At 40.1% G+C, this 69,753-nt stretch overlaps 5 protein-coding genes across 13 annotated transcripts in view; 3 read left to right on the top strand and 2 right to left on the bottom strand.

Moving 5' to 3' along the window:
* Positions 1-8,481, bottom strand: part of LOC104951619 (calcium-binding protein P-like) — an 8,913-nt gene extending 432 nt beyond the window's left edge. Inside the window, exons 1-3 of one of the 4 annotated variants that reach the window (XM_010778331.1) lie at positions 7,855-8,384; positions 6,790-7,629; positions 1-2,595 (exon numbers count right to left, since the gene is read on the bottom strand). The exon at positions 1-2,595 is cut by the window's left edge and continues 432 nt beyond it. In XM_010778331.1, the coding sequence (XP_010776633.1) occupies positions 2,106-2,595; positions 6,790-7,622 (1,323 nt within the window). In that variant the 5' untranslated portion in view covers positions 7,623-7,629; positions 7,855-8,384 and the 3' untranslated portion in view covers positions 1-2,105. The other 3 variants (XM_010778328.1, XM_010778330.1, XM_010778329.1) reach the window with 3 other exon arrangements.
* Positions 8,482-10,000: 1,519 nt separating this feature from the next.
* letm2 (leucine zipper-EF-hand containing transmembrane protein 2) lies at positions 10,001-20,206 on the bottom strand. Of its 3 annotated transcripts, none has more exons than XM_010778326.1 (11): positions 19,892-20,206; positions 19,211-19,279; positions 17,670-18,189; positions 15,839-15,982; positions 15,115-15,258; positions 14,754-14,957; positions 14,533-14,652; positions 14,241-14,360; positions 13,536-13,634; positions 12,982-13,050; positions 10,001-12,491 (listed from the first exon to the last, which is right to left on the bottom strand). In XM_010778326.1, exons 2-11 carry the CDS (start codon positions 19,255-19,257, stop codon positions 12,435-12,437), a joined length of 1,524 nt encoding a protein of 507 aa, XP_010776628.1. In that variant the 5' UTR covers positions 19,258-19,279; positions 19,892-20,206; the 3' UTR covers positions 10,001-12,434. The 3 variants fall into 3 exon arrangements, with proteins under 3 accessions (XP_010776628.1, XP_010776627.1, XP_010776629.1); XM_010778325.1 differs by having other exon boundaries at positions 19,945-20,206; XM_010778327.1 differs by lacking the exon at positions 19,892-20,206 and adding an exon at positions 19,758-19,874.
* Positions 20,207-22,487: 2,281 nt separating this feature from the next.
* On the top strand, positions 22,488-46,717 carry nsd3 (nuclear receptor binding SET domain protein 3). 3 transcript variants are annotated; one of them, XM_010778323.1, is made up of 25 exons: positions 22,488-22,710; positions 25,212-26,074; positions 26,797-27,051; positions 27,174-27,336; positions 27,422-27,576; positions 28,103-28,795; positions 28,877-29,042; positions 29,134-29,234; positions 29,611-29,656; positions 29,759-29,889; positions 30,813-30,938; positions 31,026-31,152; positions 31,233-31,433; positions 32,785-32,964; positions 34,216-34,239; positions 36,388-36,544; positions 37,435-37,637; positions 37,748-37,860; positions 37,949-38,095; positions 38,206-38,328; positions 39,888-40,004; positions 40,099-40,240; positions 40,954-41,060; positions 41,145-41,349; positions 42,109-46,717. In XM_010778323.1, the coding sequence occupies exons 2-25, from the start codon at positions 25,256-25,258 to the stop codon at positions 42,372-42,374; spliced, it is 4,767 nt and encodes a 1,588-aa protein (XP_010776625.1). In that variant the 5' UTR covers positions 22,488-22,710; positions 25,212-25,255; the 3' UTR covers positions 42,375-46,717. The 3 variants fall into 3 exon arrangements, with proteins under 3 accessions (XP_010776625.1, XP_010776624.1, XP_010776626.1); XM_010778322.1 differs by having other exon boundaries at positions 34,093-34,239; XM_010778324.1 differs by lacking the exon at positions 34,216-34,239.
* Positions 46,718-47,559: 842 nt separating this feature from the next.
* On the top strand, positions 47,560-55,881 carry plpp5 (phospholipid phosphatase 5). 2 transcript variants are annotated; one of them, XM_010778321.1, is made up of 9 exons: positions 47,574-47,720; positions 48,833-48,973; positions 49,091-49,199; positions 49,775-49,865; positions 49,966-50,029; positions 50,112-50,236; positions 50,718-50,888; positions 52,117-52,329; positions 55,254-55,881. In XM_010778321.1, the coding sequence occupies exons 2-8, from the start codon at positions 48,903-48,905 to the stop codon at positions 52,284-52,286; spliced, it is 801 nt and encodes a 266-aa protein (XP_010776623.1). In that variant the 5' UTR covers positions 47,574-47,720; positions 48,833-48,902; the 3' UTR covers positions 52,287-52,329; positions 55,254-55,881. The 2 variants fall into 2 exon arrangements, with proteins under 2 accessions (XP_010776621.1, XP_010776623.1); XM_010778319.1 differs by having other exon boundaries at positions 47,560-47,720; positions 52,117-55,881.
* A 1,351-nt stretch (positions 55,882-57,232) lies between these two features.
* On the top strand, positions 57,233-65,625 carry cdc45 (CDC45 cell division cycle 45 homolog (S. cerevisiae)). The gene is made up of 18 exons (XM_010778318.1): positions 57,233-57,441; positions 57,597-57,656; positions 59,593-59,685; positions 59,806-59,943; positions 61,447-61,596; positions 61,682-61,740; positions 61,824-61,872; positions 62,059-62,120; positions 62,224-62,274; positions 62,397-62,516; positions 62,621-62,752; positions 62,870-62,968; positions 63,046-63,207; positions 63,757-63,895; positions 64,068-64,151; positions 64,280-64,398; positions 64,927-65,003; positions 65,303-65,625. The coding sequence occupies exons 1-18, from the start codon at positions 57,391-57,393 to the stop codon at positions 65,365-65,367; spliced, it is 1,710 nt and encodes a 569-aa protein (XP_010776620.1). The 5' UTR covers positions 57,233-57,390; the 3' UTR covers positions 65,368-65,625.
* The last annotated feature ends 4,128 nt before the right edge of the window (positions 65,626-69,753 follow it).

The following is a 69,753-nucleotide window of genomic DNA, read 5'->3' as shown; positions in this document are numbered from 1 at the left end:
CTGTCATAGAGGAAAGAACAAACTAGAAACTATTCACATTTAAGAAGCAGTAAAAAACAGTAAAGAAATGTAATAATGAACAACTTATAGATTCATATGAGCAGCTCTAACTTAACATTACATTTAACTAAGACTTTAATAATTAATTTTGTAATTGATAAGTTATTTTACTTTTGACACTTCAGGTACATTTTGCTAATAAAAGACACATCTTTACTTTCCTAAGGTTTTAAATTCAGCACTTTCACTTAAGGTGGAGTATTTACAGTGTGGTGGTACTACAATACATATTTCATTTAAATGTTTCTTCCACCAATGGACAAAGTAATAAATGGAGAAATCAAGAGTGAAGGCTGAATTAGCAGAGGATTGTATACCAACAAGAAGGTGGCAATGTTTTTATTTAGCTCAAACAGCTTATTTGTTTATATGGTATGGACATTTTTAATTCAAACCGTCTGATGCATTTAAAACTCCAGAGTACCTTTAATTTTTTTTTTAATGCAATTCGCTTTTATATATTTTTAAAACAAAAAGTATTGTATAAGTCTAATGCACTTGTACATATCCATATGTGCAGGTTTAGCAACAATAAACTAATCTGATGGAGAGGACATTAAATAACATTTGCAGATCAATTCAGCTTAGGGTTACATCAGAGGGGTTACACTTTAAGAGCACTTCTGCAATCACATCCCACCCAGGGCACAAGAAGAAGGCAACACATTGGATCAGAGAGAGGAAGGAGAAGTGTATACAACACACAGTTCAATCTCCGGACCCGACACATGGAACAGGGTAAAGACAACATGCATAAATATGAAAGAAAAGCAGTTTTGCATTGATTCCAAAGTAAGTAATTTAAGAAGTGTAAGAGAACATCATGCATACTATTGTCTGTGCTTAGAGTCGGTTCATCCGAAGAAAACAAATACAGACAGATATATCAGTGTTTGAGGTGAGTTTCTGTATTTCACTGGAACTTATATGATAAAAGTCCATTCATGTTTTAAGCTACAGTAGTAATGTAGATAGGATACATTACAAACCCTCAGTCATGCTCAGTGTAAAACCTCTCTAAAGCACAGAAATGTGTAAAGGTAGAATAATAAATAAGTTAAAGTCCAGTATAAATTGATACTTTCCTTGAATCACACAGTCCTCCAACATCCATATCCCTTCAATTCATATAATAATATCACACTGAAAAAGCGCATGTCCATATTTCCAATGCAGCATCAGGTACAAACTAACCTACTAACCCTAACCCTCTCTTGTGCTTTTTCCTCCGAGACAAAAGAAAAACATCTACAAGGACTAGGTTTCTGAAAATCACATCACAAACATGGAAGGATGAGTAACCTTTATAGGCAGAGAGCGTTCTCTGCTCTCTGCCTCTTATGTTGTCTCATGTTCAGTAGAATATAAATGGACATTAATGGGCCGGACTTCTCTACCATCAAAAGCTTGGAGTAGCGTTAATGGCCACTCACTCAAGTGCAATTAGTTTTCTCTGGCTTTCATGTCTAACCTTTTCCTCTCCTTTCCTTGAACCATATTTCAAAGATGCAATGCTGTGTGCAACGGATGCCTCAGTGAAGTGCATTCAATATTGAGCTTCTAAAAAGCTGCACAGTGCACACTCCAGGTACACACAGATTTAGTTTTAAACAACTGAGAATTGAATTGCTTTGCAAAGCATTAAGAAAATCAGTCCCTGCATCCGAAGCTATGACTAAGTGTTTTTTATTTTTTATTTTTTATGAAACAACAAAGAATTAAAAAACAAATCCTCTGTTATCTGAAAGCTGCACGTTAGAAGCTGTGTGACAGCTGCAGACAGAAGGAGGGTTGGATCATGCTCACTAGCTCAATACAGTCAAAGAAAGCCCAACTCAGCCCAGATCCCAATCTCTGAGATCAGGCCATCCCAAGCCAGCTGTGTGGTCAAGCACATGCATGAGGATCTAATGCCGGAATATTAAGGAAAGGTAAAAGTAGAAATCCACAAAAGAAGAGGAAGTCCTATAAAAGGAAGCAGGTCTCTTTCTCCCTTATCGTTTCCTGAACTCCACTTAACATTCTCGTCAGTGCTAACTAACTCCTCAGTGCAGCAGCATTAGCATGTTGGTATTCAGAATCATTAGTGTGGCGCTAGTGAGCGCAGCTAAAAGCCCTCGCGAGCCCACTAGTCCCTGAGCACCACTCATCTGTTCCTTTATGTACTTTTCAGAGAAGATCAAGTACAGCTCCACGCATTTCCTGGCCTGCATCTGCTCAATCAGGGCGGGGTATCCGATCTCAACAATGCTGACTGTATCCTCGTCATCATCACTGTTGGGACCCTGTGATGCAGAGGGCACAGGATCAGCTTCAGGCTGGTTCAGAGGGCGTGGAGTAGAAGGTGCAGGGGTTGAGGAGTTATCCGCTGCCGTGTTGTTCGTCTCCGTTGTGTTACTTTCTGTTCCAGGGGCGGGGGTTGAGGTGGTAGCAGCTGGGTTGTTGTTTGTTTTTGGATTCTCCTCCAACAGAATGTCTGTTTTCTTCATGCAGGAGTCCATGTAGCTATCATAGGTTTCAGGAGGTTGGATGTATTTGTAGTCTCTGGTATCAGTGGAATTGGAACCATATTTCCTGTACATGTATCTGTTGTAGTGCTGCTCCTCCTGGGAGTTGTGGAAGTTGTAGGGGGGACGGGGGAACCTCCCTAGCCCGTAGCCCAGAGCCATCCCCATCATAGCCCCTCCAGCTACTCCCATCATTGCACTGCGTCCAAACCCTCTGGACCTATCAGAGGGATACATGCCCATTGACTGAACTGAGTGGGAAAAGGGAGAGCCACCCCGAGCTCCATAGCCCCCGTGTCCAAAACTGCCACCATATTGTGGGCTCTGGACTTTGTTGTTTGGGTTTCTGTTCATGTGTCTTCCTCCATAGGAGCCCCCTGCTTGGTCCTGGTAGCCTCCAGGTCTGCCTGACTGCGGATGCTGATTGGTTTTTCCAGGCTGTCTGGGGTATCCAGCCTGAGAGTTGGAGCCCTGATTATTTTTGTTGGTGTTAGTGTTGCCTCGGTTAGGTGTGGAGCCCTTCTTTTTTGAGCCGAAGCCGAAGCTTTTCCCAAAGCTGCCTCCTCTCTTGGCCATTGATAAATGAAACAAAAGAAGGGAAAGACACAGCAGAGGTAATGGATGCAGCTTCATCTTCGCCCTGTAGAGAGGGTCAGGAAGAGAAGGGAAAATGAAGAAATACAATTTTGGAATTTTCTGGTTTTATAATATGATTATGATTGACATTGTTGTTGTCAATATCGCTTATATCTATCACAATAAATCAATATGATCATATATACAATTACAAACATTATGATACAGACTTTAATTTAGGGCTACAACAATTGTATTGTCGATTAGTCAGGATTTTTTTATCAAAGAGAAAAGAACTTCTCAAAGCCCATCATGATGTATTTAAATTCCTTGTTTTATCTGACAGTTAAGGTCATAGTGTAATCTTTTGTCAATCCACTCACTCCTTGATTATAATTGTACTGTTTCAAACAAAAGCATTGTGTTTATAAATGCCTTTTGCAGTTTCCAGTGGTCAATGTAAGCATAAGGCTATGTTTAAATTCAAATGTAAGGTACATGTGATGAATATTTTCTGTCATGCCACTTTCTCCTCCTAATCTACTACATAATGGCTATTGTAGTGTTTTACTTCACTTCATTAATCCGACAGGTTTGGTTAATTTACAAATTTGGATTTTTTTCAAGACTAAACATTTTACAAACATAATATATTTGGTTATTTTAGTATAGTAATACTCCGTCCCTCAATCTAACCAGTCAGTATGGAATATGAACAGGTGTGGCAGCAGCAGGACACAATAACAGATGGGGGAAGGTTGCATAGTGATGCCACAATAAGTAATATGCTGCGGAAACGTCTACAAAAAGACAGCTCTAGACTAAACCAACCAGGCACGGGTCTTATTATTTATAAAACACATTACATAGCCTACTCTAGACCTAGAAAGAGTATACTACTGACCTTGTGTTGACTGAGCAATCATGTTAATGTGGCCTGCCTACTGCGACTGCATTTATCCCGTTAAAACATGGCGTCGCAAATGTAGAGTTAAATAAAATAAACACACTGGGTTGAGCTACGGTTTTATTACAGGCGCATGAGCTAAATACAAGGTGCCTTTCAATCCAAAAAGCAGTGTTTTGTGGATAGTGTGCAGTAAGGACTCGTCTTACCCGGACTGGTGACAGTTTTTCTGTTTTTCTGCGTGTTGTTCAGCCTCAGAGTCCCGCAGGTCGTGCCCAGCAGCGAAGTGTTGATGGACCTGAAACGTCTCTAGGATACTGGATGATTTCATATGACGTAAGACAAGAGGGTCGCTAGGGGCGGGGCTTCATTTGACACATTTCCCAGCATCCTTCAACCCAGAGGAAAATTCCCATGCCTAAGTAAATACAACATACATACACGTGGAGGCAAACGCACTGAAGGTGGAATACTACAGGTAAAAACACCGTGTTTTTCATACACTGGTCCATTTGGGGATTTTGCTTCCTTAACATGTCTTCTTTCAAACTAGTGGATGGAAAATATTCAAGAATACATCTGAGAGTGTTTATTTTACTACACTTGGTATATTTGCGTTCTCACATGTCTTCTAAATTCACCAAATGTCAAGAAACTAATTATTTTGTTTAATTATAAAAAAGAAGAATTGTATCCATGATGATTTTTTTTTAAAACTACATTATCCTAATATAAGTAATCAACTGTGTAAGTTTCATGGGGATATCTATTGTTGAGTTTTACTGTTCCCCCTTAGAATTCACAATACATCCCTTTAATGGAGGTTAATCAAAATTAGTTTTTTACATTAATGCCTAATCCTTTGGGTTAAAAAAAAAAAAGGTTTATGTTTAACTAGATGACACAAATAGCCAGAACAGGGAGCTCAGTGCATTTCTTCCTTTATTGAATACAGTTGATGACACCACCTGCTGGCCCTTGTAAGTCCTGCAATACAAACTTGAAAACTGTATCACTATATGAACCTGAAATCAACAGTGTCTATAAAATAGGAAGCAGTCATGACAGTAAAAAACAAAAACTTTATTTTAGTTGATACATCAGATCAAATATGTCGTAAATAATTAGTTGTATATTGTGATTATTGTGGCTTTCTGAAAGTAATACTACATTTTGTTATGAATATATTGCATATACTGCAATCAGAAGCTACATAAGCACTATGTGTATGTGTGTGTGTCTGTGTAGGGCAGTTTTTTTCCCACTTAATGATGTTGGCATAAAGGGTGTTATGTCATCTACAACCATGTGAACCATTGACCAGATACTCTGTTAAACTTACAATGTAAAAAAAACTGTATCACATTTACATTCTTATTCTTCACCACATTCAATCCTTTAATCAGACATTCCTCCAACAACACCAGAACTTCATGAGTTAACTCAATTACTGTTTCCTACTTAAAGCACATCTCCATTCTCTCCAGCTATTTATTCACGCAGATCACCATGAGAGAGTACGAGCCCCATGGTGCAAACTAAGCCCCTCGGGCACTGACACTGGACAGGTGGCATAAATAAATGAAACAAGTCTGAGTCTACAGCAGCTCATGCTCTGTTAGGCCGCATTTAAGAACAGTGGTGCTTCTAGTTAAATGTCAGCCTGCTAACATGCTCACAATATTTACCATGTTCACCATCTCAGTTTAGGGTGGTACCATGATAAGTATGATTTATTATGACCATCTTTCAAAGACGTAATCCTCCACATACTGTCTATCAACACACATGATCATTTCAGTCTGGACAAACAAACCGCCGATTTCATTCAAAAATCTAAGCTGAAGGGATGGTTGAGTTTGAATTTGGGTTGGACGAAGTACTTATACATAGTCATTATGTTATTTACTGTAGATGACAGTTAGCAGGTAAACATTTGGAGAAACCAATGCAGTCAGTGAAACATTTTTTAGTACTCAAAAGGAAAGCTTAACTAAGAAATGAATAAATATGAGTATACTCTACTTTTAGAATACTTGCAAATCTTTCCAAATTGGAACTGAAACTGTTACCTATACTCTCTTCCAAGCCAGACTCTACTAGAATCCAGAAAACGGAAGTTTCTACCAATATAACTGTTACTGAAGGCCTTAGTAGAGCAGCATCTGCATGTTGCTATTGAGAAGCATCATTGTTGTACTGGTGACAACAGCTAAAAGCCCTTGCAAGCCCATCTCCAGTCGCTGCACCCCACCGGCTGTGGTGCTGGGCTTCTCCTTTTTCTTCAAGTACTTTTCAGAGTAGGCTATGTAAAGCTCTACACACCTCCTGGCCTTCAGCTGCTCAATCAGTGCCGGGTAACCGATCTCCACAATGCTGACTGTATCGTCATCATCATTATCATCATTGACAGGTTTTCTGAGAACCTGTGCAGCTGGAGGCAGAGGATCGGCTCCTGACTCATTTAGAGGGTGTTGAGTTGAAGGTGCAGAGGTCAAGGGGCTTTCTCCTGCAGTGCTGTTAGATTGTGTTGTGTTGCTGTCAATGCCAGAGTCTGGGGCCGCAGTAGTTGTGATATTTACAGAAGTAGTCTTGGTAGTTGCAATAGCAGTTGTAGTTGTTGTTGAGGTGGTAGCAGCTGGGTTGTTGTTTGTTTTTGGATTCCCCGCAGGCAGAAAGTCTGTTCTCTTCATGCAGGAGTCCATGTAGCTATCATAGGTTTCAGGAGGTTGGATGTATTTGTAGTCTCTGCTGTAGTCGTTGGTATCAGTGGACTTGGAACCATATTTCCTGTACATGTAGTTGTTGTAGTACTGCTCCTCCTGGGAGTTGTGGAAGTTGAAGGGGGGACGGGGGAACCTCCCTAGCCCGTAGCCCAGAGCCATCCCCACCATAGCCCCTCCAGCTGCTGCCACCACTGCACTGCGTCCAAACCCTCTGGACCTATCAGAGGGATACATGCCCATTGACTGAACTGAGTGGGAAAAGGGAGAACCGCCCCCACCACCATAGCCCCCATATCCAAAACTGCCACCATATTGTGGGCTTAGGACTTTGTTGTTTGGGTTATAGTTCATGTATCCACCTGGAGGACCACCGTAACCGCCATAACCACCACCGTGTGCTGGGTAACCTCCAGCTGGATAGCTCCCAGCTGGGTATCCTGGCTGCTGGGCAAAACCTCCTTGATTAGGGTAACCCCCTGGTCGCTGGGGGTAACCACCTTGATTAGGGTAGCCTCCTTGATTAGGGTAGCCTCCTTGATTAGGGTAACCACCTTGATTAGGGTAACCACCTTGATTGGGGTAACCCCCTGGTCGCCCTGGTTGTTGGGGGTAACCACCTTGATTAGGGTAGCCTCCTTGATTAGGGTAGCCGCCTCCTTGATTAGGGTACCCTCCTTGATTAGGGTAACCTCCTGGTCTGCTTGGTTGATTAGGTTGTTTCGGCTGGTTATTTGTTTTGGGGGTCTTCTTAAAAAGATTTATCTTACCAAGATTTACGGTTTTCTTGGCCAATGAAAAATGAATATGAACCAAAAAAAGGGACAGACACAACAGAGTCAGCCTCATCGTTGCACTGCAGACAGGTGCCAGGGAAAGAAACATAAATAGAGGAAGAGCAAATTAATTGGCAGTTTTTTTTAACATTTTAAATTATTTCTACTGGACCGCTGAACACACAGCAAACGTTTTACCCAAATCGGAAAGATTACCGCAAAACATTCCAACTTTAAAGTTCAATCAAAGACAATGTTTGTTTTCTGAGCGAAGGTTTGAAAAGCATTGGAGACCATATATTTACCTAATTTACTCGGAAGGCTTCCGGGGACTTCCGCCCGGGGACTTTGGTCGGAAGTATAGGCTGTGAAGTTGTTTGTAGCCTGCCAGTAAACCCAAAGCAGAAGAAGAAGAAGTGACGTCTGTGGTTCAGTTGCGTAATCTTCCTTCAGGGAAAAGTACTTTTTAGTACCAATCGCGGTACTAGTGCCCTGGGGTAATAAGTGCCGGGGCACTGTACTGCAAAGTACGCTGTGTGAACGCGGCTAATGGGACCAATCTGGTTAAATAAAGGTTTGAAATTAAATTAAATAAGTCAACAGCCATGATGTTTTTGCAGCACTCAGCCGTCCCATCTGTTTTACCCCCTTCGTTCAACATGAAGCTATGGGTCCAACACATAGGTCCAACATAGCAGCCAGGCTAAAAATAGCACTAACGGCTCAGACCTTTGGCTTACTGCAGGCAGACACATTTTGCTCTTTACACGCCTGTTCCAAATGTCACAATTTGTTTTCACATGACTATCAGAGGAAATACAAAATAAAATATGCCAGTAGTTACCTGATGTATATTAGATAACATTAAAGTGACCTAGTAATGTCAGTTCACCGATGTTTCTCTCTTTAGATCCTGTCGCCCACGTCCCAAATATCACTTTTACCCCCCAGCTCTATGGAAGCTCTTAGAGGCAAGTGAAAAGAAAATCTGGTGATCTATTCTAGTCTAAACCTAACCTAAATTATATATTGTATTTATGAATTGATAACAGGAGAAAAAATTGCTAGGAAAATGAATTATCTGTCAATAATTGTTTTAAATGTTTGTGATGCACCACTGCATTAGTTCATCTTTTATGAAAATTCAGCATTATTTTGTTGAAAAGTCTAATTTCTTTAAGTTTCTAATGTCATATGACTTTTTCGCATCCCAATTAATCATTATTACTACACTGGAAAAGATAGGACCCACTTACTTTTAGTGAACTTTAGTCCACCTTCTACAATAAAAAGGAAAAATAAATATTATTAATCATGAATTAATCAAATTCCTTTTAATAGCTTCCACTTTATGTGACTTATTTGATCCTAATCTATGACATGCATTATCACCACACTGGTCAAGTAGGCCACACTTCTTTTTGTTGGATTTTAGGACTTATTTTATCGAATTTAAATTCAACAGTTACTTTATTGAAGTCTTAATTTATTTTCAATAGCTTAAAATGTCAACGACCCAAAGCATTACTCCCCTGAATAAATAGGACACACCACTTTTTCATTGATTCTAGTTTTTTTCCCCCTGTTATATGATATGAATATCGTTTCAAAACATGCTGCAGTTTTTTTATTGACATGATCGTTTTCGTTTTATCAGCTTCCATATAATTGTTATTTTTATTTATTTAACCAGATAAAAGCATTGAGAGAATCTCATTTGCAATGCTGACCTGGCCACGAAGGCAGCAACGTTACCCATAACACATAACATATAAAATACAGATAACATAACTAAGAAAACAAAAGACAAAAAATCAGTCACTACATTGTGCACATTAGGACAGTAAGAAAGGTGCACTACTTATTACTGCAAGAGCAGCTGGTGGTAAGGACTTCAGACAACTTCAATTTAAAACATGCTATTGAGACAAGTGCCGTCAGTTTGAGGCGTGGTTGAAGGTCATTCCAGGACCAAGGAACATAATAAAAAAAGACTCCTTTTCCCAGCCTCAGTCCACACAGCAGGTACCTGGAACCGTATCCAGGCACTGGATCTGAGGTTGTAAGAGTCACAAACTGGAGCACATATGTAGAGTGGAAGCTTACCTAAAATGGCTTTATACATTAATAAAAACCAATGCTGCATCCTACGCAATATGACTAAATTACTCCAAATGTTCGCCGAAATCTTTTGGAGAGTGTGAAATGTATCTTCCTACAGGTCTTTTTAATTTATAGGTATCAGGATCTTGGAATGTATGAAAATAGCATAAAATAATGCCCAATATAATTCAAACATGCATTTCAGAAAACTTGTGATACGAAAACATACCGTCTTAATGTAATAAATCAGACATGGTATTATTATAAATATTATAAAATCCAGATACACCTTAATTGGATTTCCCCAACCCAAGTACTGACGACAAAGAACGATATGATACAACTAGAAAGGGTTCAATTATTTTTATTTCTTTGAATTGTGTCTTCCCAGACACTCACTTTCAATGGCAAAGTTGATGCACACATTTAACACAGGGTAAGAACTAACTGGACAGCAGTGCATTTCAAACTGAAAGAAACAATCCTTAAAGACAAGAGGACACATCATGGTAGCATTGATGTACCAAACCATCTGAGATAGCAGCAGGAAGTTGTAAATACCAGACAGGCACACCGAGATGCTGATGAATGAACGATGTGAAACCAGGTAGACAATTAAGGATTCATTTGTGAATATATTGCAGATGCAGAGAAATGCATCCTGAAAATTCACAAAACCTTTTCATTTCAGTTCAAAGGCACAGCAGAACATGAACCCAGTCTAGTCACCCCCATTATTGAATGCTGTGCAATCCTTCTATCATGCAAGAGAAGGTGCCAGTCGCCAACATCAGAAAACCTCCTCGCAGATGAACTAAACACATCTAAGGAGCAGCTTATCAACATGACACAGCGCTCAGGTCAGTGACTGATGTTTTTGAGAGCATCGACCTTTTGTTTCATAACATTAATAATCAGTTTCATTTACTCAGAATGTCTTAGGATTCTTTTCTTTTTTTATATGGCAGCAAAGCCCAAACAAGAGATCAGAAAGCAACTAATCAGATTCTATTTTGTACCACAAATGCAGAGCTGATCGCTTTATCCATCAGTATCAACACTGGGAAGGACTATTTTGGATCGATAATTGGATCCAATGGGGAAGGGAAGAGGAGACATTCCACTTAAGAGAAATGGTGCAACTTGGCGCTTTAAACACAGCGCGATGAAGATCAAACCAAAAACTGTTGTACAATATAGAAAATCTGTTATGATGAAAGGAGCAAACATAAAAACAATCGCCCTTTAACCTTAGGCACATATGTAAAACCAATAAAATAAATCTTCATTAGCAAACTATTTGCTTAAAAAATATCCTTTGATTTTGACATCCACTTCTCGGATATGCCTATGGTATATAGTAATGGGGAAGAATGTTTGGAGACAAAACGTTACTCCAGCACTGTCAAATGTATAAAGAGGGATGGAAAATCTTCAGCAATGTCAAACACACACTCAACTGTATTCACACAGTACACATGTATGTGGTAAACCTTCCAATTATAGCTTTAGGGTCATATTATGCCGTAGGATATTTGGGTGAATCAAACTGAATGCTTTACATTTATCTCTTTTGGAGCCACCATACCAAAACAAGTCTCATTTGTGGCTTCAGAATTGAAGCTTATTCCCCATATTAATAATATGTCTTAATGAATAACATCAAGTATTTTTAGTTTAAAATAAATCTTAGTATCAGTGTTAAAACACAATACATACACTATACAGTGTATGCAAATAAAATCTGCACAATTTTCAGATAGTCTGTTCAGTGGTTTACCAGTGGAGGCAGACTGCAGCTTACCTCAGTCACCTCTGGATTTAAGGAGTGACCTTTCTCTGAATAATATACCATCTTCATGTTCGAATTGCAGCAGAAAGCAGCTACGTTACAACACCCTGTTCAGATGTAGGGCCAGAACAAATCTGCAGCTGGAGAAATGACACAATGACTTTTTATTTCATAAGCAGGTTCAGATGTGTCATTTGCTTCAGCACCTCAGAATGATCCAGCTTCCTGGAGATGGTACCACTACTACTAAACTAAAAAGTCTATTAACGTATTTCTGAAATAAATTACTTCTCTTATATCCTGAAGAGGAGCGAATAAGGAATCCAAATAAAAACAAATGAAATACTTGACATTTTTCAAAGGACTGTAGACTTTGCATAGCAAAATATACAAGCTGCTGCTGCTGCTGCTGCGATATAAGACAGGGACACAAATATACAGAATATTTACAAATTTACAGGAGAAGGAGGGTGCCTGGACTGTAAGGAGACACCATCAAACAGACGGTTAATCCGGCTCTGCCGTGGGCGGTTTGGGCGTCACTTCCAGGACATTAGGTCAAAGTATTCACACCATTAATGTTCTGCCAGTCCTCTGAAACGTCAGGCTGGTTTGTCCAGCTCTAATGGAGAGTGACAGAGAACGGAGTGCACAAATCAGAGGGTTTGAGGGGATAAAGAAGCAGCTGCTGAGACGAAGCAGAAGAGGCAGCAGACCTTTCCCTGGGTGTAAACAGAGAGCGAGAGAAAGAGGGAACAGGACTCCCAGGATCAACATACCAAACACAATGCTTAACGGAGCCAGTGATCCCCCAGTCCCTCTGGACTGAAGACAGAACGAGATATTTAAAAAGGAGGAGTTTAAAGGTCTGCCGAAATGTAGACCATCAAATTCCCCTTATCTGACCACTACAACCCTGTGGTCCCTCTCTCCCCCGAGGACACAGAGCTCAGTCCATCCTCTCTTCAGTCCACAGGCTCCAGCTCCGCTTTATACACCGTTGGCACTCATCTTGCTCTTCTGGGATACCTCTGTCGCTGCTTTAGCCTGCAGAAAAAGAAGAGCGTGGTTAGACTACCACATCATGTTTTTCCCCATTGAAAACCTATTCAAACATACTTTTATTTTGACTATTTATATCACCCTGCCTTTAATTGATAGCTCACAGCCATTAGGTGACATCATGGGATAGATAGTGAGAGAGGGTTAGCCGTCACAAAGGTCATCAGACAGACATGAATCGGGGTCACCAAGGTCATATTAGACTGCTGAGATACCCTGGCCGTGGTCTAATAATTACATCATGTGACTTTTCCAAACCACTTTTCCTTGTCATCAATGGAAAACATCATGTAGTCAAGGAAAGGGCTGAATAGCTGTTTTTCCAGAAAAGTAGCCCAGTCCCATTGTGAGAGATTAACATGCCATGGGACAAAGATCAAAGCCAGGAAGCACTAACAGGATTAAACCCGTGCTGCATAACATCTCAAACTGGTTCCTGTGGATTCCACAGCACCGGGCAACAATGTGATCTCACCTGAAGGACTTCAGCGGGGGTCAGGGGTTTGTCCGAGATCACGGGAGCCTTGTCTCTCAACTCCTCCACCTGCAGCACACAGGTAAACAAGTATAAAACGGAGGTTCCTAGACAACTTAATGGTTCATGTGAACTGCTGCCCAACACGCATGTGTAACAATCATTCATACATTTATCAAACCAACCGCTGCAGTCATCTATCATCGATCTACAAAAGGTCTAGGCACTTTTGGGTGGTATCTATCTTCTTGTCCAGCTCCCAGCAAATAGATTAGAATCAAGGCTGGGGTCAGATGGAAGCATTACCGACATCACAGCGTAATGCATACAGTTACTAGAATGACTGCGCTCGGTCAAAGCATGGATTTTCCTGGAGTAAACACTGCAGTCAAACTCCTTTAGTTTATTTTGAGCAGTCATGCCCTAATTCTGTAATGTGTACTCGTGAAAATGTTAGATGTTTTTCAATGAGCTACATAGTTTAATTCATTCATAATTGCTTTTCTTTCGTAATGTTACACCATTCTGCTGCTGTGCGTTATGAATCCACTGACCCGTCTTTCTTTGATGATGAGAGCAGTGTCCGCCAACATGTCGGTGCTAACTGAGGTCATGCTTGCTCCTGCATTCTCCACTGGAGGAGGAGGAGCTTTCTGCAAAAACAACAACAAACATCTGATAAGAAGAGATTACATTACATTACATGTTAGACGCTTTAATCCAAAGCGACATACTCAATACTGTGGACAATCCCTACAGGAGCAATTTGGGGTGAAGTGTCTTACCCAGGGACACAACCACATGCTGACTGCAGTGGGGTTTGAACCTGTGCTCCCCTGATCCGGACGCCAACCCACTTCACTACGCCACATGCCTCCCACGAAAGACAGGTCTGTTCCTTTTATTGGCCGGATTTAGATATCAATAAAGGAAGATAGATCTCGTGTGCAGCAGTTAAAAATGTGAAATTATTAATGAATTAAAAAAAAAATTCCTGCTTTTATATATTTAATTGTAATATTACATTAAAATTCCAATACTTCATCAATGCAAATAACCACTAGTTGTAGCCTAAATAAAGTTATTTCATAGTACGTCAAGGTGCCTTCCGTAAGGAGAGCAAACGGTGAACGGTACCAAACATCAGTGACCAGAATACCAGAAATTGAACTGTTTGAAACTCAAGCCGCAAAACTTGCCCTGTGATCTGTACACTCAAGGGGAAATGCAGTAAAAGTCTAAGTAAATAAAGGACGGACCTCTAGTTTGGCAACAGGCGGGATGACTGGAGGCTTTGGTTTGAGGTCGGTCAGGTACATGGCTCTGGAGAGCAGCAGCAGCGATGGAGGAACGTTCTCCTTCAGGTGCAGGTCCAGCCACTAGACGGACAACAACATTGATTTAGGGAACAATGACAAAATATAAATAGTTTCATTCTTTTATTAAACAAAAAACATTGAAATCCTCAGCCTCTGAGAATGTTGTGCGGAAACATACATGTAGTGTCTTAGGGACCAACAAAAGCAACAAACTCATCATGTAGCCTCTCACCTGCTGCATCTGCTGATTTAGCTGTTCGGTTGTGAGACCCAGAGACCTCATCCCCCGACTACGACACGCTGCCTGAAGTTCTGACACACTCAACGCTGGCACACCCTCTGCTGCAATCATCTGTGAAGAAACAGAGAGGGGAGTCAAAAAGTGTTGCACAAGAAAAGATGATAGCTGCACATCAGAGGGGACAACGATCACATCCTTGTCCTCCATCTCACCTCGTCGTCTGACTTGATGGTTCTGAGCTGCATCATCAGCTGGAAACGCAGCAAGTTGTTTGTGCCGATGGGCTGCAGCTCCAACAGTTTACACAGAGCCACCAGCTGGGGTCGCTCCAGGTGCTCCAGCGTCAGCTCGTCCTCAAACAGCTTCGAAAACCGGACGATGTCCTTCGTGGTGGGCTGCTCTCCTGTGCCCCGGACCTGACGAGAAGACAAACTGTCACTAATGCTGCGCACATTTGGTCACAACGTTACTCTTAAAAAATGTTTCCCCTCACTAAGGGGACTTGAGTTAAGCTAGTTAAATGTGTTTTAAGTCATATAATTGTCAATAATAATAATAATAATAACAATGTACCTTCTGAACATATGTGGAGAAGCGCTGTGTCTCATCATCTGTGTGAGCTTTTGCTTTATTCCTTTGAGCCATCTCAGCGATGGTCTCTTGCAAAAACTTGGCCAGCTCCAGCTTCGCTGCCAGACCTTTCTTCTGCTTCTCCTCCTGCATGAAGAAGAGTGAGACGCAGGTTAATTAAAACTAAATACTTTTGAAGACAGCTTTAGTTTAATGCATTTAAATACAGTTGTCGAATACAGAACACATTGCTAACATTCCGGCACATTTTTAAGGTGGCATTAATGGCCGCGTAAAAAAACACGACTTCACAAACAATTTAAGATAGTTATGTTTTACATGTTTTGTTTACAATTGTAGGTATCGTGGAGCACGAGAGCATTTCTGTTATCCCTCAACAGAGCTCCACAACATCAGAGACGTCAGGTCAGCTGGACCAAGTACAAAAAGCTGCTGCTTTTTATTCACAGCAGATGAGAAGTTCAAATTACCCAAACAATAGTTATATTAACAAGGATTTGTGCAAAGATAGTTTGAATCTGACAGGTTTGGAGAGCATGTGTACATCAGGCTACCGCTCCTAAATTAAATAAAGATTAGATAAAGTCTGCTGCCTGGCATAGCCTGCAGTTCTTGTGCGCAGACATATCTGAGCAATTATATTATATTTTGTGTGTGTGTGTGTGTGTGTGTGTGTGTGTGTGTGTGTGTGTGTGTGTACACATGCCTTTTTAGACTCTGTCTCGAAGGTGGAGGGCAACATCTCTGGGAAAAGTTTGAGGAAGACAGGAAGAAGGAACTCCATGAAAGGAACGATGATGAACACCGTGAAGGGCACCAGACGGAAAAGGTCAGCGCAGGTCCTCAATAGCTGTAAACAAAAAGAAAAAACAATGTTAAAGTGGCAAATAAATGAATCCATGCCAGAGCTCAGGTGTGTTTGAATGCTAGATCCATTTTGTGTCCATAGGGCGATCACAATAACCACAATATTGCAGGAGGGGATGTTCCTTCACCAAAGAATCCCCACATGTGGCTCTAACAGTCATCTTCTAAAATAAGCCTTAAAATAGTTTACTAGAGCATGTACACAATTTGGGTCAGTGAGGGTCATGGAGACATAGAGAGACAGTATGTCCTGTTTCAATGATCTACCAGTGTCTTCTCTCAGTGAAGTGTGTCTGAAATCTGCATAAATGAATTCAGGAAAGAGCTCATAATACAAATGAAAAACATCTCAGTAGAGCCAATTCCAGAGGGTATTAACCATTTCTCACATGCTTACGTTTTCTGAACACGAGCTCACCTGACCACGTCATGTGATCTGCTGTTTCATATTTACTATCACATAAGAGAAAGAAAAGCTCAAAATATGAAACTACCGCCTATACTTTAGTTAAAGAAATTGTCAACAATTAATTTATGATCAAAATGTGTGGCTTTACATCATTGAATAACTTGCTACTAGCTCCAATGTCAACACTTAGGTAAAGTTACAGTCAAATATGAATGACAGTGCACCTAACAGTCCTTAACGAATACAGCAGACTACACAGACCAACACTAGGACTGAATTGCTCTCACAGCAGGGCTAGTGATAAAACTGTGAATGATTTTTAACGGCTGTCACTACGGTACTACCCAACTGATCACTTGCTCTTCCTCCCATTTGCTACGACTTCGGGAACAGACTGTACACATTCCTTATGGACATGCAAAGGTGTGAACCATTCAAAGTAACCCTTAAGCCATATAATATACGCCTCACTAATGTTTTACTGACAACAACTTAGAGAAAGAGTAAAAGCTAATTCCAGAGCCGTTAAGTAAAGACAAAAAAGAGACCAGACTATTGTAAAGAATCCAGACAGACTCGCTGCTGTGAGCGGAGGGCAACAGAAGAAGTTCAATGCTAAGACCGCGGCAAAAAATAGAACAAATTTGAAACCAATATGGCGCTTGTGGAATGTTTGCTGATGTTTTGTATGAACCCAATTTAAAAAAAGGAAATTCGGAACTACAGCATGCTGAGCCTTAAGATCTCAATGTGCAGTTTCTTTCACACAAGTAAGTCAGGGCGACATTAACATATCAAAGTATTTTGGGGTAAATGTACAAAACAGCACTGTAGGGCTGCAACTTTCCATAATTCTTTGGGGATACTTTCATATGTAGATAATTTTTTAACTTGGTTCCACTAATCAACAGTCCAAATTCAGAATATGGTAAATGTTTAGCCATGCTTGTTACTTTCAGGTATAAATCACTCACTAATACACACACGTAGGTTTAATGTATTCACCCAAATTCATTCATACAAAATATGATGATTTAAGGTTACAGGTTTAGCTTTATTTGCTTCTATATTGTTGATTATGCAACAGTTTTGTTGTTGTTTTACCAATGCAACAGTATTTGTGGTGTCTTGTGAGACTACTACATGCATAAAACAATAACTAACAGACTGTAAATAAATTACCTATATACCTGTGCCTGGGTTTGCAATTACTGATTATAAATATTATAACATTTTACAGACTGAATAAAGCTCGTCTTACCCTTCTCCTCTCCCTGCGTGAGAGCAGTTGTCCATGCAGCAGCCTCCACACCATCCTGCCTGCAATCTTGATATCGATGCCAAGCAACCGGAAGCCATTGTAGTAATGCTTCAACTCATCAACAATCTTCTGATACAAAGCCTTCTTCACGACTGCCCTCTCCTGCACCGGAGGGGCAGCAGATGCGGTGGTGGCGGCGGCGGCTGTGGGAGTCGGAGCGGGAGCCGGTTGAGCCTGAGCCTGGGGGGCAGCGGAGTCCTTTTTAGAAGCATCTTGGGCAGCGGCTGGTGAAGTTTTAGTGTCTTCCTGTTTTATTTCTTGCAGGAGGACACTAAAACTGGAGCTATGTAGAGAGCGGGCGAGTAGGGTGGAGTTGTGGCCACGGTAACAGTGTGGGGAGCCGAATCGGGAGTGCCTGAGGGTGACTGCGGAGGAGACCTGGCGTGGAGGGTCTATGTGGAGATAGGCTTTGGAAGACAGAGAGGAGCAGCTGTTCCTCTTGGATAACAAATATGATCCCCTGCAAACAGCAACAAGAAAAACTGGTAAGTTATTTCATAATATTGTATTATTGATATGAGCAAATAAAGAAAGTGTAATGCTTGTATTTGATGGCCAGATTATTTCATTAATAAAACATATTATGAATTTGAAAATAATTACTTAGTGAATATATATATATATATATATATAACATAAAAAGTTTGTGTTTCCAGCTTCAGTCGGCTCATATCATCATCGTAACTGAATTTAGGGACATTTCTTAAATCCTGCTTTGTATACCTTTATGTTAATTGGCTTTCAGTATTATTCTCCCCTGCCTTTCCTGGCACATGTATACGTTTTTCTGAGCTTTACTACCCCCTGTAGCTCAATGGAATAAAGTGAAATGTGAAGTTGTGCATCTGCAGAATACAAATAAAGTAAGTCTCAATACCCCAATACAGGTCATAATAAAACTAATCATAAAACTAGACAGACATTTGTGCTAAGGTTTGGTGTAGATAGATATAACTCTTAAACCACCTGTAGAGTTATAACTTATGCATCAGCAGGGTTAAGACTTAAAACATTAACTACTAAAATTACTTGTTGCAAGAATCCTATTACTACAATTGTGATAATGGAATTGTGGCTCAATTAAAATAAAAGTATAGCTAACATAGAATACATGTCAAAGTCTCTGGCAGTTGGTATATTTCGTCTCGCTGCATAAATTGACAAGTTGCTAACTTTAACATTATGTAACAGACTGACTATGCTCATGAGAAAATGGGATGAAAGTGAGGACAAAGCAGTGTCAGATCTTGCATCATCAGTAGAAACCAATGTAGTCCTGTGTTTACATCGTATGTGTCATGAGACACATTGAGTAGGCCTCACTGTCTGCAGCATGCACTGTGTAAACAGACATCTTAAGCTCTCGTGACTTGAACACAGCAGAGGATCCAAGAGTTGTAACTGCTGTCAATCCACTTTATGAAATTAAACATCTCTGCATTTCGTAAAGTTATTTAGTTACAGGATATTCATTTTCTTACCTTGATCTTGTGACTGCAAGAAGCACCTGGTGACTAAAGACGGCCATTGCAGGGGCAGATTGCAATATTCTGTTAAAGGCACACATGGAGACAGGGAGAAAGAGAGAGGGCGTGTTGGTTTCATGTTACACCGGCATGGTCCGACAACAGGCTGACTGGAAAAATACAACAAGCAGTAAAACATGTCCTCTCACATACAGTCTGCTGCTAAAACAGGCTCATTACATAAAGTATGCTGTGCAAATTAGCTGTTAACCATTAGCGCAGACGGATAGCAGTTAAGCTAACATTATGTAACCACTCAACTGCAGCACAGCTCGCTACTAACCTGACATATATTAACCCGGACAATGTAAGGCTCACCGGCTTAATTCAAAGTTAAAACAAACCAATAATCTAATTAATCTATGCACATTTGGATATAACTCCACATACAATTGACATGTTGCCTAGCGTCAGGTTAAATCACACAGCCACTGTTGTGCTAGCTTTATAAATGGTAATGCTAAACTGAGGAGGAAATACTTGTTGATAAATTCCTACTCACGTTAGCTATGTTTCACCAGAAAATGATATATCTCCAATATCTTTGAATATCGAAATATTAGTTCTGTAGAAACCTCTTAAAGTACTTTGAGATTAACATTAGCATCATGCTAGTGAATTCTCCGCTAGCCTAACCTGTTAGCTCCCTGCTGGTGAAATGGCAGTCTGCGGATGACGAGCCCACTAACCTCCAGCGTCAATGACGGAGCTATGGCTGCCACTGCTGACTATGCGTAGTAAGGCTTCTCGGTGAGACGGTTAATAAGATAATCCATCCACAACAATCGGTCGAGGTGAACGGGAGCGATGAAAGTAAGGGCTGGTGTGGTGATAAACCCATTTACGGAGGGTTTACACGGTAAAAGTCGTCGTGTTTGAGCTCCAGGCCCGTTAACTCTTGTTGTGCAGCCTTCCACAGGCAGCTGCACTGAAAGGTCACACTGTACACATGCGTGAATGTTGTGTGCGTACAAACCGAAGATCCTCTATGTGTGGAAATATGACTCACTACGTGGTTTACAAATAATAATTAAATTCATTTGAAATCTTTCTCACTTATTTATGGTCAGAGGTGGAAGAAGTACTCAGATCTTGTACTAACAAGTAAATGTCGTGCATTCAAAAGTGTTACTCAAATAAAAGTGTGGGCATCAAAATATACATACACTACCAAAAGTAGTGGTCCATTTCAGAATAATATATTGTATATGTTTTGAATCATAATATTATAATGGATGCGTTAATATGTTAATCAAAGCGTATAAAGGTGTTTAATTACTTTGTTTACTGCAGGTTAGCTTGTGAATTTACTCCAGGTGTAACTAAAGTCTGATTTAAGTGTTGATTATATTTCACAAGATTAATTCTAATCTGCAAAGTAAATAAAGGTATTTAATTACATTACATTATTACATGTTACTTGTTAGATGCTTTTATCCAAAGCGACTTACATACTCAATACTGTGGGCAATCCCCACAGGAGCAATTTGGGGTGAAGTTTCTTGCCCAGGGACACAACCACATGCTGACTGCAGTGGGGTTTGAACATGTGCTCCCCTGATCCGAACACCAACGCCACACGCCGCCCATTTTAATAAGTGTTGTAGAGTAAAAGTACACATTTTACCTCTGACATGTGGAGTAAGAGTACAGCAAAAAATGTAAATAATACCGTAAAGACAAGTCCATCAAAAGTGTACTTTAAGTACAGTACTTGAGTAAATTTGGCTCCTTGCCAGCACTGTTTTTGTTGAACTATTTTATCTATAGTCTGTACCAATATTGAAAATTAATAATTGGAGTTGAGGGTTATCTGTATCAAATATTCTCCATTCTCTACTCTGTTCAGTGCTGGAGATATGGAAAATGAATGCTACTTATGTTGTACTTTTTACATGTGTAAGCATTTATCATACTGTATATAATATATATTTTGTGTTTAAAGTTTATATTCTGTATAACATAACTACAAGACAATATATACACTTTTTTGTTTAGAAAAAGCCATTCAGAATCATTTTTCATTTTTCATTCAGATAGTAGGCCTACCTAGTTTTAGTAGTTGTTCAGTATTATTTTTTCTGCAACACATTAGGTAACAGTTTTTTCAAAGGGATTGCTGGATTTTTGTGTTGTGGTCACTGGCCACTGTTTAAGTGGCCAGTGACCACAACACAAAAATAGAAATACCAGAAATACAATATGTCACCTGCAGTGTATGTTTTGACCAGACATCCTCTGGTTTACTAATGCTTTTGTTACAAGAAAAATTAGCTGATCAAATTTGATTCGAAGCCAATATGTCTTGTACCTTTTGTATTTGTGTTCATCAAGCCAAATATCAGGATCAATTGTCACGTTCTCTATCTAGGTAAGTCCACAGACACTGGGCTAACACAGTTAGTCTAAACTAAATAGTTAAAGATTGTGTTGTAGCGGCTCTGTATATAACAAAGTAAATAAACTTTGTCATAAACAAAAGTATAACAAATAAAGATCAACGGTTGTATTTTTGTACTTTGTACGTTTTTAAAGTGTTGTATTTTTGTTTTAAAAGCCAGAAAGATTGTCCAAAAAGCCATGTGTTGCCCACAAATGAAGACTGTGGATCAACAAATGTGGAACCAGGAATACGAGTCAGAGTGAGACGTCTTTAATGTGGCCCTCCTCTCAGCTACTGATCAGGCGAGGAGGCGTATAAAAGCCAATCAGAGACGCTGGTGCAAACGTAACCTCTGCATCGCGTTGTGTGATCAGGGTGCAATAAAAATAATCACAACTATTATTGGTGCACTTCTGTTTGACACCTTTTATTCTTAAATAATATGACACTATTGAAATTAAAACGTTCAAACAGTTTCTTTTTTAATTTGTTTATTATGTTTACATTGTCTTCCTTCCGACATGACACATGACATCCCTGTTTAATATCATTGAAGGTTTGACAAGTATGAAACATTTAACATATTTTTCCTTTGAAAGTAGCTGCCATCACAAGTGAACTACACATCCCGGAGTGCTACTCGTAACCCCTCCGTTCCGTGAGATTTTGGCGCTGAGCTGCAGTAGGGACCGACCACCAGGCCTGGACTAAAAAAATGAAAGCAGTGTGATTTTGTTAAACCAAAGGAAGAGGGAGCTAGAGATGATAATTAATATCATACCATTTAGAAGAAGACTGCACAGTGGAGGGGGAGAGAATTAAACATATCTACGTGAAGCAGTGTCTCTACTAAATGCTCCTACATTGAGGAAGAAGAGCCAGGCTTTGGGATTGGGCAGCGACCAGATAGCGTAACAACCCCTCCTCCTCTCTGTAGAGAATTGCGTTAAAACGAAAACGAAAAGGCCTGCGCTTTATCTAAATTACAGGCTTTTTTCCCTTTTACTCCATATATATTAAACGAGGACCCGTTGCTGGCTGGTGTATGTGTTTAGAATGGGACTCGCTGAAGGTATTGATATTTCTTTTTAAATTATATTATTCTCCTGCATCCCTCGACTCGGCATCAAAATCTGTGCTGCTCATTTGCTCTACTCTTTAGCGACATGTTTGCCATATTGTGGTTGTCCCCCCACACTCTCTTGCAATGATTTTGAGGGTCGCAGCTATATTATTTTCAGGCACATTTATCTCCAAACCGACAGTTATGGAGGTATAATCACGCCAGACAATATGATTTAAAGGGGCAAAGGCAGCCATATTGGCAATGGAGCGTTAGCTTAGCCACCATTAGCTTCTCCTTTCATCTTCTTCCATGTGTTTAGAACATTAACGGATAACAAATAACGAATGGGGACGGTTAGTCGTGTGTGCACAATGACAACCGGTCGTGTCCCCCGGTTTCGTCTTTTTTTTCTCTCGGTTAAAATGGTCCACATCTTTTTGTTAACACAATCCCTTAGCTTTTGATGGCAGGTAGCTTCAGGCTAACATCGCAGAAAGCTATAAGATCATTCAGTGAAACATGTTTTGTCTGCGCAGTCTTTTTGAAGCAGGTATGGTTACCACTTCACACATGAACCCTAAAATAATAACACAAGTCGTTATAGACAGCTAGTGACTTTTAGTTGACACCTTTTTATGGGTGTTTACATCACCGTTATCCACCTTTGCCACCGCTGGGCTGAGTGATCACACATTAAAGCACAATCAGTGGATTAATTCATTCAGTCTGCAAGCTCCAACCGTTTTAACCTGATTACAAAAGCCATAATATGTTAAGAGTGTCCAGTGTAGATATTATTGTAAGATATTGAAGCAGGCACTGGTAGCTGTTCTTTGTTTTGTTTGGGATAGCAGGCCACCATGTATTTGTGTTGATTAAATAAAAACACTCATAAAGGTTAATTAATTAGCTTGGAACAGATTCACTTCACAGGTGATTGGTTATTGGCTATAGAAGAGGAACATGTCTTTATCGTTAATACGAGCTGCTTGGAATTTGTTTTGTATTTTGTTGATGGCCTAAGTTTAACATGATTGATTGTGATTCTCATATGAGGGATTTGTCCACTTTTTAGAAAGAGATTACATTCACCCTTTATTTAACCAGGTAAAGTGATTGAGTTTTAAAGCTTTTTTTTTTAAAGGGCTAAGAAAGCAGTCTAAAACAGTTTTACAACAATAAACACAAACAAGACCAAGAGACAAAACAACTTTCTCACACTACAAATGAGTAAGCACATCCAATCCAGTAACAAAAAACAGTTTTAATGCATAAAAGGTATAACTTCTAATGTGAATTCAGTGAAAAATTCAAGAGCAAGCAATGATCAACATTGCTAATTTCTCAATCATTAACATTTTGGCCTTTGTATATTCGGCTCTGATAGTTTCAGTTCTTCTGTACATTTTCCAGGAAGATGTGGCACTGTATATAAAGGCTTGTTTGCCTAGTTTTGTTCTTACCTTGGTGACCAAAACCACGTGTTGTCTACTAACATTCAGACACCCCTGAGAGTTTATTTGGCTCCTACTTTAGATAAATAGTTAGAGCTCTGAAATGGTCAAACTTTCAAAAGTCCCCAGTCCCCTGGATGCCACACATGCATATTTGGTCGTAAATAAGTACCATGTTATAGTGTTACATTATTTGGAAAAGTTTGGCTCCTATCAGATTATGTAACAGTTTAGATTCAGACAGGGAATATTAATAATGTCACGCAGCAAAGGTCCTTGGCCGGAAGCAAACCGGGGATGTTGCATGTATTTGTTGTGCACACACATTTTTTAAACACACTGGGCCTGCAGTTTCATCTTATATCAAGGCACTGTCTTAGTTTTATATTCTCCCTTTTTATTTATCTGATCATACTATGCCTAAATGACACATTCCGAAATACATTTATGTTTAATTTAATTACTTAAAACCCACTGACCCAGAGCAAATCAGGGTCAGCCGTAGGATCCCTGTCCATACAGAGTGCAGAGAGCAGATTTGATGTAGTAATGTCAAGCTGGTGCTTAATGTTATACATTAGGGTTTAGGGAAATCCTTTGAAAGTTTATCAAAATGAAAGGAAAAATTAAAACCTTGTAAGTTAATAAAAATAGGGTTCTTGATTTTATAAATATTGTGCAATAATAGAAATGTAAGTTGCTTAGCTCTTCAATTAGTAAAATAGTCTCTCTTGCTATCTCTCACCTTGCACATTATATTGTTTTGATGTGTTACAGAAGGCAAGGGAGCACACAGTCGGCCGTCACTGTAACACACCAGCAGCCTCTCTTTTTAATTGTTGCGTGTGAGCTTCTGTTCAGCCTGCTAGTTCTCATTATAAAAACTCTCAGTGTCACAAACGGTAACCTTGATCAGTGTCTCAAACGATGCCTTGCTGGGTTCTTGAAAGTAATGTGTGGGTGTGGGAACCCTGTGGTAAACAGTAATGATTTAATGATAGTCTACCTTTGTCCGGTTTGCTTCACACCTGTATGATTTCTATCTGTCAACAGGTCCAGTCAAAGAAAAAGACAGTTAAGGATGCAGGAGCCCAACAATGGATTTCTCCTTCTCTTTCATGCAAGGGATCATGGGAAATACAATTCAGCAACCCCCTCAGCTCATTGACTCCGCCAACATCAGACAGGAAGGCACCTGCGACACCGGCAGTGATCCAGGCGAGGATGGTGGTCCCTCCTACGATGCTGCCCTTGATGCAGAGTTCTCCTACCCGCCGTCCGCCTCGGAGGACATGTCGCAGGTCTCCAACGGCTACCCCCCCGGTCTGGGCATGTACGAGCCGCAGTCCAAGTTCTCCATGTACTCGCAGTTCCCCAACGGCTCGGCTAATGGCTACGGGGCCATACGGAGCTACGCAGACCACGGTCTCCTGCCGGGGGAGGGGACGGTCCTGAGAGGCCCAGGTCTTCAGGAACGACCTTTGTCTCCTGTGTCCCCCCCTCTGCCCACACATCACCCACACCTCCATCATCACCACCACCACCATACCCCTCATCTCCAGCACCACGCTCACCTCTTTCACTCGAACCCGCCTCTTTTACAGAACCACCCCCACCCACAGAGTCCCCCGCCGCCCCCTCTGCCCTCCCAGCACCACATGCCCCATACGCCTCACATCATGACCCACACTCTCCCACCTCCTCCCCCATTAATCCTGCCTTCCTCCAGTCCGCCCCCCTCCCTTGTGGACAGTACCCCTTCTTCTCAGCCCTCCCTCATCCTGTCCAACACTCCTGGGGGCGTGCTGAAGAAGACCAGCTCTCCAGAGATCAAGCTGAAGATCATTAAGACGTATCAGAATGGGAAAGAGCTGTTTGAGTCTGCGCTGTGTGGAGACCTGCTGCAAGAGCTGCAGGTAATGTGTGCACCTCACAGCTCGAATCATCAAAGGTCTCACAACTAACCGCGATCAACATCATGAGCAAAAGCATGACATTTAGAGCATAAACCATCAAATAAGTAGAGAGAATAAGCTCTGCTATCCTTCTGCGGCGCCTATTGAGCATTTTTGCATTTTGCATTTTGTAGCATATATAATAACCCTGTTCATAGATAACTTCTTACAAGATACGTTCATTTATCAATCTGAAATTGCAATACAATTCCCAAACCTTGGACAGATGGACAATTTGTGCTAAAAGTACCTAGTATTTCAATTATTAAACAAATACTTTGTCATCTTCTCAAGTCCGAGGTAAATATTAAAATGTCTCTCTTTGTCAAAATAGTTATTTACTAAAATATATTAAGCTTACTCTTGTACAATAAAATGCACACATTTTAGAGGCTGGCACCAGCTTCATAGATTATTTATTTCAGCTCATTCAAAAAACAGCAACCACAGAAGAATAATTTCACATAATAAATACAATTATAATCTGGCTCAATGAAATTCAAATGGAATTGTTACAGTGTTTGTTTTTTGGTTTACTTTTAATTCTCTTAAGAACTGGATATCGGAGGTGGTTTTGATTTCAGAAGACAGATGGATCCAGCTTTGAGTTACCGTTTATGTAGAAAAACAAAAATGTACTTGATTTCTTACTACTGTTTTTGTTTCTTCTATCTTCACTTCAGAATGAGTCTCAGAAGAGCGAGGCCACTCAGATGCAGCGCAGACATGAGAGGAAGAAGGAGAAGAGGAAAAAGAGTGCGCGGCTGCAGCTGCTGGTCCAGGATCAGGAACAGAACCTGGAACAGAGCCAAGCACAGTCAGGTCCCACAGAGCAGACGGAGGACATCCACATGGAGCCCCCGCCCACAGAAACACCCCCAGCCCAGACACAGAAGCCTCAGAAGACCGTCATCAAAACTGAACCAAAGATGCCCAAGGCAAGAGCATGACTGTTTGCTCTCCACAGCAGTGTGAATGCTTTGAACACCAATTACTGTAGATTGTAGAATATTTTAGACATTTTAAAGCACATCACTGACTTGTTCATGTTTCTCTTTAGGTTCCGAAGGTCCATCATCCATCAGTTATCCAAGAGACGGGCTTCTGTAAGGAGTTTGTGATCGGAGATCTGGTGTGGTCCAAGGTGGGCACCTACCCTTGGTGGCCCTGCATGATCTCCTCTGACCCGCAGATGAAGGTCCACACCCGTATCAACACCAGAGGTACAGACCGGTTTTTCTTTCACAAGTGTTTGAATGCGTGAGGACAAAAGCCACAACCTGTTTCCCTCGCTCTGTTTGTGTGCAGGTCACAGAGAGTATCACGTCCAGTTCTTTGGCAGTGTCGCTGAGCGAGCATGGATCCATGAGAAGAGGATAGTCCTGTACCAGGGGAAGAAACAGTATGAAGACCTTCAGGCTGACACTCTGCGAAAAGCCACAAATCCTGTAGAGAAACACAAAGTACTAGCAGCTCTTTATCGTTTTGGTATTACAGTCACAGAAAACCCTATCTACTGTATAATTGAATTTAATAATTCACTTTTATTTATATTACACCATCAAAATGATTATAATTAATATATTCATCGAACAGCAATTTTGTTGTACAACAATTTGAAGATCCCTTTTCCGAACCACCATTTCCATTCCTATGAGTCGCCGCCACCACTTGCATATTTTATATCATAAGGTTAATGAAATGAAGCAATTCAATTCATCACATTTAATAAAAAAGTGCCAAGTAAATAATGGCACTGTTTCAGAATTATCCCACGTATGTTTGTAGAATGTTAACACATTAATTATTCAAGCATATTTGAATGAGGAAAATATTGTTAATAAGGCCATCATGTGTAAATTAAAAGAATAAAATGCATCCAGAAATGCATACACATAATGTAAAATAAAGGTTTCTGTACAGCGGTATAAGATGTGAAAAAATAGTAGTTTTAACAATGTTGTTTCTTCTTGATGTTTCCTTCTCCAGCTTCTGAAGCCCATCCCTCAGCGGGAGCGTTCTCAGTGGGAGGTGGGTGTGGGCCACGCCGAGGATGCCCTCCTGATGTCGCGGCAGGAGCGAACTGACAACTACACCTTCATCTATGTTGACCCAGATCCTCATGAAGGCACGTCCAGCAGGAAACCCACCTACAGAGCTGAGAAACGAAACCGGCGCTCCAGCGGTTCAATCAGTAAGAAGGAAGAGGGAGCGGTAAAGTCACCAGAAAGAGAGCAGCCGACTCGACGGCTGCTGCCACGCAGACAGTGTAGTGTTTCAAACACAGAAGACCACACAAAATCCCCGGCCTCAAATGAGGAGAAGAACCAGAGGGACGACCAGCGTAAGAGCAGCTCCCCGAAGCAGAACGATGAGCGGCAGGAGTCGCCGCCACCAGTGAGGGCCTGGAAAACAGCCGCTGCCAGGAAGCTGCTGCCTCTCTCCATCACCATGAAGAGGCTGAACGTGGAGATCACAAAGTGCGATTGGCCTCTCCTGCAGAAAAAAGCAGCTCCATCTCCCAAAAAAGAGCAAGTCGTCATCGTCGAAGAAGAAGAAGAAGAAGAGGAGGAAGAGGAGGAAGAAGAAGAAGAAGAGGAAGACGAAGAAGAAGAAGAAGAGAAGGAGGAGATAGTGGAGGGAGAGGCCCGGCAGCCTGACCTGGGTTACTGCTCACCGGAGGTTGGTGTTTGTCATGCAGATAGGAACATTTCATCCTGAGGTGTCCTGTAAGCAAATGAATCATTTTGATGCATTCAACAGGACAGCAGAGCTAAACCTGAGCCCAGTCCGGAGGAGGAGGAAGAAGGGGACGAAGGGGAGGAGGAGGGGGAGGAGGAGAGGAGAGAATCCCCCGCCAGTCGGAGGAGTGAGGAGGGAGGAACGCAGCAGACCTCCTCTCCTGGATCACACCACAGCAGTCCACATGGTGGGTAAAACACAGACGTGCAGTGTGTGTGTTTTTTTGCACTTTGTAAAGTCAGTAACAGATACAGCTCAATACCTTCATGGATTTTCAGGTTCTCAGGAGCGGAAGCTGCAGCGGCGGTCGGTCAGAAGCAGGTCCGAGTCGGAGAGATCCAACGATCCCGTCCCCAAGAAGAAAACCAAAAAAGAGCAGGTAAAGGCTCTCCTCAGATGACCTAGTGTTCAGACTAAAAACAGCTCTCCATTATAAAAACACAAGGGGATGTGGCTATTAGTTAAAGTACATTTTTCATAAGCAATATATTTTATTATGTCAATGCCCATTTCTGTTTTGAATAAAATGATTTGAATGTACATTCACAGATATATAATAAACAGATTATATCGAAGATATAGGGTTTTGAGATTGAAACACTATTAAATATTTAAGAATAGAAAATCGGAACATGACTCAGATAAGTCAAACTGATTTATACCTTGTTTAAAGAGTTTATTTTCTATATAGAATCATTTGTTTTTTTACAATACTGTTGAGTCAGCACCACACTAACCTGCACTTCTTGTCTCAGGCTGAGATGGCTCCTGAGGCGACACTGAGGACAGGTTCACAGAAAGGTAAGGAATCCTTCCTTCATGCTTCCTGCATAACCTCTGTGGTTGGAACTCTTTTTACTTTATAAAACCTTTTTTTATTGCTCATCTTTATGAATTTCTTAGGAGCCAGTGAGATCTCAGACGCCTGCAAACCTCTGAAAAAGCGAAGCAGAGCGTCGACAGATGTGGAGATGACTTCTTCTCAGTACAGAGACACGTCTGACTCTGACTCCAGAGGCCTCAACGACCCACAGGTAGGCCTAGAAATCAAGAAGACAATACTGTCTTTCTCTTGATAATTTGTGCATTTTCATCAATGTAACTTTTTTATAGTCATCACAACCAAGCAGACCCGGCGCCGTGGGAGGGCCAGGCATTTATTATTTTAATTATAAACTGTGAACTTTAATGCTACGATGTATGTGATGTCAGATAGTAATATAAGAGTAATAAATGAAAAACAGTTATGAAATACTATATGACAGTAAAACAAGAATACTGTTTGAAAGGGAGTGATTTGTAAAATATCCATAAAATATCCATAAAGAAAAAGAACATCTGTTTACAGTTCTGTTTCATATGGGTGTTGAGAGATGTATCCATAGATCTCTTCATGTTGCTCTCAAAGTGCACCAGATTGATGCTTTTAACTTCAATATTTTAAAAAAATCTTCACGGGGGAGCATGCCCCCGGACCCCCCTAGAGAAGGTTAGGTCCACCCCCAACTTAAAAAATAATGGCACTTTAGTGTGCCTTGGCAGTATGTGCCGTGAGCTGATTATCGAGCCTTCATTGTAACAGTCGCGGGTACACTGTGTGTGTGCGTGTGGGGATTGTTGCAGTAGAACATTCCACGGTACCTTAATGGGAAACCCTACATTATATTATATTACATGTTACTTGTTAGACGCTTTTATCCAAAGTGACTTACATACTCAATACTGTGGGCAATCCCCACAGGAGCAATTTGGGGTGAAGTGTCTTGCCCAGGGACACAACGACATGCTGACTGCAGAGGGGTTTGAACCTGTGACTTTTTCAAATGAAAAAATTGGTGTTCCCCGCTATTAAAATGTGAATATTTTCTGGTTTACTTACTATTCTGTACTATAGGTAGGAAAAAGGACAGTTAAAAACATTGGCATGGCCTCTGATTGCTGTTTTCTCGCCTTTCAGGGTTTATTTGGGAAAAGTCTTGACAGTCCAGCAGCAGCCGATGCAGACGCCTCAGACACTCAGTCTGTGGACTCCGGCTTGTCCCGCCAGGACAGCAGCACCGGCAAGAGAGACACCGTCTGCCAGGTCAGCACGTCACTCATCTGGTGTTCTCTCTAAAATCCTACAGGTGTTCAGTTATAGAATTCATCTTTTTTTTTCGTGTGTGTGTAGATCTGCGAGGTGTACGGAGAGGGTTTGGTGGTGTGTGAAGGGGACTGTGGCCGACAGTTTCACCTGGACTGTCTCGGTCTGACGTCCCTACCTGAAGGCAGGTTCACCTGCTTGGAATGCAGAAATGGTGAGCGAACAGAATAATATGCACTGTGTCAGATCTGCTGTGTTTTGCTCTGTGCTAACACCCTCTCACTCTTTTTCTAGGCAATCATTCTTGTTTTAGCTGTAAAGCGGCGGGCCAGGAGGTGACGCGCTGCTCCGTGTCTGGCTGTGGTTGTTATTACCACGAGGATTGTGTGCGTAAACTCCCGGGCACCACCATCAGCTCGGAAGGGGGCTTCTGCTGCCCTCAGCACAGCTGCTCTACCTGCTGCTTGGAGAGAGACCTCCAGCGGGCGAGTAAAGGTAAACAATGTCTGATTTCCTGTTTGAGTCTGCAGTGGAGTGTGAAGAAAATGACTAACAAATCGACATTTCCCATTACACGTTAGGCCACTTAGCTGATGTTTTTTAATAAAAGCAATAGGAAAAAAGCTAAAATAATGAGTGCAATGGTCAAGGCTTTACTTCCCTTTTATATGTGAGGGAGAAGTGCAAAATAAATAAATTGTGAAAGAGATGATTTTGAGAATGACGTGCCATAAAAGGGCTACTAAGTCCTGCACTGCATGTCCTGAAGAATATTTGGTGACAGTCCTGCTACAAACAACTGGTAAACATAAATTGCTCCATTTAGTTTGAGGCGAGAGGCATCTGGAGACTGAAGACAATTTGAGAAAAAAAGTAATTGTCGTGTTCCTTGAAATGTCTTTAGATTATTGTGCCTTGTCTTGCTGGTAATGTTTGAAAAAGGGAAGTGATGCACTTTGTTTGCAACAGAGTTCCGGTATATTATGGCTTAAAACAACCCTAAAACGGGGAGATGCCGAAATGTTACTAGAGAAATAAATGTGTCACACTCTGACACCATCAACTAAATGCTTTACTTTTGGCAAAAGGCAGCGTTGATGTTGTTATACTGACTGAACTATTACTTGAACTAACTACCTACGGATAATATATATGCGTATTTGCATCGTGATAAAGATAAACTAACTTGTAATTCAATCATTCAGAATATATCTAACCAAACTGTTTGGCCTTGTGACCCCTTATAAAATATATATGTTTATGTGTTGCCCCTTGTCCCATTTTAGATGTGAGATACACTAAAGAGGTTAGTGTAAGTGTTTAGGCCAACAAACATGTCAAATATTTCACAAAAAAATACTTGAGGTAAAAGAGTCCAATGATAAATATGTATTTGTGAATCTAGTGTTATCTTCTGTTGGGCCCCATTGGTCATCTCCCACCCCTTATAGATTTATCTTGTGACCTTTAGGACCCCTCGATAGGGAACCATTGTGCAAAACAATTGCACAATGTTGACCCATGTTATTCATTTTTAATGTAGAATGAAACAAGAAGATAAAAAAACTATATTTAAACCACTTGAATGTCTTGGGCAACAAAAAAGTATAACCTTTTCTTCTGGTTTCCTTAGATAACAGCTTGAAAAATAAAGAATCAGTCCTCCATTATTAAAACTCTGCAGTGACGGGATTGAATCTCTTCACAGATCTGTGCGTGCTGCACAGTTTCACAGCTACGTGACTAATGTGACGCAGGGACAGGGTCAAAATAACTTTCCATTGGCGTGTGCAGACTTGGAGACAAGAAGCTGAACAAATGTCCCCGTCCTCTGCCTCCTTTCCAGGTCGTCTGATGCGCTGTATCCGCTGTCCGGTTGCCTATCACACGGGAGACGGCTGCGTGGCGGCAGGCAGCGTCGCCCTCACCCATCACATCATGATCTGCAGCAGCCACGGCAGCACCAAGAAGAACGGCCTCCTCTCGTCCCCTATCAACGTGGGTTGGTGCTTCCTGTGTGCCAGAGGTAAGCTCTCACTACCTCACACACTAACGGTGTTGCTCTCCTAGCAGTGGCCCTAACAAATGTTGAAGTTCTAAAATCGATAGTTTTTAGGTGTGGTTTGATGATGTACTTATCCATAGTGAGTGTATTACCTACAGTAGATGACCAGTTTCTGGAAGCAGACAGAAGTTACGGCACAAAAGGTAATCACCGTTCTGCTTTGAAAGCGGGCTGCAGCAAAACATATTTTAGAGATTTATAGAAAGGCGTTCAAATAACTAAAGCCGTTATCTATTCCCTCTTTCAAGCCACCAGACACCATTAACAAAAACCTTTTTTTTACCTCACAGAAAAACAAAAAAGTAAAATCTACCATTGTGTTAATCGGTTAGATTGTTTGTGTTACACCAAGGTCACCGATAACACAAACTAACTAACGGATCGAGGTAGAACAGCAACTCCTGTGGCCTTTAAGGTCAAATAACTGTTTGCGTCAATGGAGTCTGGTGTCTTCAGAGAGAGAATAACTTGGGGTCAGCGGACTGTCATCTACTGCAGACTGACTATACATAAGCACATCATGAACCCAACTTCAACAACATCTAAATGATCCTTTTAATCTCACCACTCTCTTCTTGCTTGCACTTCACATTGGAGCAACAACAGGACCTGATCAACCTTAATGTTGTTTTTTCAACCTTTTTGAAGGAATTTTACCTTCTTTTCTTATAAAATCAGATCTATCTTTTTAGTATGACATGTTGGCATAGTTGTTTATGAACAACAGAGAAATTAAATGTAACATTTGTTTTCCATCACAATACTAATACTATGAATGAGCCAGGCTTAACACTGCACTCAATTGAAAGCTGTCCCTTTAGTCCTTGATGGTGATGAGGATTTCCATTTTTTTTTAAATGACTTTCGACCAAAATAGAGGTGATGTTTTGCCTGTGGGACAATACGTTGAGTGCACTGTTTGGCCTCTTTGTGTCAGGACAGACTTTGTTTTACTTGTTTCTTCTGTGTGTGTGTGTGTGTGTGTGTGTGTGACTGTGAGTGTTTGTTCTTTCTCTTTTTGTGTGAATTTTGGGTAATTTGGAGTTTGACTGCGGCTCACCCCCGTCTCTTCCTGTGTGTCTTGTGTAGGGCTGTTAGTGCAAGACCTTACTGACACCATATTAAGTTCATATGCCTATAAGTCCCACTACCTTCTGACTGAGTCAAATCGTGCTGAGTTGAAATTACCTATGATTCCCTCTCCTTCGTCAGCTACCAAAAAGAATGTTGGGAAAGGTAACTGAACAGTTTTTCTCTTCCTCCTTTTCCCCCTGGTCTGTGTTTGTGTTGTGCCTGCTCCCCTTTGTGTACGCATCATTCATTTCAAAGCCTTGAGGTGCCAAGAGAATTAACTGGTAAATATGCAGTTAATTGAATGAGGTGGCGCAAAGTAACCTCAGCCAAGTTCCCTAACACATTAACAGATAACAGTGGGCATCATGCAAGAACACTTTTATATTCCTCCTCAAAACCTCTCATTTCAGGACACACCAAAATAGGAATTGTTAATGTCATTAGTTATTCTTTTAATGTTATTAACAACTGAGTTTTATCAACTCACCAAAACCTCTACGTTCCTTTCATTGATTTTCTTGAAAAACTAATGTGAAAACTCATTAAATGTATGCAATCTTGCAAAGGAAGTTTGTGTATTCTAGGCCTCATGATTTCGCCCCCCTAAAAACCACATTAATAGAGAGATGTGTTTAAAAATACATTATATATATTTAAATAAAATTATATATATGTATTTTTTCTTATTAATTTCCCCGAGAGGGATTATTTTAATTTCCATGAAATTATGGGAAATAGAACAGTATTGGTATGCAGATATATACATTTTCTTTTTTATTACTACGTGGTTAGATGAGGTGATGTTGCCAGTTTAAAAAAAAATTGAACATAATTGTAATAATATCGTAAAATATAAATAGACCATTTTATTTATTCACCGATAGATATATTTAGTTGATTTCAAAGTCATATTAAAACTCCACATTCATTTAGATTAAGAATATGTTATTGTTATCATGATTTTAAAGATAAGTCATTATTTCCTCTTGGGGAGAAAGATTGACTATCAGAGCATGACTTTACAACACACTGTGAATTTCGTTCGTACGCTAGAAGGAAACCTGTGAATGCAATAAGTTCTCTAACATGACTTGAAGGTGCCGCTGAAGAACAAATCTGTTCCGTATATGTGGTTCTTGCACGAGGCCCATTGTGAGATTTGTTTATGCTTTGCATTAACAGTCAATCTGGGTTTGTATATCTCTTCAATTAACAAGATAAATCAAAAGTCCTTTTAAGTCTTCAATGGGGACAATGTCTCTGCTGGGAATATATGATTGGCTGTCAAACCTCCAGCACTTAAACTACACGAATGAAGGATGCTGGAAGCTCTGGATTAGCTCAGTTAGCTCTGCCTGCGGTTAGTGAGCTTCTCGCTGCTGGGGGTGCACTGCTCTGCTTCAGCACTCTGGGCTTGTTTTTGATTTGAAAGCCTCACATCTTTCTATGCTGACTGCAATAAGTTTTATTTTTGACTGAAATATTCAGATGAAATGAAATGTTGCTCACCTCATTTCTTTAAGCTTTGACCGGCCTTTGATGGAATATTATCTCAATCGGGACTAGATTTGATTTCAATTATTAAAGATGAGTGCAATAGTTAAATGAACACCTTTTTTAAAACTTGTGAAAATATAATAAATTAAAATATAAAAAAAACATGATTCCATGCAAGCTGGTCTGTGCAGGATGTGATGTGTGTCATGGGGAAAGTTTGCTTTACTGGCAGGACTGCATGCCTGCTTTTTGCCAATAATTCTGTTGTTTGAGTTTAACCCTGATTCATGTTAACTTGCTGGCTGATTTGACTCCTGTGCTGATGCATGTATTTCCCATAGACTGCTCTTGGTACAGTACTCTGAATCTGATTTCCAGACATGCTGTAATTGTTGCAATGAAAGGTGTAACGGACTGAGACTCCTTGCAGGGTTCAGTCTTTACCATGGAGCACAGCTCTCTTAGGAGCCTCCACTCAAGCAGGCTCCTAAAACCTGGCCTTGTTTTCAGAAAATCACCCAGATGCTAAGATTGTAGCTTTAGGTAAAACACTTTTCCCTACAATGGCACTATTTTAACACTAGATGTTGGAGAACCATTACCTTTTCAGCTTCTTTACTTTTAGTAGGCCTGTCTGCAAATTAGATTCAGAGTTTGTCCAGGTTTAAAGGTGCATCACCTAATCATACACTCCTCCTCTCTTTGCATACCCATTTCCCACCATGCATGCATATACACACACACATACACTCAAAACACACATTTACACACACACATTCACGCACATACACGTTTACATCCATACAAATGTAGGAGGCAAGTTGCTGTGCTGCGACACATGCCCGGCTTCCTTCCACCCGGAGTGTCTGGAGATGGAGACGCCGGAGGGGGCGTGGTCCTGCAGTGATTGCAGGGCGGGGAAGAAGCCTCACTACAAACAGATTGTCTGGGTCAAACTGGGCAACTACAGGTACGCAGGAGCACTGGGGACGGACTGCTGAGGGTGGTGAAACTGTCAGTTTATGGTACAGTGAAATGTAAAGGATAAGTTGGTGAAATGCTATATTTTACTTCTAATCAAATGAAAGTACAAAATAACAATCACAGATGTTTTCTTTAGTAGCAACAAATGTGCTTTGGTGTGAGAACCATGAACAGTATAGGGACAGATTAGCTAGTTACAGCATTTAAAAATATGTACAACAATATGTAACATCCATTCAGGGTATACACATAACAATTATATATTTGATATAATATAGAATGTATGGTATTATGAATCATTGCTTTATTTAAAAAAATTTTTTTAATATCAGTATTGCCTTCACATTATTTTTGGTTTATTTGTTATTGTTTTTTTAAACATTAATTTTCTTTATATTTATTATCAATTACTATCTCTACGTGTATAGAATATCTACCCAAATACACTCAATCAAAAATAGCGTACTAATTGGTGATCCATGTATTTGATGTTATAGATGAAAGGAAAAAAATAAGGAAATACTGTGGTGGTGTTTTCCTGTCGCACACTACATGTTCAGCTCTGCTCAATAGTTAGATTATTCTCTGCTGGCATGGTATTACATTACAATGTGGTAATGGGAAACAAATAATGCATGTGCCAAAAAAACACATTTTTACCAGCCATGAGTGTAGATCTTATAGGTCAGAGATCTGTGACTTTGCAGGAGCTAGTGAAAGTTTTTTGTTTTTGTAAGTTCTTAAGTTGCATTAGGTTTTTTAAAAGTGTAATGCTTACGTCAGGCTATAATAACTTTTAAATGGGCTTGTATGATTAGTTTTTTTTACCACACTTAGACACTAGTCTTACTTTTCACTGCCTCATTTTCCTTGCAGGTGGTGGCCCGCGGAGATTTGCAACCCTCGCCTGGTGCCATCAAACATTCAGAGCCTGCGTCACGATGTTGGAGACTTCCCCGTCTTCTTCTTTGGCTCCCACGACTACTACTGGATCAACCAGGGCCGCGTCTTCCCCTACGTGGAGAATGACAAGAACTTTGTCACGGGTCAGATCAACATCAACAAAACCTTCAAGAAAGGTAATTTCTTCCTCAGTGTTTTTGTTCTTTATGACAAATCAGTTGTGAGTGCATATTTCTAAAGATGCAGGGAGGATGAGTCTCTTAGATGTTGTCGCTGTGTGTTTTAGCTCTGGAAGAAGCTGCCCGGCGGTTCCAGGAGCTAAAGGCCCAGAGGGAGAGCAAGGAGGCTCTAGAGCAGGAACGCAACTCTCGCAAACCTCCCCCCTACAAACTCATCAAGGTATCCCACTTTGAAGAGAAACAAAAAAAGTTATTTTGAATTAATCTTCAGTGTCGTAACTGATTCTACCGTTGATTTCTTGCATCAGTCCAACAAACCAGTGGGGAAAGTGCAGGTGCACGTAGCTGATTTGTCAGAAATCCAACGATGCAACTGCAGACCGACAGACGAGCATCCGTGCAGCCTCCACTCTCAGTGTCTCAACCGCATGTTGCAGTACGAGTGTCATCCACAGGTCTGTGTGCATACTCGTTTTACAGTTCTTGAACAATATAACCAGCCATGAGTAATTGCATCTCAACTTTTTACCTTTTTTCTTCATGTTGTTTTTGTTGTTGTTGCTAGGTGTGTCCTGCAGGTGAGAGCTGTGAGAACCAGTGTTTCTCCAAGCGGCTGTACGCAGAGACGGAGGTGATACAGACGGACGGCCGCGGCTGGGGCCTCAGCACCAACCAGGCTCTCAGGAAGGTCGGTGTTGAGCTCAATCATTTCACCAAAAACAGCATAAACATGTCCTGTAACAGCTTGACTATCAAGCTCTGAGGCCTGTACTACGAAGCCGGATTTTCGCTTAGCGAGCTAACTTCAGGGAAAACTCTGGGTTTCTCTTCTTACCGGGCTTGATCTCCATGGTAACTTATGCTCCGGAGAAGGTTAGTTTGCAGGCTAAGAGATCAACTCTGTGAAAGCACCGCCTGCTGACCAATCAGAGCTCAGTGTGCTGAGTTTAAAGCGATCAAGTCACATTACAGGAGAAAGGAAATACAGAAAAACTGCCATTGCAGGAAAGACGGCCGGCAAAAATCAACTGAAAATTAATAGAATATCACCTCCCATGTTCAGAGCAATCTGGCTATTATAACTGGCTATTATAACATTAGCGTTAAGAAAACTTACTTAAATATCTGCCACAAGTTAACATAAGTAACCGGCTCAAAGTAGCATTACGTACAGTCCGCAGCACTGTGAGTGCAGACGTCAATATTCCCCATTGATATCATATCACATCATAATGTATCATATTTCCTTATCTGAGTCAGCTGAGCCGTATCTGGCCGTGCAACACTCACAGTGTCACATACTGTATGCAGAAGTATTATTTTAAGCACCACATTAAGTTGACGAAACACTCGAGTCAAATGTAATTAAAGTCAGATCCACTCGTGTCTTGGAAGGGGCAGTGATATCATAAACCTGTTAATGTACGCATTCAAACACTTTTTCTTTTACCAGCTGTATTCACCTTGCAGGTGCAACTATGTGGCTTTTATCCTGGATAAAGTATTTAAGTCATGGATGTTTAAAGTTTAACTTCTTCATATGTCTAATATTATAGTTTACTTTTCATTCAGGAAGTATGACGCTGCGCTGTCAGTACGCTTCTCCATGTTTGTGATTGGTCAAATGTTGCTAGCCCCGCCCCTTTCATGTGAACGCGCACTCAGCCGGACAGAGAAACCCTGGCTTGAGTTACCAAGTTGATAATCAGTGCCGTAGGACCGCTTAGCGAGAGCGCGTTTGTTTTGGGTTAGGTAAGCCAGCTAACTTAAACATACAGAGGGTATGTTGAACTGGATTCGTAGTACAGGCCTCTGGTCTCAACCATTTTCCTATCATTCAGATAAACAAAGCAAACATTTAAGTCAAATTGTATTTTGAAATCGAGTTAGACTATCTGTTCCTTCTCGTGAAGTGAAAGACATTTTTTATTTTGTTTCTTTCCGTTAACTGTCGGGAACTGAGTATTTTTTTGTACGTTTTTGTGTTTCTCTTATTTTCCTACAATACTGTTATGAATAAGAAATATGAAGGACAGACCATCTATTTCTATGTATTAATTTCTTTTGAGAAAGGGTAATATAAGATTATTTTCTTCTCCCTGCTACTTTTCGGGTATGGTGTGTTTATAGAGACATGTTTTGTAAGTAATTGTTATACATTGAGTTGTGCATACCATGAACGGAACAAATAAAATGAAATGAATTAAGGGTATCTGTATAAAATAGGACTTTTGTTGTTTCCTCCAGGGTGACTTTGTCACAGAGTATGTAGGAGAGGTGATTGACTCAGAGGAGTGCCAGCAGCGAATCAAACGCGCCCATGAAAATCACGTGGCCGACTTTTACATGCTCACCCTCACCAAGGTAACATCAATGACACTGATCAACATTGTTCAGAGGATAGACCTTCAGAAGCATTTCTAAACCCCCTGTCTTTATGTTCAATCTGTCCTTGTAGGACCGTGTGATCGATGCTGGCCCGAAAGGGAACCCGGCTCGGTTTATGAACCACAGCTGCAGTCCAAACTGTGAGACACAGAAGTGGACGGTAAACGGAGACGTTCGCATAGGACTCTTCACCCTCTGTGACATCGAGGCCCGTAGGTTCCCATAGAAACACACATGTATTCTGTTACATTCATACATTTACATTCAAACTTATAGAAAAACTTTTTTCAACTTCTTTTTGGTTAAGCTTTAGTTTTCAGAGTGTGTTTGCTATGTTTAGTATTTCAGTAGTTTAGTTTGTTTTTGTTAGAGACAGGTATAATGGTACATGTACAAGTACATGGCTACATATATATTAAGAACATGGCTTCAAGAAGTTTGTAGAAATGGCCTTATAGTTGAAATGGTTTGATTTGGGTAACAACTACCACACTCAGTAAAACTCAGTAAACTCCCCATGTTAATCATGATCACTATCAGACCTCTGTGTTTTATCTGAAATATCTAAATCATGTTTGCACTTTGTGCACCAGGAAAAGCGCTATATAAAAAAGATTTTTTATTTTGTATTATTATGTTCTTATAATTTAGTTCTACAAGACAAATTGCATGTGAAAAAAAAAAGGGGTTAACTGGGAAGCAATTGAATATCAAGTCAAATTCAAAGTTATAAGGCTTTTTTTTTTTTTTTTAAGTCTCCTTGTTTTGGTATACAGCTTAAAAACCTAAACTGAAATTAATGTATGTAAAAAAGTGGTTTCCGGTTAGTTTTTTCTTGAAGAATGGGGTTATTTAGTTTCCACAGTGTGTGTTTATGATCCTGATGATCCATCTGTTGTGAATCTTGTCTCTGGTACTCCTGCAGAAACAGAGCTGACGTTCAACTACAACCTGCACTGTGTGGGCAACAGGAGGTCGTCCTGTCACTGCGGCTCAGAAAACTGCTCGGGGTTCCTCGGGGTGCAGCCAACGGTGAGTGCAGTGACCTCTCGTCAGGGATCCAGTTCTTCCTGTGTTTGATATCATTTAATAATGTATCTATAATGTTTCTTCCAGAGTGCTGTGGTGATGGAGAAAGAGGAGAAGGCCAGGAATGCCAAGCTGAAGCCGAAGAAGCGGAGGCTGCGTCCGGAGAGCAAACACTGCCACGAATACTTCTGCTTCTGCTGCGGAGAGGGAGGCGAGCTGGTGATGTGTGACAGGAAGGAGTGTCCCAAAGCATACCATCTGCACTGTCTCAACCTCAACAAGCCTCCTTACGGTAATAACACAATTGCCTTTTGTGTGTGTTGAACATTGAAATGTTTATGCGCACAATGTTAAAGTCTTGCAGATTTTTTTCCTGGTTATTTCAACCGAATTCAGTCAGTTCTCCTCTCCCCCTGTTCTTGCGATGCCTTTTTGTAAGTCACTAGCAAGAATCCTTCTATCTAAAGGCCTGAAGAGGTAAATGTAAACAGTCATTTACTATTAAGAATGTGGTAAAACATTTTCTTCTCACCACCCCAGAGGTTTCTGAGAGACCTTTTGTAGACAGACCAGGTTGGTAAAGACGGACTTGTCAGATTAATTAGTCCAAATTACAAAATAACATTTCATCAGCTTTTAGTACCCAATAAAAAAGTTGACGGCGAGCGCTGTCGATTATCCAGAGGAATATTTTTAAAGAAAGAGCTTTTTCTTTTTTAATTGAGTGTAAGTTTTTTAACGGTTTGACCACCACAACACAATTCCTTTTACCTTCATTAAAATTATAGAAAAAAAGTGAATGAAACCCATTTTTTAGAGAGAGCTGGCACATAATTAAAAATAAACTACAAACACAGCATGACCTTGTCTTCAGTTACAATTCTGTTCTCCTTGTTCCTACTTCTACTTCTGTGTCTCAAATCTGCATTTTATCAATCCCCCACTCCAAATGCAAAACCAAAGTTGTGCCTTTGCTTCTTGAGCCCTCGTTTATTTGGGGGGCATCTACCGACAGGTTTGTCCTCATAATGATCTCCATGTGTGTCTGCAGGACGTTGGGAATGTCCGTGGCACGACTGCAGTGTGTGCGGCGCCCCGGCATCGTCTCTGTGTGACTTCTGCCCTCGCTCGTTCTGCCGGGAGCACGAGGAGGGGGCGCTCACCTCCTCCTCCCTCGAAGGCCGTCCCTGTTGCTCCAGTCACAACCCCGCCAGTCCCCTGGGCTCCAACTCCAGTCTGACCCTCCCCCGCCGCTCCGCCCTGAGCCCCGTCAGCGTCAAGGAGGAGCCGGAGGAGGGCGAGCCGGCTTCAGAGTGACACCTCAGCCCCCTCAATACCTCATCCCCCTGAAAAGTGCGCTCCTGGGCTCTGATCCCCCTCTGTCCCGAAGCAGTGACCAAAGGGATACAGTGATTTTTTTTGACCAGTGCGATGGGTGAGTCGATGAACAGCTCCACGCCGTCAGTGGCAGGCAGAGCGATTGGAGAGGACCATCATGATGCGCCCGTTCCCCTCCTCCCTAGCCAGAAAACACCTCTCACACTCTCTACAGCTCTCCTCCGCCCATCAGAGGGCCACCACCTCATTACGTGTTACAGCTGTTGAAATAGAAAATGTTATCACATCGTCAAATACGGCACCTTGCAGAAACTCAAAGAGCTCTGTGGAGGGAGGGGTGGAGAGAGGAGGGGTAGGGAGGAAGAGGAGGAGTGTGAAGCTGCTCCTTGTTCACCTACTGTAAGCCGTGATCGGCGTCTCCCACAAACCTCCCCCTCCCCCCACCCCCACAGCCGATCATCACTCCAGACGTCATCGCTATTATCTCTTCTTCTTCTTCCTGGAGGAAAAAAAAAAGGAGGAAATGATAGATTTTGTGCAATTCTTTTCAAATACACTACATTCCAACCTTCTTTAGACATGGTTTCAATATACTAATGGATATAGATGAATATAAGTATATACAGTATCTATGTTTGTTAATGTTTACAGACAGATTCTCTCACTTCATCTCGGTGAGTGGTTGTATTATGTTTGTTTGTTTAGGTGTTAAACATTACGCAGACCTCCTTGTGAAAATAGTCCTATTAAGGTGAAATATAATGGTGTATAGTGTAATGGTATGACATTACAGAAGTACTTGTGATTTTCATATTGCCAGTCTCACTCGCCATTGTGTACATAATTGGCTCATAATATTGTAAAGTACATAAAGATCAGGAGGGACGGAGCCTCGCCTCTGGTTGTTCCTGGAAGAAGGAAACGCTTTTTTAAAACAACTAGACAAATCCTTTTTATTTTGTTTTTTCGATAAAGTTCAGTCCCCTCATTTCCTCCGAGCAGTTATTTGTATTGTAGATGGAGGGGCTCAGCTTGTGATCACTGGTGCTGTCTAAGTATTGTTATCAGCCTTAAGCTTGGTTCTGGCTGTAGAAAGTGCTGCCCAGAGTGCAGTCCATTTCAGTAACGTCGTGTACTGTGACCGCTTAGATGCTTATTTTTTTTGTTTCTGTTTTTTATTTTGCCAAACCTTTCTGAAAAAGCACTTTTACACAGCTTGTCGCTACACAATTTAGCTAGGTCATACATATACAGAAATGTATATCAAAAGAACATAAGACAAGTGTTTCAAAATGGATACCTCTTCTTCTTGTAGTAACGTCGGAATTAAAACTGTGTTGTAACTTTTTTTCCTCTCGGTCAGAAACGTTGTGAGTTGCTGGAAAGGGTTTTTTGAAGTCTTTGAGCAGAGTGGCCTAAATGATGCTGCTTTCTTTTGGCACAAGTAGGAAAGACTGCCAGCAGAAACTGCTTTGGACAGAAATCGACGGTGTCCGTGAGAGGCACATTTGCATTTTCCACCTGGAAAACATCCTAAAGGCTGGCTGTTATCTAGAGACGTAATGGTATGACAACAGTCCGGTCCAGTACGATGTACAAATACAAACTTCTGTACAGTGTTTCTAAATCTCCATCTGTCAAATCAAAATGTTTTGTATTTATTGCACCACATTTTATACCAGTTTCATTTTCAATCACCAGTGCAGTACTTTGTCTCGCTCTCGACCACGGTGTAAGTGAAATAGACTATTTAAAAAAACCATGGGGAGTTTTACATTATATATCTGTGTTTGATCATTGCATATGTTCTCTGTTATTTTACATTTGGTGTAATGATTCCACACTTTGGTAACAGCCGCTGCTCATCGCCCTGTACCGCGACTCACTGTAATTAGTGTTAAAAGCAGTGTGAAGCAGTTAAATATGGGAATGTCAAGTTTCAGTTCAGTTTGTGTGTTCTTTAAAGCCTGGACTTAAGGAACGGTAAACTTGATCACAGCCTTTTGCTTGTGATTCTGTTTGTTGTATGTTCTGCCCTTAATACTCTTTATTTCTTCTTAAGCCTCCCGACGAGCCACAGGGAGAAACTGTGCCAATTTATCTAAAACATTTCAGTTCATTCAGGGTCTTCTCGAGTGCAGGGAGTTTATTCACTCAGTCTCCAGTTTATTTGGCACACGGAGTTTAAAATAATAGTCTTACACAACTGTCAATGCAATAAATCTACCTTCATGCACATTATAATGTTCAGTTTGGGTTAAAAGCCAGTTTATAAAGGTGTTGATTAAACTGAATGATCCTTTTGGAAGATGTTGTTTGTGCTAATGTTGAGTTTTTACTCACTGGTGTTTGTAATAGGTCTTCTACTCTCATTTATTCAAACCTAAACGAAACACAAAATGAAATGACTCTTCTGTGTATAATGCAATACGGTTTAACAGCACCACATCATTCAAAATGATCCCTTTATCTATTCAACATCTCGTAAAAGGTTTTTAACAACAACGGAACATTATAACCTTTATGAAGCTGGGGTTTATTGCATTGACCGTTGTATTCGACTGCATTAGTTTTATCTCTGTGTGCCTAATCGTGTGAGTGCCAATTGTGAGGAAAAAAGCCGAAGGAAAGGGTGAATAGGGAGCCATTGAATGCAGAACAATGAGACAATTATAAGCATGATTTATGCTAGAAATATGATACATATTTAATCCTACACAGTGAAGATCAAACACTTAAGTACCATTTAGCAAGACACATTTGAGTTTAGAAGGACTTTAATATGCTAAACATATGCAAATAATTAATTACACATAGGCACTAATCTTGGGGAAAAAGCACATAAAAAAAGCTCAAACTTCCTTCCTGCATCTTCAATGCCTTTAAATGACAATGTGTTACATTTATATTCAAATTCTCTCCCGCTTCTGCATTCAACCGCTGCTTTTCTTTTGTCTTCCTGTTATTATTTACCCTTTTTAGGAAGCCTTTTTTTTGTCAATTTCTGAGAAAGAGATTAAACTTGCTTATTACTTGCTGGTCCTAAATGTGAGAGGGATGCATTTTTGTTTAGGAAATGGTCCAAATGTTCAGTATCAGGTTGGTGCGTCATTAGGCTCAGTTAATTTAATAACTCAAATCGGTCTGTGTGTCTAAACTTGAATATCCTTTTTATTTATTGATGCATTTTATTTTTCTGTTTTATATTCAGAACGCAGGCATCCTTGACTTTTGTGTTTGTGTCTTCAGAGAAAATGTCTGACTGATAAGTTGTGATTATATAACTGGTCTTAAAGCCCTTTTTATTTTCAAAGTGACAGTTCAGCTGATGGCATGCTTCAAACATCAGACACTGGTTTAATCCACTTCAGTTGGAACATCTTTAAATGCCTGATTTGAATAACTAATGTTTGGTTTTTCTGTTCCTTTATTTGTTTTTTACCATGTTGCACAGCGCAACAGCCTTTCTTTGTTTGCACCTGCAGATCGCACGATCATAATTACTTTGTGCCAGTTTGTCTCTTCTGCCCTTTGAGCTGACGCAGCAGTGTTACCTTTGCTCCACTTAAGTGTCCCAGCGCGCATCGTTTCATTCTCTTAAAATAATCTCTGAAGTTTTGTTGGTTTATCGTCATAGTAGTGCCCACATTAGTTTTTTAAAGAGATAGCATGTTTGTCTGATTTATGTGGCCCCTTAATACGCCTAAAAGGATTTTTCTAAGTGTCCAGGATTGATATTATTTTTTTATATACACTTACATTTAAGATGCCCCCCACTTATGTATGTCAAAGGCTATGTTTCAGTTCACTGTGACGTCTTTTGTTTTTTTGTGCAATGTTGCAGACTTTCTCTTTTAATTGACATGCTGTCGAAGGAGAAAATAGTGTTTGAATAAATAATAAAATCACTTTCATAAGCACTCATCTCTTTTTTACTTGTAGTAAAATTACTTACGGTAACTCTAACTGGGGTCATATCTATCTCTCTTGGTGTTGCTTCAATACAAATGTGGATGAACACAAAATACCATGTTGATTACTGTTCGACCTGTGTTACTGCATACTGCATATTGTTGAAGAACTTGTAAATAGTTTGCATTGAACTTGCATAGAATCATGTTACTGTGGCGTGCTCTTTTTGCCTGTAAAATTCTGCTTCTAAATGTGTGTGACTGTTGAGACGACACTCTTTTTGTACATGACTGTCTTTTTATTTGAGAATATTGATTCTGTCCTTTTTCATTCTAAAGTTGAGTTTGAAGAGTTCAGACATGCCTGAAGTTTGACTTTAATAAAACTGTACTCTGTCTCAGTGAACACTCTCACTTTATGGGATTTATTTCAACTACTTTAAAATATAACTTAATTGTGATGAAAAGAAAACAAGATAAATCGAGATAATGTTGCCTTCATGTTTAGTGGAAAAAAACAATTCAACATCATTATGTGTGTAAATGGTAAGGGATTTACCTTAACAGAGTATTACCTAAGCTAAAAGTGCATAATTCATTAATTTATACTGTGAAGTTACAGCACATTCACAAATGCGTGATAATCAGAATAAAGTAACTTCAAACAGCATCACTTTGTGAACCCATAGGAAGGAACGTTTCATTTATTAAAATTGTATTGTTTCTGCAGGGCTGAGTGTAACGTGACGTGGCTTTTGCCTCCAAAGGTCAAGTTGGATATTTTCCCACATGACCATTTCCGGTTTACATAGAACAAGAGATCTCATACATGTGCAAGCCACTCATCTGTTTAGTGTTAAGTCACTCATTTAAGAAGATTTATGGAAATGGCATCAAAACCGACTTAAACTTAAGTTCATTAATTTACTTCAAAGTAAGTTGTACTGATTATATTTTAAATCATTTGTCATAAAGAAGCCTCTACTTCAAATAAATAAAAACGTATGATCCTAATAGACACAGACGTTTCAATTAATTTAATTTGCTTTTGTTTCTGCTTGTTATAATATAACTATCCTTTTATAATTGATGTGTTGCATTGCATTTACTCTGTAATCACACTTCGTCCTATATTGATATAACAAATAGTATGATCGATGTGTCATCTCCAAAAGTAATGAGTTTTTCCTGAATGACACGTTTTACTTTGAAATACATAATTTTATTTGAAAAGCCCAAACCAGAAGTAGTTCAGATGTAGCCGTTAGCTTCACTGTTCTCCTCCGGTGCATCCCTGAATTTCTCCAATATGCCACTTCCACCAGCCGCAGAAACAGAGGATGCGGAGGCATGATTCACGTTAACGGCACTCGTTGATATGAGGAGGAAGAGATAAAATAACGAGCTGTTAAAGGTTAGTAACGGAGACGATATCCGCTGTTTTGACAATGCGGAAATGGGCCAGATGCTTCTTTGACAGATGTTGCTAGCTAGCTTAGCATACTCTGCTAACATATTTTTTTCACATCACAAAGACACTAAATGTTTTTTTTCTTTTCTTGCTATTGACAAAAGCCGTTCATTTAATATTTGTATTGTATTATAAAACTGGTTTTATGTTATATGCAGGTAAATAACAGCTTTAAAACGTGTGTGTATCACCTGGAAGAGGAGCGCACAGGTGCAGCATGATGGCCTGTATATCAGGTTTACACAGAGCAGAGGCTTAACCTGTCTATAACCTGCTGTGAAACAACATCATCTTTAAATATATATTACCAGATATATACTCAAAGTAGAAAGACAAATATATATTTGTTAATTTTTTGTAATTTTTTTTTTGTAAAGTGTTTAAGGGACAAGGGTCAATAACAACTGCTGATGAAAGAGTGAAAAGCCCCTTCAAAAAATGTATACATGTCTCTGGGCTGTGGTTTGAAATCTAGTAATGTAAAAAAAAAAGAAGGAATTGTATGATAAAACATGATATAAGGATATAATTCAGTCAACAATGATGAAAATCATCTTACATAGAAATCTGACACAAATAATAGCTATACCATTATTCAACCCTTGAATACAAAAATGGGTAATTTCTCAGGGTTTGGTTTTGCAGACTAGATGAGAGACACAACATCATCATCAACCACAGATGGAAATGAGCTTTTAGCTATAATCTGGCATATTGCATCTCTTCTCTTTGCTGAGATTAATGTTTTTGTATGCATGGTCCTTCTATAAATAAATACAAACAGTATCCTGAATAATCACCATGAGTATCACGGAGATGTCAGATGAGATATATAGTCCTTCAATGAACTAAAACCGCCTGTGCGGTTGTGGAGGACCGTTTCTTAGAAAAGTTATTACTCTATTCCTCAGATGGTTATATAGAGCAGATGTTTGTACTATTAAATGACGTGTTTACATGTGACAAAGTAAATGGTGTACACACGGTCTCTTCACTAATGAAAAAAAATGCTCACCACTCATTAAGGCACCAAACTAAAACTCAGCTCTTTCTAGTCGCAGATAAGAAATATGAAAGTAGAGTGAGGATGTTTGCTGTTGACTGAAGTCCACTCCAAGATACAAAATGAAGAGGAGGTTGCTTCGTGGTTTCCTGTCGGAAGTCTCTGTCCGGTTTGTGCTGCTTCTCGTGTTCCTGTAAGTATATACAACATTAAATCACTTGCATCATTGCTTTATCTATCTATTATGGAAAAGGCAGGCGTGGTTTTTAAGGATGATAAAACAATCACAGCTCTCTTTGTGTTTGTCTAGTGTGACGGAGCAGCTTCCTCCTTTTTACCGTGAGATCCAGCCAGAGGAGATGTGGCTGTATAAATTCCATCGTGTGGAGAGAGACCACGTACCCACCTCTCTTATGTTTGTACGTTTTATGCCTGCATGCCTCTGCGTTAAATGTAACAAAATATAAACGCTTCAGCTCACTTTTCCCACCTTACCCTCTCCTTCACAACAATCAGAATATCTGATGTCCCTTTCCTGCTCTCACTCGTTGATGGAACCATATCAATGTTTATTTGTAGCACTTTGATCACAGTTTTTCTCCAAATGAAATCATGTTTTTACCCATCTTCAGGGACATGCCTTCAGATGAGGTAATATACCAGAGTGAATATCACTTGTTTTATTTGTGGTTGTGTCATTGTGGGATAAAGCGCAATGCAGTATTTCATGCTCACAGTATTGTCGTAGATTTGACTTTATTCTAACAAGTAAGTATCTGCAAGTTGCTTTTCTTTCTGTAGTGAAATAAACAGAAACCTACAGCTGCCTGAAAAGTCATTTGTAATCAAAAACAAGAACGAACACTGGGAAAGTCACTTTTTAAGAGGAAGTGCAAAGCAGCAATCAAAGGAAGAAGTTTGTCGTTATTTTTAATAACCTACACACAGACATTCATTTTATATTATCGTTGTTATACTCTCCTCCTTCTCTTAGAGTGTGGCAGTTTTCACCCCACTGATTGTAATCCTGGTTTTCACCTTCCTGAATAAGTCCGAGCGAGGAGATCTGAAGGAGGCCTCGCTGGGTAATTAAGCTGCATACACACATTTCATTTTTCATATTAAATCTAAAATGTCAACTAATGTTTTGGTCTTTTTTATGACTGTGTTTTTCTCATCATCCAGCTGTGACTTTGACTCTGGTGCTCAACGGAGTTTTCACCAACGTCATCAAACTTGTAGTTGGCAGGTGAATATTAACACAAACACAGCAGTTGATAATACATGTCAGTGTCACAGTGAATAAAAGCCTCACCTCTCTGTGTTAACAGGCCTCGGCCAGACTTCTTCTATCGCTGTTTCCCAGACGGTCAGATGAACCTGGAGTGGCGCTGCAGCGGTGACCCAGATGTGGTCATGCAGGGCAGGAAGAGCTTTCCCAGCGGCCATTCTTCCTGTAAGGGCCTTTTGTGGTTGATTATGCCTCAGTAGCTTGTTCCTTTTCAGCAGGCAACAAGAAAAAAGGGCCGGAGGGCTTATTGTATATCTAAAACGAGTATGTAGTGTATTTTAGCCTCTAGGCTCTTATTTGGCTATCTGACAAAGATGTTACTCTAAGCGACAGCAAAGTAACAATGCTGTTGAGTTTTTCAAATGTTTTTTTGGCCTTAGAGCACCACAAGCTGAGTGCCATGTGGTTTCCCTTTATTGGAGAGAAAGCAGACATCTCTGGCGACAATATCTCCAACACTCTGCAACTCACACCAACACAATCTAGATTATAAAAAGCACTACAGGTCAGGGATATCAGGAAGAACTTCTCCGTCTCTAATGCTTGCCCCTTCTTTTATTGCTGTTTTCTCTTCCAAGTTCTCTCTGTTTTTGTAAGACGTCCTCTGGTTCTGATCATCTTTTCCATCTTTTCTCCCCGGCCCCAGTTGCCTTTGCAGGTCTGGGTTTCACCGCGCTGTACGTGGCAGGAAAGCTGCGCTGCTTCACTGCGGCGGGCCAAGGCAGAGCGTGGCGGCTGTGTGCCTTCCTCACACCTCTACTCTTCGCCACGGTGATCGCCCTCTCCAGAACCTGCGACTACAAACACCACTGGCAAGGTCAGAGTCTCAGAATGACACAAAGCATCATGTAAAAAAACAAAAGCATTTCCATTACATCGGTGGCAGTAGCAGAAGATTTTGGTTTGGAGGGACACAGGAGAGGGGATGCGTGAAAAAGGAAAACCAATTCACTGGTAGGGAAAGCTGGTGGTATTGTGTTCTCAGTGTTTTTAGACTTATGGAGCCTCGTTGTCGTTAAGACATGGATGTTTTTTTATAGCCGTTCCAAACACATAACATCATGTATGCCCTCGACCTCTCTCTCACAATAGGCAGCCTGTATAAACATTTGGTGCTCATTCAGTCCTCTGCATACAACAACACTGAGCTGTGCGTCCTGTGCTTCTTCTCACAAATGTAACTCCCTCCACCTCCCAAAGTTGGTATTGTTAGCTCTGCTTTCAACAAAACAACCAGATTGCTTTCCCTTTTTTCTTTGGGCCCACGACTCGCTACAAATTTGGTGACTTATTGACACTGCCAGAGGAAACTCAAAAACGATATTCAAATATATTAAACTGCAATTTATCTCCAATGCTGCTCAGAGTATATCTTTCATGGGCATCTTCTCCCAGCACCATGGGGTCTCTTCATCCCCTCTTGGGCCATGTGCAGGCAATCTCTCCATCAACAACACAACCACTAAGATTTGCACACATGTATTGTCCAGAGATGTTGCCAATATTTAAATGAACTTATAAGCGATGGTGGCTACTTTAAGAGCTATTGCATTGGAAAAGAGATGTAAACACTGCAGAGTACTCACGGCTGTCAGCCTTAAATCGAGCCTTCTTCTTCACGGGCGATCCTAACTGATGGCCGACAATATTGTATTAGTGTAAGCCAGGCTGATGGAGAACCAGACTAAAGGCTGATAATCACATTATTCTATAATATTATATTGTGCAATCAACATTTACTTTATTATTATAGGTTAAGGCAAAATAGTTTTCTATCGCCAATTTAGTGAGCCCCAGATCTAAGATGATCATTACCAATGACTGCTTCTCTGTAAATGTGCATATGACCATAAATAAAAAAGCTTTAAAGCTAACCCTAACCCTTAAGTTTAAAGTTAATAGAGTCGCACAACCTAAAAAGCATCTCTTAAAGTTAGTATTTTTCCAAAAGGTTTGATATAAATGAGATATTAGGTATACAAAGCCTTAATGTGAAGCTATTATATTATATTAACATGAGTGTGTGTTTTGTCTCCTCTCCACAGACGTGTTGGTGGGCTCCCTGCTGGGCCTCTTCTTCTCCTGGCTGTGCTACAGACAGCACTACCCCCCCCTCCAGGACGCTGACTGCCACAGACCCCTGCGCCACAGAGAGACTGTTCCCGCCGCACAGGAGCGCAAGCTGGCCAACTCCACCTACATCCTGCCCCTGTAAACAGCTGTAACTGTTTCTGATGTCATTCATAACGGGTTACATGGTAATCTTTCTAACTCTGGTTTCCAAACCTTGAGGGCTGGGCAGTTTATTCATATGTATCTTTTGGCATTGATCATTGTAACTGTATTGTGGGATTTGTTTTGAATGTTGGGACTTGGTTCTTTTTCTAAACTAAAATGACTAATGACACATTTCTTCTGAATGATTTCTGAAACACTTTCTGCACATAACAACTCCAGTTTAGCAACTACAATAACAATTTAATCCCAAACATGAATCAACATCATTAAAGTTATCACGAAGGAGGGCTTGGTGGATACCATGATATTGATTGTTTCCCATCAGGCCTAGCCCGACACACCCTATGCATTGTGCCTCTAGAAGACTTAACTTTAAAAACTCACAATAGCTGAGCAGGTCCAGGACACAAGCACTGCACGGATCGTTCACTGCCCGTTAACCTCCGAGCCGCTGCGAGGCACTTTCTCCTGATCTAGGAACAGTATTTGGTAATCGTTTTTGTAAACTTGAAATTTTTTCAGCAAGCAAGATTTAAAAGTCGTATTTTATTTTTTTTATTTGTGCATTCCTGTCTTTTAGGAATCAATATATAGTGAAGAGAGTTGGCGCTCACCCGACAACACTTTTGATAACCGAATAATCTTTTAAGTATTTATCAACTAATGATGCCAAACACTTGGTGGCTGAATCTCCTTAGCTGTGAGGATTAGCAGCTTTTTTATTATTACCTATTTAATTCAATACTGTATGACTGTTGGAAAAAACAAGCATTTGAAGCTCTGAAAGATTGTGGTGTTTCCTCATGTTGCTCACATTTACCAGACTAAATCATTAAATAACCAATGAATGTACAAAAAAAGAATCGGTAACATCAAATTAAAATAAATTGTAAGCTTTAGCTCAACATAATACGCTTGATTATTATTATAAGGGTCTTCGAAGTCTTCTCTGGCAGATGGAGCTGTTTCCCGACCAGAAGCGCACTGTTTGCTAAGTCAGTGGAGGGGTGATGAATAGAGAAAGGAAGACATCCTCTGAAACGACACACAGGTTACAGTCTTGCCGAAGTTCACAAACACTTGGGCTCATGTGCCGGAATGATTACTTTTTTGGTTATTTAATGCCACTTGAGTCAGTTTCACTCACAAATGAAGGCTGAGCTAATGTTGACAGTTGCAAATAATTGAGAAGTGGACCTTGGAATTTAGATTCTGCACAATATAGTCATTTATTTGACCAATAACATCAATCTATCTACACATAGAGAAAGTTAATCCGAACTAAATCGTCTTATCATGGCATATGTAATTGCGATTTGTAATTTAATATCTCTAAAAGGCTCAGTAATTTGCCAAAACAGCTGTGCACAAGTTCTTAACGTTACTCAAGCATTATAGTGCATTTGTTGGGAACTATTTTCAGCTGAGGATTGATACAGATTTAGTCCAAGTTGGAATACAGTTGAGGTCTATGGCACGATAAGTACAAGAACATTTGATGTTGTTTTTTTTTTTGCTTTGTTGACAACTAGAAGGAAAGCAAAACTAAAGTACACCTTCATATTAAACCAGGTTAATCAAAACCCCTCAGTCAGCTTTATATCTTAATATCAACATTGCTTTACTGTTTGTCTTGACTGCTTTAAATCTCTCTGTCTTCCTGCATTATATCGTAAATTCACAGATTGTTAGATTATTACATGCAAAGGGTTCATATGCCCACTCCTCAGAATAACACACTGATGTAGCAGCTCCGTTCCCTTCCTCTCAGTTTTTGCAGTGCTTGCTTTACTTGATTATAACGGTTTTGCTCTAACTGGACAACACATCTGCTCATACGGTTAAAGGGATATTTTGGATTGTTTAAAGTGGGGTTGTACAGTATGTGGTTCTTTTTACAGTCATTGTAATACAGTAGAGGGCAGCAGAAATAGACAGGAGTTCTAGCTTTGGAGCACGGCAATGTACTGCTGTTGACGGGTCAATACGTATGAGTATGTATTTTAGACACGTAAAAGAGAGGCCCACCTAAAAAATATTAATATAATTTTCAGATTGTTTCCTGGTTGGGAACTGAAGACGCTAATGCTACCTCGATTGGTTAGTTTGTTTGTGCGGTTATGTTACTTTGGTATATGGGAAACAACGCTTTAATTCTTAAGTTACACTATAAAAAACAAACAAGCTGATTTAAACAGATATAGACAAGAAACTCCTGTGTTCTGCAGAAGTAAAAGTCCTGTTTTTGTAAATAGAGTCTGATGGCGTTGGCAAGAACTCGATACCAGTTTCAGTTTGTCTGTCAAAAGCAAAGGCAAAGCAGTAAGATTGTCCCCTGAAAGGAATCACCTAAACTGATACTGATATTAGGTTTTAAGTGGCTAAAATATATGTTGGGGAGTTTACTTTTGTTCATTGCTCTGCTCTCATGCCTTTACTCTTTTTATCCAAATTGCGTGCTGATCACCAACTACTGTAGGTAATACACTGACTATGGATAAGTCAACCCCACTTGAAAAAGTCCCTCCCTTTTAGAAAGGTCTCTGGCTTACTCTGGCTTTCATCCCTCTCCTCTGCCAGTCTGAAGTGTGAGTGTTCACCAGAGGTGGAGGGAAGTAGTGATGTGGGGTCTGTTGTTGGAGTGGCGGTGAAAGCAGGCATTTCTGATGAGCCTAAATGAGGTCAGCCTGTAACCTCTCCAGGTGATGGTGCTATAGCCTCCAGTGCTCCTGCTCGTCAGGCTTTCTATCCTGTTTTTATTGGCACCTAAAGTTTTCTGCTAGTTTTCTTCAACCATGTATGTTATGCTTACTTTTATGTGGTGTTTCTGTTGTATCTATCAATGTATTTGTAAGGTTGGTTTTCAATTGGAAATTCATCAAAATGTTATGTAGATTATGACAACATGAGAAACAACCACACCTCTTTTATGTTTCTGTTTTAGTGTGAAAAGCAGCCAAAGGTTTTGCAGGGTCAAAGCCCTTCGTCGCTGTAAATCCAGATTGAAGCATCGGGATCACAGTGGTCTCAGACCAGACTTGGCAGAAAAAAAGTGATGAATTTGTGCCTTTGTTTACTAAATTATTTTGCTACAGGGAATGAAGTATATACTGCATGTATCAGTGTATGCTCTCTGTCATGTTGGGGACACAACTTTGTGTTTGTTATTGTTTAACAGCGTACAGGAGCCAGTTGGGAAGACACTTTATGATGTTTAAATGTGGCATGCTGCCTTTCTTTACCTCAGAAAAACCTTTTAAGTTATTTCCACAAAGTGTTGATGGAATGAAATGTGAAGAATACAAGAGAGTAGCCAAGAGAAAGAAAAGCCTCACTTTTTGCAAACATTTTAGACGATGATATCTTTAATTACTTGGTCAATCTATTCTAGCAGGTGGTTATGAGATGATGTACAGGACTAAGTCTATTTAATTTTTGGGCATGCAGGAGTTTACTTGAATTTTCAATCTGCACTTAATGTTTTAATGTTATTTCATGAGAGTATGAATCATATCTGTGGGCATATTGCTCTAAGGGATCTTTCAGACAAAATAAATGTTCATTCAACTTTGCTGCGTTTTGATGAATTCCTGCATGTTTTACAGTTAAGGAGCAACATTTTCCTTCATTACTTACTTCCAGATCGCCACATTTCCATCTGTTTCTACAAATGTACTTACTTTTTGGTTTTTGTTTACTTTATCAGGTTGTTGACTATGTCCTTTAGATCTTCTGTCATGATAAGGATCATGATGCTAAAACTTGCTCATCATAATTTGCCTTGGCTTTCAACTCGTAAGGCCCGTGCTCATGCTGATACAGTATCCTGATTGTACATGTCGTGATGCTTTTAATGACTCTTTTGGTGACACGAATGTTTTAAATACTCTTGCAACACACCCTGTACTTTGCTTATTTCTTTTGACTCAGAAATGTGTGATGATTACAGGAACCTTCATAGTATAGGATTTTGAAAAGTTGGCCGGCATACCGCAACAAAAATAGTTTATTACAAAAGTGCTCAGCAAATTATGATGCAGATATGGTACAGCTACAAAATGCAGAATGTTCAATTTTCTGTTGAGTTTTAATGCTGCAACGCTCTGAAGTAACTATATTTACTGCAATGCATCTTGCTGTTGTTAGTCCTGTTTTGAAGTAAGACTCAATTATTTTAACATTAATTTGTGGGATAATTTTTGCATAGAGTTGGGTTGCTAATACATATTAAAATGAACAACAAGGTAGTAGATGCATTCGTTAGCAATGAAAATCTTATTTCTCATTTATCCTACAACCATTGCTAGTTGAAAACATGTTTATCAAAGAAAAAGATGATTCTAGTGATAAAACATTTGTCAAAAAATTGCAATAGAGCAAACTAAAATAAGGGATACCATTAATATAAGATAAAGAAAAATGTCAATAAAAATGATATCTGCAAAAACAATTCAATGAAGAGAAAACTTGTGAATGTATAAATGGATATTCATACAGATACATAGGTGCAAATAAAACTAAAAGTATATAAAAAAGTTAGTAGTATGAAGATTGAAGAATAAAGTATCCTAAAATAAAAGTATAATACAGACATCAATGTCTGTCACAGATTTATGCCAACAATATTCCTTCAGTGACCCACTGTTTATTGATTTAAACATATAACCTCAGATGGTAAACAAACAAACAAACAAACAAACACATAACACAACTCAAAGTGTTCGGACTTCGGACATCCCAACTTTTGCCAAAAATCAAATACTGTATAAAGAACACAATGGGCAGGCACTATAGTGCGTGCGTGCGTGTGTGCGTGTGTTTATGTTTGTTTATGTGTGTTTATTCTTTATTTAGGTGGCATTTTCTTCAGTGTGCGTGGCCTCTAACGTATGACGTCGGTTCGTTAACTCCCAGTGATTGGCTGGAAGTGACGTGCCGATTTGGCGCCACATTTCCAACAAGGAACAGCACAGAAGAAAGCTCCGTGTCTCTGACAGCGAACCAAAATAACCCGCAGTTCATGTTCATTTAGCGTTATTTTAACCCGTTTTCTTGATCTTAAACCTTGTTAAGTTTGCAAAATGTTCATCACGGACATAAGAAAGGAGTTTTATGAAGTTGTTGCCAATCAAGTAAGTTGTTTTATCGCACTAACTGTGACGTTAGGTAACCATGAAGGACTGTTTGCTAATATCAATTAGCGGATAGGTACTTCATTGTCAGTTTAGGTCCCATGTAATTATGTTGTACTACTTACTAAACATATCGTACATTGCTTTTCTTTCAGAGAGTGGCTCTCCTGGTGGCGTCAGACATCGACGCACTCTGCGCCTGTAAGATAATACAGGTAATACAATATCATGCTAACTGTTAGCAAACATTAGCTCCTGTTACCTCTGTGCAGACTGGGCACACACTAAAATTATACTCAAATGTCGCAATAAAGTTAGGTTTAGGTTGGATTTTGACAGACATGTACTCCTTCATTTACTCAGCAGTGTCCTTTTTCTCAGTTTCACGGAGTCTCAGAGCCCTCGCTATAACCAAACCGTTTTAACATAAATAAATGGCTAAAAACAAAACTACTGTTTTTTTCAATACCATGCGTCCTAACTTGCCTATATTAGTTAACATGTGTTGTCTTAGTTGGCACACCTTTTGATAATAATAACTTTTATTTATATAGCGCTTTTCAATAACCCAAAGTCGCTTACAAAAAAAAATTAAAAGTACAGAAAGGGGGTGAACAGGCAGAAGACAACATATTGGACAAGAAAATTGAACATGAACATTACATGAACAGGCAAAGGACAACACAGGGGGGGAGCAAGCATAGGACAACGAGCAAAATAACGGATAACGGAGGACAATAATTGATTTCACATATAATTTGAAGTGAAATATGATTCCAGTTGTATTAACATCCTCCATGGCATGTGACCCAGTAACTCCAAACGCATATCAGATATTATTACTACACTGAACAAGTAGGACATGCCTCTATTTTTTTTCTATTTTGGCGCTTCTTGTATTTTACAGCAATAGTTTTATATAAATACTGCTGTTTGTTTTTGAAAGTTCTAGCTTCCATGTCATGACTCCAAATAAGTGCAGATTTCTATTATTACACTGAGCAAGAAGGACACACCTCTAATATCAAATAGAAGGAGAACATTTTGGTCACATTACATAAAATGTAAAAAAAATTACATTTTCAATTGAAAACCTGCTGAATTATCTGGAAAAAATATTTTTATAAATTACAGGGTGGAATAAAACGTGAGTCCTATTTGTGATGTGTCATAACAGGACATCCACAATATTGAGAACATCTGAAATGTAATAGTGAAAAATGCAGCCACAATTAACCACAGCCTCAAATGTCAGATTTAAAAAAAAATGTTGTTTCACCAAAAGTTATAATCTCAATATTATAACAATTGCATTAACTTTATTAAAAGGCAAACCGGTTATCTAAACTCCATAATGTGAGAAGCTGAATCCTTGTATATAATCTAGGGCATGGGTGTCAAACTCAATTTCTTCGCGGGCCACATCAGCATTATGGGTGCACTCAAAGGACCGGTTGTAACTTTAAGACTATATATCAAAACACATATATAAATATTTAGTATATATAAAATAATGTATTATCTGACATTATTGCCTCTGCATTGGATTATTATCGGATAGGGTAATAACTTCATAATTAACTACGTCTGAAAGCAGAAGTCTAGGGCAAATCATTGCAAGTCTCTTCACTGTGTTACAAAATGATAAAAAAAAAAAATCTAATTCTGAGAAAAAGGCAAATTCTAAGAAAAAATGAATATTTTGAAGAAAATAAGTCAAATTCTGAGAAAAGAAATTGTTCTGAGAAAAAAAGGCAAATTCTGAGAAAAAAGTCCAATTTGAGATGCATCGTGGGATATGTAGTTTATGGGCAACGTGCTTCTGTAAATCGGCATGTAACCGTATAATAAACATATTATATTCTTTGCAAGCTCTTGAGGGGCCGCATGAAATGAAGTCGCAGGCCGGATTTGGCCCCCGGGCCTTGAGTTTTACACCCCTGATCTAGGGTGAGGCTCAAAGCTACTAAACTTGTGTTTATTAGTTTAGAAAACAACACTTAACTCTCCTTTATTGCCTGACACATAATTTAACTAATGTGTTATATATTTGTTTGTAAATATTTGCCAGTTCATTTTTTGTCAGTTGTTTCAGCTGTTGATACCAGGAAAAGATTAAACTATAATTTCTGAATCTTTTTGTCTCTTCAGGCGCTGTTCCACTGTGACCAGGTTCAATACACACTTATTCCAGTAACAGCCTGGCAGGACCTTGGCACCGCCTTCCTTGAACACAAAGAGCAGGTATGAATATTTAGATCTGTTCGTACATGTGAATAAATGACAGAAGGATAAACAAGGAAGAACTGTTGAGGTTCACCAAACTGTCACTCTGAACTAAATGTATTATTTTGTGTGTTGTAGTTCAAGTATTTTGTTCTCATCAACTGTGGGGCAAATGTTGACCTTCTTGAGATGCTTCAGCCCGATGATGACTCCGTCTTCTTCATCTGCGACACTCACCGGCCTGTAGATGTGGTCAATGTCTACAACGACAGCCAGGTGATGGACAATGATCAATTCAGCTTAAAGAAGCAAGCTTGGAAAATATCGTTCATTTTGGATTAGCTGCATCCATTTGTCTTTTATTAGCCTTTGCAGTACCGTAATTTTCGGACTATAAGGCGCACCTGAATATAAGCCGCAGCAGCTAAATTGAATGATGTGTACATATATAAGCCGCAGTGGACTATAAGCCGCAGGTGTTTTAATGTTTAATTACCATATGTAAGGGTTCGTGCACAGAGGGGATTGTCGGGAAAGAGATGGCTGTTTGAGGAAGCTCCCATTTATTAACATTTCAACAAACAAGTTGCATATTTGCATAATGTATTCAAGTGTTAGCATTTAGTGCAATAGTAGCTACAGAACATGTACTGTGCTGTGTAAACTGTACTGTATCACATAGCGTTTCAGACACACAAACTTTTCAACTTTCAAACTTAAACGGTGCGCTTCCAGCGCACGTACCGGTAGTGATCTACAGCAGCTGTTTTCAACCAGTGGTACGGGGACAAACTGTCTCGCTCTCGTAATGTCTGTCTGTCTTGCTCTCGTTCAGTCTCTCGTACCACTTTCGGTTCCACTTTTACTTTTGCGCGCTACCTGTCTCACTCTTTTCCGGCCTCCAGCTTTTCCTGCTGGAGCCCGCCGCTTAAAGTTGGGGGTCGCGGACCGGCCATAGAGCCCATAGAGTTAAAGGTGGTGGCCGTTAGCTGTAAAAATCCATAGATTAGCCGCACCGTTATATAAGCCGCAGCGTCGAAAAATGGGAAAAAAGGCGCGGCTTATAGTCCGAAAATTACAGTACTTGATATTGTGCTCCCCTTCCAACCAGAAAGGTGCCAAGTGTAATGAGCACAATCAACAATGCTATTCTGACTCTTATCCCTAGGGGACCCCACAATTGCTTTGGCTTTGTTCTCGTCATCATCTCTATTTTATCCCTGGTTGTGTCCGTTACAGAATTTAAATAATGAGTACAAAAATAACATACAAAAAATTGGACTCTTTATCAGATGTAAAACAAAAAAAATAGGTTNGGGTGTGAAAGGGGATATAAAATAACAAATAGCCCTTCATGGAAATAATTTACCGTAATTTTCGGACTATAAGCCGCACCTGAATATAAGCCGCAGCAGCGGCATACCACTCTCGGTTCCACTTTTACTTTGCGCGCTACCTGCTCACTCTTTCCGGCCTCCAGCTTTCCTGCTGGAACCCGCCGCTTAAAGTTGGGGGTCCGCGGACCGGCCATAGAGCCCATAGAGTTAAAGGTGTTGGCCGTTAGCTGTAAAAATCCATAGATTAGCCGCACCGTTATATAAACCGCAGCGTCGAAAAAAGGCGCGGCTTATAGTCCGAAAGTTACGGTAGTTCAATACATTCTGCTTAGCTGTGGAAGTTTGTGAGCAATAACATATACCATCTCAGTGAAAACAGTGCTGCCATGTTTTACACTTAAGTCATTTCCCGTTGTATAATCTTCTGTCATCTCATCCACAGATAAAGCTCCTAATCAAACAAGACGACGACCTTGGTGTGCCCTCATATGATGACATCTTTCGAGATGAAGAGGACGAGGAAGGAGCCGACTCTGGAAATGAGAGTGAAGACGGATCAGAGCCGTCTGGGAAACGAAGGAGATTTGACGAGGTACGAATTGGACCAGAATGAGAATCGCTGAAAGACTTGTTGTGTTGGTGTGGCTCTAATGATTGTGTTATTTGTGTTGTTTTAGGGAGCAATTGAGAGGAGAATTGATAGACAGCGCGCGAAGCGGGAGTGGGAAACGAGAAGGTGAAGTGTTTTTAAGGAGGTGTAAGGATTTCATATCTCATCACAATTTCTAAACTGACACTAAGTTTCCACTTATTTCTCAGGAGGGAAATCTTATTTGACTATGAGCAGTATGAATATCACGGGACATCGGTGAGTAGAGGGTTTACAAATGTTCTGTCAGTCTTTTCCCTTTTAAACTTTCACAAAACTGTTACATTTTACAATCTATACACATCTGAGAGTTCCTTACGCATGGCTGTATGTTGTCTTTCATTTCATATAACATTGTCCTGTATACAAATGTTTAATCCAGCTTTTTCATGTGTCTTTTGTCAGGCTGCAGTGATGTTTTTTGAGCTGGCCTGGGTGTTGACTAAAGACACCAAGGACATGCTTTGGTAATTATTGTAATTCAAATGTCCCTTTTTTTTAACTACAAACATTGTGGGAAAAGCACAGTGCAGACTTTAAGATGTAATCTGTTTTTGTTTTTCTTGACAGGTGGGCCATCATTGGACTGACTGACCAGTGGGTTCATGATAAAATCACACAGTAAGAATATCTTCAGTAGCATAAATAGATTCCCTTAAATCTTTACTACATTCATTACAGGATCTATTTACTTTATAGTTTCCCCAATATGAACTATTCTTATTTGCCTGGTTTCTTTTCAGTATGAAGTATGTAACAGACATTGCAACAATGCAGCGACATGTTTCCCGGCATAACCATCGAAACGAAGACGAGGAGAACTCTCTCTCCATCGACTGTATGAGGATCTCCTTTGAATACGAGTATCCTTAACTCATATGACAGATTTACATTGTTGTTGTTTTTCCCCCGTACATTCAAGTGTCATAGTGGCTGGAGGTTCAGCTTCCTTAACCCTGTTCTTTAGCCTCCGTCTGACCCTCTACCAGCACTGGTCCCTGTATGAGAGCATCTGTAATTCCTGTTACACGACGTGCCACTTTAAGCTCTGGACGTTAAACGGTCAAAAGAAGCTCCAGGAGTTCCTCGCTGACATGGGGTGAAGTGCACAGAAATCAATGAGGCTTCTGCCAACATGATGTCATTAAATGTTCAATGTTTTACAGAGCTGCCACTTGTTTTAACAGCTGATATCTGCCAATGTTTTTTTTAACAGGCTACCGCTGAAGCAAGTGAGGCAGAAATTCAACTCCATGGACATGACGATCAAAGAAAACCTACGGGACGTCATTGAGGAGTCTTCCAATAAATACGGGTATGAATCCAGAAATCACCTGGAGACACTCGGACGCATTTATTTACTGACTGAAATGATTGATCTCTCCCCATCAGTATGAAGGACATCCGCATCCAGACATTTGGCGTTCACTTCGGCTTTAAGAACCGCTTCCTGGCCGTAGACATGGTGCATGCCACCGCTGCCCTGCTGGAGAGCACAGAGAAGGATGAGAGCAACAGCGACAACTTCATCAAGGCCCTGGACTCTCTTTCAAGGTGTGTGGCGGTGTGTGGCAGTGTGGGTCCGTTGATTGAACCAAACGGTTTAGCTGAGAAATGAATGACTTGTGACCTGAAACTTTATTGGATTGTCTCTTGTCACAACATCAGTTTGTCAGTGTTGATAACACATTTTTAATGGCACTATCTTGACTAAAACAGGATCTCTCCAGGTCAATTTGTAGCGCTGACTTTACGCATAGATCATGTGTCTTTTCCTTTCCAAACGACCTTGGATGATACTGCCCTAGATGGTCTACCTAAACACCATCACTGAAGATAATAAACTCAATCAGAAAGGCAAATGATCAGAAAGGCAGGCTCAGCGTTACTCCCCGATTTACTTGAGGTCACTGTATAAAACAGAACAAGGACCAGATTAAAAAATGTGATTTATTTCTTGTTGACCAATGACGTCATGATGATGTATGAGTAAAGCTTTTTAATTTAAAGAAGAAATGACTTTCGGCTGTAAAATGTCGGTAATGATTAGATTAAAAACACCCAAATGAACTTTAGTCCCCTGTTGTTGTCTTTTTCTCTCAGGAGTAACCTTGATCGTCTACACTCAGGCATTGACCTGGCAAAGAAGAAGCTGATGGCGATCCAGCAGACTGTGGCCAGCTGCATCTGCACCAACCTGATCCTGTCGCAGGGACCCTTCCTCTACTGCTACCTCATGGAGGTACGAGTGTCTGTGACCTGTGTGTGTGTCTTTGTGTGACCTGTGTGTGTGTCTTTGTGTGACCTGTGTGTGTGTCTTTGTGTGACCTACGTGTGTGTGTGGCTGTGTCCCAACTCCCAACAGTAGCTCCTGCTCAGCTCAACACTCCCCGCTCTCTCTCTCTTTTGTGCAGGGAACGCCTGATGTGAAGCTCTTCTCTCGGCCCATGGCCTTGACTCTGCTCTGCAAATACCTCCTGAAGGCTTTTGTCAGCTCTGTAAGTATCTAATTGCCATTGAACTGGATTCAGTCTGTGAGAGAAGAAGCTTTTAATGGCCCTGAAAACACGCTGTTGTCATCGGGGTCCCTCTTTCATTACCGGGGTTTTTTCGTTTTTTTCATTAGACGAGGAATAAGCGCTGCAAACTTCTTCCGCTCATCATGGCTGCTCCCAAGGACTTGGAGAAGGGAACCGTCATTGTTTTGGGGATCCCACCTGAGTCTGAAACATCGGACAAGAAGAAGTAAGCCCTCTTTTTAAACATGTATCATATAACCAAAACATTAGGAGTAGAGCTAAGAATATAAATTGATAGAAAGACAACTTTCACCAATACATCATTTCAAAGTCCAATACTTTTTATAGGGCGACTTTTGATCATTATTTTCCAAGTCATTTGGTCTATAAAATGTTTTTGAAAAATGTGCATCCCAGCATCATGCAACATTCATTCATCTGCAATAAAGTTGATATTGTAATACTTAAATCACCCTTATTATTCAAAAACGATTCCATGCTTTTTTCTTTTCGATTATTTCCTCTCGAAGTGATGAATGTTTACATTTTTCAATCAACAATGATAACAAAAGTCGGCAGCAGAGAACTGTTTTGTGCCTGAGAAATTAATGAAACTATTAACTGCTTATAAAAATAGTGATTTCAATTTTCTGTCAAATACATTCATATTTGTGTTGTATGCTGCATAAATTGCAGCATACAACACATAAACTGATATCCACATCTCTTATCTTTGTTCTCTGTAATCTAAAAGTTTCTTTGGTCGAGCCTTTGAGAAAGCTGCAGAGAGCACCAGCTCCAGAACTCTACACGACAACTTTGACACTTCAAGTGAGTTTTATCTCTCTTTCTTTTTTTGTGTTTGAGTTCTCATATTTAAATGTATTGGATGGATCTGCCAGTCCCTCCATCCGACACCAGGGGGCAGCTTTGTCTTTATTTCTAGCTGAGCTTCTACGGCATCATTTGGTCATTAGTTCAGTTTCCTATCTGCAATGTAACACCTCCCTCAGTCATGATTGCCATGCATTTGTAGAATATTTCTGCACCTTCCTGTCCCACACTGCTGTTTATCTACTGACAGATGTTTGGCTTTAAATAATGTGTGTCTGTGTTCTGTTTCTGTGCAGTAATTGAGCTGAAGACGGAGGACCGGAGCAAGTTTCTGGATGCTCTGATCACCCTCCTGTCCTGAGAGGAGACGTGAGCCTGAGTCTGGTTTTGCTGCTGTTCACACCTTTTAATTCAGGTGTCATCAGTACAAGAACTTTATTCAAGATTTCAATGTTTTTAATAATTGTGTGTGTATATTGTACATATAAATGTGTGGAAGTCTTATTTTTTGCTGTTTTAATATCTTTTTATATGTCTTTTATTCCTGTTTGTATGTGAGTGGATTATCCCCTTTTTACTTTTTAAACATGTTTAATAAATAATAATAGGTTGCTTAAAATTCTTCGTTTGTTACAGTTATTGGTTACTAGGGGTTTGTGATACGAGACCTGTCAAATTATTGACTCTTTAATCTTGTATACGTACGACTCTAGGATACATTTTTAAATTCATATTATAAGCAAGTACTTTTATCTAGATATAAAGATCCAGGTTTTATTGTTATTTTGTGTTTTTTTGGCTTAGTTTGTATATTACAAACTAACAGCTGTTTTCTGCCCCCATAAAAGGTGTTGTAGTGCTTAGCAATTAAACCACTTAATAATTTCCTCTCTTTCAACTTGCTTCATTTTCAAATCAGCCTGACAGACTCAAGTAGTCCACAAGGAAAAACAAAACTATGGAATAACATTTATTTTCCAAAGTTTTTTTTAATCTTTATGGTCCCACAGACCCCATTTAGGAACTGCCATAGTTTGTCAAGAGTTATACTTTAGCTTTTGTCATAAACCAGAGTTCTGGCAGTCAGCTGTTGGCGGTCACAGCCAGCGTTGGCAGAGAGATCCAAACTGATTAGTCACTTCATCTTGATCCAGTCTTTTGTTTTGCAGACGCACTACTTGGGTATTTGTGAGATTTGTAGTGAAAACATTTTCGGTTTAATGAACTTATCTTGTTTTCCTGAGCTGAGTCGGCTCATTTGGGGCAAAGGTGAGGGCTGCGACCTCGGCCCAGTCTGCAGAAAGTAGGCGGGGCCTCCTGGTGTAGATCTGACGCCGCCCCAGAGAGACTGGAGAGGTGGAGCCTGGGCTGCTCCCTGCGGGGTGATTAAGATCGCTATCACTGCTGCACCAGGATGTGATCGTGACCTCCAGAGTGGAGGGTGTTGGGTGGTTTCACAGGAGGGTCCGGACTGAGTGGCAACAGTGGGACTGAGACGTGCCGAGATCTGCATCGAGGGGATGTTAAAGCTAAACGGTTTTATTGTGATCAGTGGAGGTTGTGTGCACCATCACCTAACTGTATCTCTTCCTGCTTCCACTTGGTCAACCGTTTGAGAACTATTTAATTATATTGTTTATGGTCACAGCAGGGTGATGTTATCCAGGCTATACAAAGCCCCAAACTGTTTGTGAGAAAGGAAGACACATTTATATCATTAACAGGGCGGAGAGACTGGTTATTTTTAGAGACACAATTATCACAAGTTACTGATAGATGTGTATTTGGCAGCCTCTCTGTCGGTCCTTTTTAACTCCTCTATTTTATCTCTTGTTCCTTGTGGTGTGTTTTCCAAATGAAAAATATATATACATTTGCAAATCTAATTAAATGACAACTGACTGCAATCCTCTTGCCAATGAACGCCTGCAGCAGCTACCACTGTCTCTTGAGGTCAAGAATAAACTTTAACCTCATGTTTATGCTAGTTTAGTTTCCCTCTGAGCCCCCAAATATGTTTTTTCAGCTACTCTGGAGGACAGGATCCAGCCTTGTAAACCTGACACTTACCTGGCGGAGGAATAAAGACGGTGTTTCTGTTGGTATCCAGTGAAGACATCCACCTGTTCAGCCCGTCATTTGGCTTTCTCCCCTCCACTCTGTTCTCCACCCNCTCTTGCACCTCTGGTGAAGTGGGGCCACTGCCCTTTATGCCGCTCTGCATCTGAGGAATGTGGCGTGCAACACACACACACACACACACACACACACACACAGGCAGCCGATGTGAAGATGTGCACCAGCCTTTTTGAAGGCCTCGGCTCGCATGCAATACATTATTTATCATATAAACCACATACACTTACTAGGCTTTACTTGAGATTGGATATTGTGCATACACCCAGAAGCTACATGCTACATGCCATACATATCTAAAAGGCATTATACCTTTTTATTTTTGATTTACCTTTTGTGATCCCCATTGTGCACCTTCATTACACTTTTATTTCCTAATCTGTACTGCAACTGCTGCAAACCGATTTTCCTCAGGAATAAATGGTGTTGGATCATAGAAAACCTGTTGCATATAGTTAGGGGGACAAAGAGTCATGGCGTTCCACTAAACTTGAAGAATCTTGTTTAATTTGGCATATTACTCTCAATGAATATAAGAAAGCACTGCGTAAAGCGAGAGCAGCCTACTACTCTTCATTAATAGATGAGAATAAGAATAATGCAAGATTTCTTTTCAGCACTGTAGCCAGGCTGACAGAGAGCCACAGCTCGATTGAGCCTTCTATTCCCATAGCACTCAGTAGTAATGATTTTATGTGCTTCTTTAACGATAAAATTGTTACTCTTAGTAACAAAATTAATGACCTCTTGCCTTTGACCAGTATAGTGTTATCAACAGCTCCCGGAAACGTAAGTTCTAATATTACACTAGATAGTAAACTAGAATGCTTTTCAGCCATAAACCTTGAACAATTAAATTAAATGATTCTCTCTTCTAAACCATCAACGTGTATCTTAGACCCGATTCCAACTAAGCTGTTAAAAGAAGTTTTTCCATTAATTAGCACTTCTTTATTAAATATTATGAATATGTCTTTATTATCAGGCTATGTTCCTCAATCATTCAAAGTAGCAGTGATAAAACCGCTTCTTAAAAAGCACAACCTCGATCCAGAGGTTTTAGCCAACTATTTCTAATCTTCCATTCCTCTCAAAAATTATTGAGAAAGCAGTCGTGTGATTACTTAAAAAACTATGATTTATTTGAAGATTTTCAGTCTGGCTTTAGAACACATCATAGCACAGAGACAGCTCTGGTTAAAGTCACAAATGACATTCTAATAGCCTCAGACAAGGGACTTGTCTCTATTCTTGTTTTGCTCGATCTCAGTGCTGCATTTGATACTATCGACCATGATATCCTATTGCAAAGACTAGAGCACTTAGTTGGCATACAGGGAACTGCTTTAGGCTGGTTTAGGTCCTATCTATCTGAACGCTCTCAGTTTGTACGTGTCAACGATGAATCTTCCATGCAAACCAAAGTTAGCCATGGAGTGCCACAGGGCTCAGTGCTCGGACCTATTTTGTTCACATTATATATGCTTCCGTTAGGCAATATTATAAGGAATCATTCTGTAAACTTTCATTGTTATGCGGATGATACTCAACTATATTTATCAATCAAGCCTGATGAAATAAATCATCTAAATTCAAGACTGCCTCAAGGACTTAAAAACGTGGATGACCTTACATTTTTTGATGTTAAACACGACCAAAACTGAAATTATTGTACTTGGCCCAAAGAATCTACGAAACAAATTATCTAAAGATATACTAACTATGGATGGCATTAATTTGGCCTCCAGTGAGACTGTAAGGAATCTTGGTGTTATATTTGATCAGGATTTATCCTTTAACACCCACATAAAATCAATTTCAAGGACCGCCTACTTCCATCTACGTAACATTGCAAAAATCAGGCATATCTTGCCTCAAAACGATGCAGAGAAACTAGTCCATGCATTTGTTACTTCAAGGCTGGATTATTGTAACTCCTTATTATCAGGGTGTACAAAGAAGTCAGTCAAGTCGCTTCAGCTGATTCAAAATGCTGCAGCTCGTGTACTAACCAGAGTTAGGAAAAGGGACCACATTACTCTTGTTCTGGCTGCCTTACACTGGCTCCCTATAGAACACAGGATAGAATTTAAAATTCTTCTTCTCGCCTACAAAGCCCTTAATGGGCAGGCACCATCTTACCTTAAAGAACTCATTATACCCTACTGTCCTACTAGGGCATTGCGTTCCAAGAATGCAGGGTCGTTGGTTGTTCCTAGAGTCTCTAAAAGTACAATGGGAGCCAGAGCCTTTTCTTATCAAGCTCCACTTTTGTGGAATCAGCTTCCAGTTTGTGTTCGGACGGCAGACACCTTATCCGTTTTTAAGAGTGCGCTTAAGACCTTCCTTTTTGATAAAGCTTATAGTTAGGGCTGATTAGATTCAGCCCCTAGTTTTGCTGATATAGGCTTAGTTTGTCGGGGGACATCTTACTTCTTCCTTCTCTCTGTCTATACCTGTGTACTCTCATGTTCCGATTAACCCAGCTTCCCCAAATGTCTTTCTTTTTGGTGTCTATATACGCCGGGATCCGGAGTCATGGATGATCCTGCGGTCCTGTGTCATGGATCGCGAGTCCTGGATCTTGAGTCGTGGCTGTGGTCCTGGATCA

The sequence above is a fragment of the Notothenia coriiceps genome, unplaced genomic scaffold, assembly GCF_000735185.1.
Source record: "Notothenia coriiceps isolate Sejong01 unplaced genomic scaffold, NC01 NC01_scaffold00019000, whole genome shotgun sequence".
NCBI classification, from domain to species: Eukaryota; Metazoa; Chordata; class Actinopteri; order Perciformes; family Nototheniidae; genus Notothenia; species Notothenia coriiceps.
This window is presented reverse-complemented; position numbering and strand designations above follow the sequence as displayed.

Excerpts from the sequence above, each read along its gene's own strand:
- cdc45 (XM_010778318.1), top strand. The coding sequence starts at position 57,391 with ATGTTCATCACGGACATAAGAAAGGAGTTTTATGAAGTTGTTGCCAAT. Across the intron at positions 61,741-61,823 it reads CGGGAGTGGGAAACGAGAAG|GAGGGAAATCTTATTTGACT; the intron begins GTGAAGTGTTTT and ends CTTATTTCTCAG. Across the intron at positions 63,208-63,756 it reads GCCCTGGACTCTCTTTCAAG|GAGTAACCTTGATCGTCTAC; the intron begins GTGTGTGGCGGT and ends TTTTTCTCTCAG.
- plpp5 (XM_010778319.1), top strand. The coding sequence starts at position 48,903 with ATGAAGAGGAGGTTGCTTCGTGGTTTCCTGTCGGAAGTCTCTGTCCGG. Across the intron at positions 48,974-49,090 it reads GTGCTGCTTCTCGTGTTCCT|TGTGACGGAGCAGCTTCCTC; the intron begins GTAAGTATATAC and ends GTGTTTGTCTAG. Across the intron at positions 49,866-49,965 it reads TCTGAAGGAGGCCTCGCTGG|CTGTGACTTTGACTCTGGTG; the intron begins GTAATTAAGCTG and ends CTCATCATCCAG.
- nsd3 (XM_010778322.1), top strand. The coding sequence starts at position 25,256 with ATGGATTTCTCCTTCTCTTTCATGCAAGGGATCATGGGAAATACAATT. Across the intron at positions 34,240-36,387 it reads CAAAAAGAATGTTGGGAAAG|GAGGCAAGTTGCTGTGCTGC; the intron begins GTAACTGAACAG and ends ATACAAATGTAG. Across the intron at positions 40,005-40,098 it reads ACATGCTCACCCTCACCAAG|GACCGTGTGATCGATGCTGG; the intron begins GTAACATCAATG and ends CTGTCCTTGTAG.
- letm2 (XM_010778326.1), bottom strand. The coding sequence starts at position 19,257 with ATGGCCGTCTTTAGTCACCAGGTGCTTCTTGCAGTCACAAGATCAAG. Across the intron at positions 18,190-19,210 it reads CTTGCAGTCACAAGATCAAG|GGGATCATATTTGTTATCCA; the intron begins GTAAGAAAATGA and ends TGCTGTTTGCAG. Across the intron at positions 15,259-15,838 it reads TCGAGACAGAGTCTAAAAAG|GAGGAGAAGCAGAAGAAAGG; the intron begins GCATGTGTACAC and ends TTCTTCATGCAG.